The sequence below is a fragment of the Rhipicephalus microplus genome, chromosome 3 (assembly GCF_043290135.1).
Source record: "Rhipicephalus microplus isolate Deutch F79 chromosome 3, USDA_Rmic, whole genome shotgun sequence".
In the NCBI taxonomy this organism is placed as follows: Eukaryota; Metazoa; Arthropoda; class Arachnida; order Ixodida; family Ixodidae; genus Rhipicephalus; species Rhipicephalus microplus.
In genome coordinates, this window is record NC_134702.1 from 168,299,430 (window position 1) to 168,371,518 (window position 72,089).

The 72,089-nt window shown below is 47.4% G+C and overlaps 1 long non-coding RNA gene across 1 annotated transcript; it reads left to right on the forward strand.

Annotated features, from left to right (window-relative positions):
• Positions 1-3,661: 3,661 nt before the first annotated feature.
• On the forward strand, positions 3,662-50,737 carry LOC119186085 (uncharacterized). The gene is made up of 4 exons (XR_012894428.1): positions 3,662-3,878; positions 14,120-14,191; positions 22,113-22,245; positions 50,532-50,737. It is a non-coding gene; the product is annotated as an uncharacterized LOC119186085 (long non-coding RNA).
• Positions 50,738-72,089: the final 21,352 nt, after the last annotated feature.

A 72,089-nucleotide genomic window follows, 5' to 3' on the forward strand; every position in this document is an offset into this window, starting at 1 on the left:
GGAATTTCAGTGTAATGGAGGTTATGGAACAATCTAAAAACTAATAGAGTGTTGGGCACTCTCTTTGGGAGAGTACTTTCTTGTCCCATATTTCACTCTCTTTTCTAGAGTAAATCACCTCTTCTTGAGGCAAACTAGAGTGATTCTCCAGGAATAAGTCAAAGCACCCCCCTCCTCCTCAGCAGAGTAACATAACGCTGCCCAAAGCAGAGCAGCGTAACCACACCGAAGAGAGTAGTAGTACACCACACAACAACAACAAAAAAAATCACAGCATATCCACGAAGTGAATGATGACGAGTAGGGCGAAGCGTAGCAGGGTTTCATTGCTAAACTGTGAACCGCCCACAAATATCCCCCACTACATCATCAAGGACGTGTCATATGCCGTATACATTTATACAATAAATTTCATTATTCGTACGTGGTAACTATACGTCGCTTCCCTTCCCCCTTCATTATAACGTATTTATGGTCGGGGAAGTGGTGTATCAATGATGAGGCGTAGTGGAAAGTTTGCAAGGACGAAGTAGTGGGCAGTTTGCAAAGGTGGAACTATAGGCGCTTACGTACAAACAAGGAATGGACAGAGAGGGACAATCTGTGGTTCTTCAACGCGCACCTGGATACAAGTACACGACCATCTTGCATTTCATATTGACTACTACTCAACAGTATTTCCTTTATGGTCGGTGGAGTGGTGGATCGGTGATGGGGCGCAGTAATATGTTCGGAAGGACGAAGCAGCGGACAGTTGGCAAAAATGGAACTGTAGGAAGGCGGTCACATACATACCTACATACATACATACATACATACATACATACATACATACATACATACATACATACATACATACATACATACATACATACATACATACATACATACATACATACATACATACATACATTCACATGGGAGTCCACCTCGCCCTCACGGTTCTCGTGTAGAGGTTCCCGCTGGCGTGGCAATGCTACGCAGATGGTGGCACACGAGGGTCGCTAGTCTTTGTTGGCGGGTGGGGGTGTGTTCTTTAGACGTGTACCCGGTAATATCCACGCCAGAGGGGGTGGCGAGCCTCTGTAACCCAGCGTATGGGGGCGAGGTACCTCGGACAAGAACAAAAATGAAGATCACACGAATGGACACTGGTTCACTCTGCCATGGTGTGTTCCCAAGGAAGGCTAACACCTTAGTTCGCTATGCGAACGAAACAGTGCCGGAATGGCTGGGAGAATGGTAAGCTCCTGTAATCTGATGACTACGGAGCGCTGGCATTAGGAACGCATTCCTTGAGACAGGACCAGACAGACTAGGCAGCAATGGCAGGGGGTGCTTGCGTCCCTCTGTAATCCAGCGTATCTGGATGCCGCGGCTAGGGAGTCGGTCCTTGAACGCCAGGCAGAGAAGTTTCCGGTCCATTCCATGATCCAGGTGCCTGGACGGTATGGGTGGTGGCGCGCCCACGTAATCCAGCCTAGTTGGAGCCGTGACCTCGCATCATGCTCTCCCTACCTCCAAGAGATCTGCCACGGGCAACGTGTGAGTGGAGTCGGATGCTCACACGGCTGAAAGGGGGGGGGGGGGGACAGCGGGTAGCCCCTCAGGCCCTCCGCATTCTCCAAAGCGTCAAGAGTACCACATCCCATTCTCTCACTTGGTTTCCCGCTCACCTGGGGTCGATTGAGGGTTCTACCTCTAACCCGAACGAGGGCGCACACGAGGCCGCGCGAGGACTCACTGACCGCGCCGCCTCCACAGTCCCTCTGCCTCGCTGGGAACCCTTACTTACGTACAACGAAATAACAAAGCACTTCTATCTGTCAAGAAGGGTATTCCCTCTCCACACCCGGCCTTGTGCAGGGCGCAGGCAGTCACCCTAAGACTATTGCAAGCCAGTGCGTATCCTAACCCTGCGGTTCTTCATGCCATCTACCCTGAACGGTATCCAAGTGCGGATTGCCCCGCTCGTGGACTGTTAGCCACATTCAATCATGTGTTGTGGGAATGTGAAGCCATCGGCAACGCCCTCAGCGAGGACAGGTGGGCTGCGCTCTTACGCAGCCCCGAACTTAAGGATCAAATCCTGGCCGTCCTGAGTGCCCGTGAACGGGCCGCCAAGCTCGGCTTGACGGTCCCAACGTGGGATTAGCCGGGTGGCGTGGGGTTTCCCCTGCGTCTTCTCAGGACAAAAATAAAGTTTTAATCAATCAATCAGCGGGGAGTCCAGCTTGCCCTCACGGTTGTCGTGCAGAGGTTCCCGCTGGCGTGGCACTGCCACGTAGATGGTGGCACGCGAGGGTCGCTAACACGAGCATAACTAACCGACAGGCTCGTATGTTATGCTATATATATCAATCATTGTTTATTGTGGGCCGTTCAGAAAACCATAATTATACTGTATTTGCCTTACGCCGTTAAATATTTCTACGGAAAAGAAGAGACACCGTAACGACGAGGCTGGGGATTAGATATAATCAAAAGCAGCGGTAATGGCGTCTCCGATTCACCAGCGATCGAGCGGAGACAACTCTTCGTCTTCCTCGTCAGGCACACACACGCATCGCCCCCTAGAATATCAATATACATGCATGTAGCATAACCCCCCGCCAGTTTACTGTGGGCCGTTCAGAAAACCATAATTATACTGTATTTCGCTTATGCCGCTAACTATTACGCAGTACTATGTTTCCGCGGCAGCACAACAAATCTCGATAATACACTGTTGGCAGAGCTCTTTCAGAACTGCCACCACGGCGTCTTGCCACGACGACTACGCGTTTTCGTCTGCTAGCGGAAGCTTGTTGCGCCGCCAGTGCCACCAAACCGGAAGCTGTCCCGGCGCCGTGTGACGAGTTTATAGGGTCCGTTCGATTGGCCTGCACCACGTGAACTAGTTCACGAGGTGCTGCACCTTGCCATTCGTTTCAGCAGTGTAGCAATGACGGCCTCTGAACCCTGCCATTCGTTTCGAAAGGTACAGAAGAGGTGTAGCACTGGTTCACGGTTTTTTTTTTGCACCTCCTACGGTGACGGTACCGGCTTGGTGCAGCCGCGCGTGCAGCTGAGCAGACGACGCAGCACTTAGGCGTAGGTGCCGTACCCGCCTCTACTAACGCGGTGTGCTTTGCCAAGATGTGTGTGCCGCATAAACTGTCCACATGTGCGGTTTACCATCGTTCAGTGTTAGCTGAACGATGTAAATTAAGCGAAAAGAGATAATGCCTGCACCTTCTCGGCACATCGTCATTCGTTTCGGGTGTCGTGCTGTGCCTGCACCGCTGAACTCACGCTGCACAATTTCTGAACTTCACGTGCACAGTCGTGAACCGGTTCTGACTGGTGCAGGTGAATCGAACGGACCTATAGTCTGACGCGGGGAGTTTTGCAACTTACCCAGCCTAGAAACGTTGCTCCTGAGATCTTCAGTACCTGAGGTTTACAGCGTCGCCGCTACTGTCACCCACCGGAGAAGTAACCGAGATGCGGCGCGGCCGCCTCGTTCATTTCACTGCCACCTTCTAGCACACTGCAAGCACACTGCACAGTAGGTGTATATGAGCCAGCTTTGCACTGTGCACTGATCTCTACTTTAATGAAGAGCAGTGACACTGTGTCCGCCTTGTGTCGCCTACACTTTCTCCAAAGGTAGGCTGCATCGTTTCCCGTGACCTAGCAACATCGGTACATGCAGAAATGGGAGACGCAAAGCGCGCGCACGTGTTTGATTGCAGGCTGTAAGTGAATTTGTGGTTTCGTACGCGTCTGCCCAGCCAGACTGTATGGCCAGTGAGTAGTTGTGCTGTTCTATATGTAAATTCCGTGAAGAGAATGCAGTTAGACCGTTGCGCAAGTGGCGAGGAGCGCTGCAACGCGTAAGTGCCGCCAATGCGACGCGGCGCCAACACAATGTGCTTTGACGTATCTAATAACGATTGATATGACCATTTCACTAAAAGTAGACGTTGTGCGCTTGTTCTTATGAAGCTTTTTGTTTGCCGGTCGTCTAAATTATGTGCCGAGCTTTTGTCGCATGACTGCCGTTGTTGACATCGTTTCTATGACCGCTATGAACGGAAGGTTTGTTCGGGTACTCGGTTTGTGTGCTGTGCAGTTGTAGTTCATCCGCAATTGCTAAGCTCATCATCAGCAATTTTTTTTTTCTGTTAGGTTGAATCATTGATTTTACTTTTTCTCAAAGCAAAAGTGCAAGATTCGACTATTGGGGTTAATGCCTAAGACGGGGCTCCAACATACCACAATCCTCTGAACAGAATAAGCTTAGTAAAGGCAAGGACTAACGCCCTGCCGCGGTGGTCTAGTAGCTAAGGTACTCAGCTGCTGACCCGCAAGTCGCGGGTTCGAATCCCGGCTGTGGAGGCTGCATTTCCGATGCAGGCGGAAATGTGGTAGCCCCGTGTGCCCAGATTTGGTTGCACGTTAAAGAACCCCAGGTGGTCAAAACTTCCCGAGCCCTCCACTACGGCATCTCTCATAATCATATGGTGGCTTTGGGACGTTAAACCCCACATATCAATCAATCAAGGCAAGGACTAGCCTTTGAACAGTTGTTTATAAGATGGGGGATACCACCTGCTGCAAATGCATGTCTTAATGACAGTCAAACCCCACCCAAGTCTTCACCAGCCAATGCCATCTTCACGATTCTAGTGTCCAACGTAACAAGGCATAACTAACAGCGTTTTCTGTTCTGAAACATGCATATTGATAGAATGAACTTTTTCTTGAAAGCTACCACGATGCATGAAGAGGCTCCATCTGTTTGGCTGATATGTCGTCACTGGTCATGTGACTATAGTCAGCTAGCAATCGGGGTACGTCACAGCGCGACGTCACCAGCGCCTGTGCAAAGGGGCGGTTGGCTTAACATTCCTGTTGGTGCCTGAGCATGGTATAGTCGCGCGTTGTCCGAGACAATTTTTTTCTTTAATGCATGTGGTAGGTGCCAGAGAACATCTAGGTGTATGTGGTAAACTGTGTGACAATATACTTGCCCCGCTGGCTGACTGTTTATCTTAAAGAAGTAAACCTATGTGGCGGCCTGTGCAACGAACAGCAACGTAGTTTTTGAAATGTGCAGTGTTTATTGTGGCCTGTAGTGTGCGTTGAAAGGCATTGACAATATTGGTTTATCATTAGGGATGGTGAATTAGAATATTGTGTGTGGTGTGTACTGTGCGAATGAGGATGCGTCTTGTTTGCGATAACGTTGCCACTTGTTGTGGGCAGGTGGCAGTATCCGGTCGTGAAGGAAATTTCACTACTCAATATTTTAGTCAGTGTGAAAGTGCATTTGACATGATTATCTGCAGCTGGGTACATCTCAGCGTTTGCGCCGCTTGCAGGAAAAAAAAAGAATGTATGATCTGTGGGCTGATTGATACGATTACACATGAGCAATTAGCATGTTTTAACTTTGCCGAAGCTGCATATATGCTGTGCCACGGCGAATACGCTAACCCAATATATGTAAACTCCGATCATCTAAGACCTCATACGTTTAATAGAAACAGCAGCTCATGTGCTTGGTACCTTTAGGCTTGATCTTTATGTAATGAGAATGCCCATTAAAAACTTTGTAAGGTTCAAAAAAGCAAATTAAGTACGCAAACACATTGTAGGCATCAGATCCAACGTGATAACTGCATTGTAGATTATCTGTCATCTATATAATTGAGTTATCTCATTTAAAATTACAGAAGTGGCTTATGAGGCATGTCATATAGAGGAGAATTTTGCTGTAATTTTCACGGGGTTTCGTTACCTCAGTCTAATGCACAAGAAATATTTCGCAGTGAGTGCGTATTTTACCCGTGACCTCGTGCACAGCAGCTCAAAACCATACTGCCGCTAATGTTGTACCTTGTTCAAAACTGCAGTGCACATGTCACGATGGAACTTGAGTACGTTCGCTTCCAATGAGAACAAGATTTTTTTTTTTATGGCTACCATCTACAACGAGCGAATTGCCACATGTTAACTGAACAGTATCATGCATCATAGGCGGTGACCCTCCTTTTTAAAGGCTGGCACTTTAGAAAAAAAAAAAAATAACAGAAATTTCTGTCGAAGGGATGTCGACAAACGCAGCACTGCTATGCAAAACGATCCTGCCGGCAGAACTTCTTGCCAAGCAGTACCTGTTCTGAGGGAGAGAATGGTGGGTGGAGTGTTTGCAGTGACGTCACACTGCTTGCCAGCAGGGAGACGTCTATTTTAGATCTATTCTACCAGGTGCGAGCACGTGAACCTTTACTCCTTAGTTCTCATACTATCCGACTCGTGTCAGCCAGCAGGTCTGTTTTTTGTCAATTAGCCGGTACTAGCAGTTATGAGCTTGGCTATGTGTGCACTAAAACATAAAAAAAAATTTGTCTGATCACATGCGTGTTAACACCAGGTGATCAAAGTTTGGAGTCCGCCCTGGTGGTTTAGCAGTTACAGCGCTCACCTGCTGATCTGTAGGTTCTGGGTTCAATCCTGGCTGATGTGGTCACTTTCTCTACGGAGGCAGAATGCTAAGAGGGCTGTTTTTTTTTGTGATGTTAGTACACATTAAAGGAGCACTGACATCCAATTTCAAGATCGAGATGTGCCCATCATTCGATCGCTTGGTATGCATAGGTCTTATTAACCAAATTTGAACGGCATCCGTCGCATGGAAGTTAGTTTAATTCGATGTCAAACAGCGTAGAAAAGCTCAGGAGAAAAAACGAAAAATAGACTGCCCTGCGACATCAACACTAGGGCTACGTGTTCGGTGTGATACATTCGGCAAATACTATTTTGAGTGACGATGCCCTAGTAGCGATGACGTGTATGATCCGAGTGTTCTTATCGTGGCGCCGAAGTGCAGAAGCGCACTCGCTTGTCGCATCTGATCTTCGTCGCATCGGTTTTAACGATTTCATGAAATTGTCAAGATAAAAAGTACTTCTAAAAGAATGGTGAAAGAAATGAGCATGCTTGTGCTTGCCGATCAGCATGTCGGGGAATCGTTGTGAGTTGCAGGTGAGTTTCAGTCGTCTAGTTCGAAGCACGGGAAAAGCGCAATGAGGGTGTCTTTTCATATCATGTATGTGTTACACATCAACATGACCACAAGCTATCAAAAGTGGAAGAGCGTGTAGGCAGATATCATTGCTAAGAAGTAACACGCAGGTATCGTTGAACTTTAGTTCATCCGTAGACTTTGCGTCCACGTAAAAGCAGTAATACCATGTTAACTGCGAGAGGCGGGATAGGTGGGGCCATCTGGAGGCGTGAAAAAGAAACCTGACAAGCAGGAAAGATATTCTATTTCTCTGCTAATGCTCATTCGCGATAGCTATATTGCACTGACCCCTCTGCGCATAGCTGAATGCTTTGCGCGCCAAAACACACCAAAATAGCTGAGACACATGAGCGAACATGGCTGAAGCATGCATCCTCGGGCATCTGTACAGTGCTGCTTGGAGCGGCGTTCATTTCGAAATAACTGTTCTGCAAAAGGTCGACCCAAGCAACAATAACTCGCGACGTCGTGAATTGCGGGGATTCCATGCTCCAGACTATTTTATTGAACCCGAGTCGACATTTTGTACGGCGACGAGAGCAATGCAGGTGACAAGGCATGACGTAATGTGTCCGCCTAGCAGATGAAATGTTTGTGGAGCAGCTGAGCCTGACGTCACTTTTTTCTGTGAAGAAGTGGTCAGCAGTGGCGTGATCTGGAGATGACCGCGAGGTAGCGGCACTGCTAGTGCTCCCAGTGCTAAAAATGGCGGCATTGCCAGCCGCTTTTGAATAGCGCTAGATCCCAATAATATAAATCAATAAAAAGATAGTTATTGATCTCTCAGTTGCGTATTAGGTCGCAAATCGTTGCTACAGGGTCTATAGCTACTCGCAGACGCAAAAATCTTGGCATGAGTAAATTTCATGTTAGTGCTCCTTTAAGGAACATCAGATAGTTGAATTTCTGGAGCCCTTTACTATAGCTTCATAATCATACTGTAGTTTTGGCACGTAAAACCCCAGGTATAATTGTTGAAGCTAGCCTTTGATACCCATACAAGACGCCTGTGATCATATTGTCGCGTTACAACGTAACTGTAAGCTGCAGATAATGGCACACAAGGACGTCAAACTGATTCGAACAATGGCAGTATCACTATTGTTTTTCTCTGCACGCGCATCTTTGTCCTCTTCTGAACAGCGGCACGTACGGCCAGCATCTGTGTAAATAATACTTGTAGAACTTGTACTAGTGGCATTACCCCCCTTCCCAAAGGACATCGTCCCGATGTCATAACATAATTGCCAGATGAAAAGAAATACGATAAGCAGTACACAAGGGGGTGTTCACAATTACTGTAAGTCTACTCAAGGGGGTGTGACGAATAGTCAGGGTTGGTAAAATGGTTTCTTCCTCGAAACATGGACAACGTGTCGATGTTATGAACGGCGGGATTGACGAGCCATGTCCTCGTCAAGAACCTCGTAGTTCACTTCGCTGAGACGACGGAGAACTCTATAGGGACCTAAATAGCGGCGTAACAACTTTTCCGACCGGCCCCGTTGTCGAATAGGAGTCCACAACCATACTCGTTCTCCGGGTTGGTAAGAGACATCGCGACGACGAGCGTTGTACCGCAGCGAGTCGATGCATTGTTGCTTATGGATTCGTTCGACTGTAAGCTTGCGAGCCGCGTCTGCCAGTCTGATAAATTCGTTCGTCTTGACACTAATCTGGTGTCTGTCTGGTAGAAGCATGGCATCCAGCATTGTAGTGACCTCCCTGCCGTGAAGCAACCGGAATGGTGTGAATCCAGTTGTTTCTTGCACAGCGGTGTTGTAAGCGAACGTAACGTAAGGGAGGATGTCATCCCAGTTTTTATGGTCTTGGTCAACGTACACGGATAGCATGTCGGTGATCGTCTTGTTTAGTCGCTCTGTAAGGCCTTTGCTTTGTGGGTGGTATGCAGTAGTTTTTCGATGTACTGTGCCGCTAAGCTGCATGACGTCTTGTATCATCCGGGCGGTAAAAGCTGTGCCACGATCAGTTATGACAACTGCTGGTGCTCCATGTCGGAGGACGATGTTTTTCATAAAAAAGTGGGCAGTCTCAATGGCGGCGCCACGTTGTAATGCCTTCGTTTCGCAGTAGCGCGTCATGTAATCAGTAGCGACTACAATCCAGCGGTTGCCGTCACGAGACTTGGGAAAAGGTCCGAGTAGATCCATGCCAATTTGTTCGAACGGTTGTGTCGGAGGAGCGACGGGCTTCAAAAAGCCTACTGGGCGCTGATGTGGTGCTTTACGGCGCTGGCACTCGTGACACGTCTTCACGTAATGCTTTACGTCTCGACTGAGCTTAGGCCAGTAGGAGTGTTGGCGAATCCGGGCCAAGGTACGCGTGAATCCCAAGTGGCCTGAGGAAGGCTCATCGTGACAGGCGGACAAGACATCGGCTCGTAACACTGGCGGGACAACGAGCAGGTACTCAGTCGCGTTAGGGTCAAAGTTTCTTTTATAGAGGATATTTCTGCGGACGCAGAACGATGATGCCGAGCGGGCGAATGCTGGTGGTGGGTGCGGCGTACGGCCTTCGAGATATTCGATGAGTTGTCGAAGCTCGGAATCGTTCTTCTGCTGTTCAGCCAAGTCGGATACATTAACGGCGCAGAGAAAACGGCCGTCGAGATCGTGATCACCTGACGCTGTCTTAAGAGGAGCTCGGGAAAGGCAGTCCGCGTCAGTATGCTTCCGGCCAGACTTGTACACGACTGTCAAATTGAACTCCTGAAGGCATAAGCTCCACTTGGCCAGACGTCCGGAAGGGTCTTTAAGGTTCGCCAACCAGCAGAGCGCATGATGATCGGTAACAACTCTGAACGGGCGACCATACAGGTACGGTCTGAATTTAGCTATTGCCCAGACAACAGCTAGGCACTCCTTTTCAGTTGTTGTGTAATTCGCCTCCGCACATGATAAAATCTGACTCGCATAAGCAATAGGGCGTTCGACGCCGCCTTGCCACTGGACGAGGACTGCACCAAGGCCGATGTTACTGGTGTCTGTGTGTAGTTCAGTGTCGGCATATTCGTCGTAGTGTCCGAGTAAGGGCTCAGACTGGAGACGCTGCTGGAGCTCAGAGAAAGCGCGTTTGCTCAAGACCCCACACGAAGGGAATGTCGTCTTTTGTCAGACGAGTGAGGGGTTCGGCAATGTTTGCGAAATTTTGCACAAAGCGTCTGTAGTATGCGCAGAGGCCTAAAAATCGACGCACATCACGTTTGTTGGTAGGTGGTGGAAAATCTGCGACAGCCAATGTTTTGTCTGGGTCAGGCCGAATACCATCAGGGCTAACAAGGTGACCGAAGAACTTTAATTCGTTGTAACCAAAATGACATTTTTCTGGTTTCAGTGATATGCCTGCCGTGCGAATTGCAGCAAACACAGATCTAAGTCGCTGCAAATGCTGCTCAAACGTTTGGGAGAAGACAACGACGTCGTCTAAGTAAACAAGGCATGCTTCCCACTTGAGACCGCAGAGCACTGTATCCATCATCCTCTGGAATGTCGCAGGGGCAGAACACAGACCGAAGGGCAGCACCTTGAATTCGTACAGACCATCAGGCGTTATGAATGCTGTTTTCTCTCGGTCGCGTTCATCAACTTCGATCTGCCAGTAGCCACTGTAAATCCATAGAGGAGAAGTATCGGGCGCGTCGGAGGCGGTCTAGTGAGTCGTCGAAGCGCGGAAGCGGATAAACGTTTTTCTTTGTGATTTTAAGTTTGCGGTAATCGACGCAAAATCGGAGAGTGCCGTCCTTCTTTTTTACTAGTACGATGGGGGACGACCATGGACTGTTCGAGGATTGGATTACGCTATCTTCGAGCATCTGCTTCACTTGAGAACGTATAGCCTCTTGTTCCTTTTGTGATACTCGGTAGGCGTGCTGACGTATGGGTCGCTCAGCATGGTCAGTGACAATGCGGTGCTTTACGGTTGGCGTTTGTTTTATCTTGGATGTAGACGCGAAACAGTCGCTAAACATGCGGAGGATACAGCGGATTTGCTCTTTCTGCGCATATGACAGGTTCGGATTGACATCGACTGCATCGGCTACCGCGGTGTCACTTTCAACGGCTGCAGAAATTGGGGCTATCGTCGCACACGCTTCATCGTCGATGGATTCAAAATGAGCGATAGTTGTTTGCTTGGCCAAATGTTGGTATGCTCCACTAAAATTGGTTACCAACAACTCAGTCATCCCACGTTTAAATTGAATTATTCCGCGGGCAACGCAGATTTGCTGAGACAAGAGCACCGAAAGGTTGGCTTCAGCGATACCACTACTGTCATGGTCTATGTCGCCCTGTACTGTAACGAACATACTGGTGCGTGGCGGAAGTGTGACGGTGTCGTCGACAATGCGAAGCGCAGTTTTCTGCGGATTGGTATCTCTAGGCTTCGGGCCATAGTCGTCAGCAAACGTTACGAGGCAGTCTCGAAGATTTATAACAGCGCCGCGCTCACGAAGGAAATCCATGCCAAGGATAACTTTCCGGGAGCATTCGGGAAGCACAACGAAAGAAGCAATGAACGTCGACTCACAGATTTGCAGCCTTGCGGTGCATCTCCCGATTGGTGTCAAGAGATGACCACCGGCTGTCCGAAGGTTTGGTCCATGCCCCCAAGGAGTCATGACTTTCCTGAGTTCAGCCACAAGTTTAGCGCTGATAACTGAGTAGTCGGCGCCGGTGTCGACTAGAGCAGTCACTGGATGGTTGTCGACATGAACGGCAATGTCAGCAGAAGCGGGTTCGTCAACGATGTGAGGTGTCGGCTGAAAGGAATTGTCGAAGGTCGGTGGATGGGTCGGAGGAGGCTGTTTTGATGATAGCTTAACAGCGGTTCTACCCCCGGAGGCCGCCGATTCTAGTTTCCCCGGCGTGGACTTGGGGACCTAGCGGATCGTCCCGCAACAACATCGGCGAAAGTGGAGTATTGATTCGCGGACGTAGAGTCGAGGAGACGGAGAGCGTGATTGGCGTCGCTGAAGATTCGGAGACGGTAGACTTGCCAAGTACTCTGCGATGGCGCGGGGTCGTTCGCCGTCCCTGGGCCGACGAGCGTCTGGCCGAAATCCACGTAGGCCCATCTGTCTGTACGAGCACTCCCGGTACAAGTGACCTGGCTCACCACAGTGGTAGCATAGTGGCCGATTGTCGGAAGCGCGCCACACGCTAGATTTCCGCAAATTAGGCCGCGGATTCTCATAGTGTGGTGGGCCCGAGAAGTACTGCGGCATCTGCAGGCAAGTCTGTCGTTGGTTTTCATAGCGTGGCCCGCCCGAGAAGTGCTGTGATGTCTGCAGGCTAGCCGGTCGGGGGAAATAGCTGGCTGCCAGTGCAGGAGTACGTACAGCTTCCGCATACGTTAGCAGAGGAGCTTCGGTTGGAGGTGGCGCTAATGGTCGTACCAGCTGCCGCACTTCTTCACGAACGTCTGTCAGAGCAGCCACTTGAGGCTGTGAAGGCACTGCATGAAGCTTTTGCAGCTCGTCGCGTACAATGCTACGGACTAGCTCAGCAAGGTCTCTCACGCTCGTGACATCGGGTGTTACTAAGGGTGCTGACAGACATGCAAGGTTGTCGGACCGTTCATACTGCGAAGACTGCTGTCTTAGCATTCGCTCCATGGTCGTAGCTTCACGGAGGAATTCTGCCACGGTAGCTGGTGGGTTTCGCACAAGTCCTGCAAACAGCTGCTCCTTGACACCCCGCATCAGAATGCGTACCTTTTTGTCTTCCGTCATTGCAGAATCCGCTCGACGGAACAGACGAGACATTTCCTCAACGAACATGGCCACGCTTTCATTGGGTCTTTGATTGCGAGAATTGAGGAGACGTTCGGCTTGTTCTTTCCGGTCGGCGCTACCATACGTGTTCCGCAGCTGAGTGCAAAACACCGGCCAGGTTGTCAGGGCGGCCTCGTGATTCTCGAACCAAATACGCGCCGAATCCTCCCGGTAAAAATAAACATACCGCAGTTTCCGGTGCTCGTCCCACTCGTTGGCGACGGCGACTCGATCGTATTGGTCCAGCCAGTCTTCGTCTTCGTAGGGCTCCCCATGGAAGGGCTTTGGCGTTCGAGAGGCTGGTAGCCATGGTGCAGCGGAGTCGCGGTCGGCTCAGTCTGGCTTGCAGTTGTCGCATATGCCATGGTTCTGGAGCGTTCCGGAAGAGAGCTGAATTGGGGTGGTAGGCCTAGTTGCCGCCGACCGCGTCGAAGGTTGGCTGTTTCTACTAAGGCGTCGATGTTGGGACCAAGATCTTCCTCGTGGGAACAGTGCATAGACTATTACCCCGCACCTCCACCAGTGTCGAGTTACAACGTAATTGTAAGCTGCAGATAATGGCACACAAGGACGTCAAACTGATTCGAACAACGGCAGTATGACTATTGTTTTTCTCTGCACGCGCATCTTTGTCCTCTTCTGAACAGTGGCACATACAAGCATGCCAGCATCTGTATAAATAATACGTGTAGAATTTGTACTAGTGGCAATATTGTGTTTTGAACTTTGAAGTTTTTTCACAGATCTGACAGTTCATATTATTATCATGATTGTAATAATGACACAGCTGTAGCTGCTATACATAGTGTCTCATGTCTTCGGGGGTCCAGGAGAGGCCTATGGTCATCGAGCAGCAGGCTCTTACAAAATACCTCGATTGGGGCTCACTCTCAAGCAGGACAGTGTGCACATTTTTTTTCCTTGCAACCAACCGACAGAAGTCAACATTCTTGTATGAGTGAAACTGCCTCAATTTTCCTTGAGCATCTTAACATTTTTTTAATAATACCTAGAAGGCAGTCATAATCACATCTATACTGTGCTTGTAGCTGCCTTCTAGGTGCTTAGCTCGATATAGCTGGGGATGTGGTTAGTAAGGCTTCTCTCCGAAGTGTTTTCTTTTGCTTGTCTCATTACATTTGCGTACCAGACTTGGTTCATTTTTTGAAGGTCTGTCAACTAACACTTGGAGGGCAACAGTTTTATGTTCTCTTTAGGTTCATTGCATGATATGTCTACCTCTCTAGTCTTGGAGCACACCCGGGTCAAACCTGTCAAAACGGCCATGGCATGACAAGACGCTGACCTCTCTGCTAAGAGTAAGTCGTCTTATTCCTTTATATTTGTTACATCTTATTGATTTTAGATTCGCTGGATGAATTGCCCATAGGTCGAGAGATGGGGCTTTAGTGAAATGTTCTTTGTTCCAGTTAAATACTTTTTTTTTCATTATGTTTAATTTGGTAAAGTTCATTTTCTGCTTCTGTTGTTAGATTAATTAAGGGAACTTTCGCAAACACATTAAGTGGTGTGTTCAGGATTATTCAATACCGTTTGGATATATTATTTAATGGTTTCTGTTCTAGACTTGTTAATTTCCTACGGTGAGGCTTTTATTTGAATGCTATGTTGGTGATGCACAGACAATCGCTTTTTTGGTACCTCTTGTATAAATATGTCTTAGTTGCTTTAGTGACATTCCCCAATCATTATCCTATTGTAATGGTTTGTATTGTTAATTTTATTAAGAAGTATGTTGAAAACGAAAGTTATTTTTGAAAGTGACTCAGCATTTTTACTTCATTTCATTTTTTAATAGTAGTGTTTCATATATAAGGATTGGTGGTTTAATCTGATATAATGCTTAGTTACAGGTATTTGCACTTACCATAGGAAAATGTTAATTTGTTTTTCTCCCTTTATTTTCATATTGGTTAGCATGCCCAATGGCCCCTTGTTTTCATTTGTGCCTGTTTTGGGCTCTTAATACCAATACCATATCATCAGTGAAAGCCTGGATTTCTACTACTTGTGGCATTTGTGTGTTTAAGATTTTTGAGACTATAATATTCCAGAAAATTCGGCTAAACAATAAACTGTCGCTGATCCCGTTAATGGGGAAGCAATCACTCGGAAGATTCTGAGGGCTGACGTAATAGCCCTTTTAAACGCTCCACAAAAGTGAGAACAATTTTGGCTAGGTTCTTTGACTACATCAGCGAACACCAGTTGTGGTCCAAAGGCCGAGTAAGAGTCAATACTTGATAACACAAGCAAAATATCTTTCCGGTTAAGGCTGTAAAGGTATTACATACACAAGTATGCACGAGCATACTCAGCAGGTCAATTCACAATACAAGTAGGATGGTGTTTAGGACAAACGGAACAAAACAATCAGATTGAGCTATCATTGCAATCCTCAGCAGGTCAATTCAACATACAAGCTGGATGGTGTTTAGGACAAAGGAAACAAAACAATCAAATTGAGCTATCATCGCTGTCTCATGCATTAAAATATGTTGAAGAACACCTGTAGTCTTTAGAATTTGACGATCGTGTCCATTGTACAAATTTTTCTAATGTGTCTTGACTGCTTCTCTACCATGAAACAACCACGGAGGCTCTAGCACTGATCGTTTTTGTTCCCTCTGTCGTCGGCCCAATAAATATTGTGGTATAACTTTTGAAGCTAGAAGCATCCGAAGACCAGGGTGGCTAAGAAGTGTGGGAACAACTCTGCACTGGCAAGCGATCCGAAGTGACTCAATGATTTCGAAGAGCACTCATTGGTTGTTCATTTATCTAACACATTTTAAGTTTATACAGTGCACTGCACTGAGTCACAAATACAAAACATAGAAAATGATCGCATACCCCTCGCATAACTGCTCTTTGGGGGTAAGATGTGCTGTTGATCCCGAGTTGGCTCTCCCCAAAAAAGTCTGTGTTGCTAACTAAACGGCATTATGCAGCATCCACGTGTACGTGGACCACGTAGAAGATTACCGTTTTCCATCAATTGAAACACTGCTTATACGGACCGATCGGGCTAACCGAAGATAACCGATCTCAACACGTGATAACGTAGTCGGGTGAATCTTGCCTTACAACAAAACTGCAGTAGTTTTTGGAAATACATAGCACATTCTCAAAAACAACCTCAGTACGCAAACAAGAGCTTAAGTTTCCGTCCTCCGTTGTCCCAAAGGCCCCAGTGGTGGCTCGCTCGTTTGGGGTGCGGGGCACACAATGACCGAATGCCACAATAACCGAATGACACAATTTCCCCTTTGACTTGCATTCTTGTCCGGCTGACCTTCTAACAAGCGCATTTGACAAAAAAAGAGCTCCTGCTGTAGTTGAAAAAGAAAAAAGCCTTTGGGGTGACATTGCCTTCGCGAAAATCTTTCTTTAACCTTTTTTGCTAACTGCCTCAATCTCCATTGCTGAGCACTTATAGGTCCGTTCGGTTTGCCTGCACCAGTCTGAACCAGTTCACGAAAGTGGCCAAAAGGTTCACCTCTGTTGCGTGTTGCGTGCAATTCAGCAGAGCTGCAGCGGTGCTGACCTAAATGGACAGCAGAGCCACGTAGAATCGAATGGCAAAGTTCAGTTGTTGCGCAAATTGTTCCGCCTTATTCCAAACAAGCGAGCGGGTGCATCGAGAGTACAAGGTGTGCGTTCCTCTATGCACTTTTCGTGCGTGAATTAACATTCTTCCACCTGTCCCTTTTGTGTACGAAGTTGAACTCTGCACTGCTTAGAACTGTTGTGCAAGTCGCCATGAAGCTGATGGATTCTGACAACTAAGAGTACGATGACTTAGTTGCTGCGGTAGCAATGAAATCTGCGAGCTGGACAGAAATCGCGTGCCCAGGTATTGTTAGGACGTTGTTGATTGGTGTCCTGGTTTTGAGTTTAAATGGATGTTTCGGCTGTCACGTGAGACGTGTGGGAACAGGCTTGATATACGTGTCGACAGGCTTGATATATTTTAGTTGGCAGTTCGCACATGCATTAAGAATCGGGAATGGTTTTACAAAACCATAATGAAATGGACAAAACCATAATGAAATGGAGTTACAAATTCTTTGTGTACAAAAGCCGTGTATGAGCATGTATTGAGCTTTATAAACGGCATAAACGAAGGAGTCATTTCTTGGCCAGACAGTGATGAGCAAGAGTGGATCAAGATTGGCTTTTTGCTGAGGAGCAAAGGTAAAGGCCCAAGCAACACTGAAGGCTGCAATGCAACAACATTGATTGATTTGTGGGGTTTAACGTCCCAAAATCACCATATGATTATGAGAGACGCCGTAGTGAAGGGCTCCAGAAATTTTGACCACCTGGGGTTCTTTAACGTGCGCCCAAATCTGAGCACACGGGCCTACAACATTTCCGCCTCCATCGGAAATGCAGCCGCCGCAGCCGCGATTCGATTCCGCGACCTGCGGGTCAGCAGCCGAGTAACTTAGCCACTAGACCACCACGGCGGGGCACCGAAGGCTGTGTGGACAGTTGCCACATAGACACTAAAAAGCCAAAAGAGTCATTGCATTCGTACTTCAATACTTCAGCCGCAGGAGATTTCCATCTGTCAATATGGAATGATGGGAACAATTTCATTGACGTCTTACTAGGATTTCCTGGATCTGCACACGATTTCAGGGTGTTTTATGAAGGCCCTTTTTTCGACATAAGACAGACGTGTGCCGACAGTTACCTGCTTGGAGAGACTGCATACTCCTTGCTTTCGGGGTTGTTGATGTCATACAGGGATAATGAGCAGACTTTTCCAGCATAGAAAAAACGCTAAAGCAAGTACCACCCTCAGGAGAGATCTGTCATTGAAATGCCTTTGGTCATCTGAAACAATGCTTTCGAAAGCCTTGCTTTGTTAATGCTGTTACAGTCAAACAGTGCTGCTTTATAATAATTGCTGCTTGTGTACTGCACAAGGTATGCAGTAAAGAGAAAGACTTCTTTGTTGAGCTCCAAGAAATTGCCCGGCTGAAAGAAGTTAAAATGATAATGAGAGTGATGTAACAGACCAAAGTTTTGCAGCATACAGAAAATGTCTCGGAAAGGCCATTGCTCAAAAGCATTGTTAGTGCCTAAACTAGGATATCATGAATGACAGTGTGATATGAGGATGTCACGAACAATTTGTGATATTGAAGAGTGGACTGTATTATTGTCTAAGAAAAAGGGAGAACCAATTCGGTTGAGTCTCAATTCTCAATTTTTGCCACATTGACTTTCAATGGCAGTCACCAGGCGTTCGAGAAGGCTCATTAACCGCACCTCTCTCTCTTTCTGGCTTTTTTTGAATTCGTGCTGGAGATCTTGAATCGGAGTGCCATGTACTCTTTTCGTTTTTTCTATTTTCTGTGACTGGCTTGAAGTTTCTCCTTCAGCTGCAGCCGCTTCGTGTTTGCCAAGTTCTGCATCGGCAGCCTCAAACCCACTCGCTGCCGAGGGATCATTTGGCACGGCTGCATCGAGGCTGTCCCTGAAACGAAATGTTACCTCACAAACATGAAATGTTTACATTTCATGAACAATTTTTCTACCTGTTTTTCGTTAATCACCCTTTCTGGGGCAATCGGCATGGTCGGGAACATCGCTCAGTTCTCTAGAAGTAAAAAAATATGGCTAATGGGTTGATGAATAGTTGAATATTACCTGTACTCACCCTTCTAATTCTCAAGACACCTTTCCTTTGCCTGAGGAGTTACTTTCGGGCCCGATGAGTTTGCCTGCCCGCTCGGGACTTTTCATTTATTTTGGACTTAGGAGTGGTCTACACGGGCCTTTATACTATTTTGATATGATGCCGGCAAGTGTTTGCTAAAGGGTCTTTTTCATGCTGAGAGAAATATGATCACAAATAGAAAGGCTTGGCATGTGTTAAAAAGATGTACAGACACAGTCACCGACCGGTTATTTGAACTCGACGGGAATCGCCGAAAAGGCCAAATAATCGGGAGTCCGGAAAAAAGGATTGACCCCCCAAAAAGCACTTTTTCTGATCTTGAAAATTTTGCGCAAGCACACAAAAAGAAATACAAACGTGTGCAATCTAACAACTGGGTTATTTTTCGAAAGTTTTCGAAAGTGCAAGTTTAACATTGAGGGGGGTCTTAGAAAAAATATGCTAAATACTGTTCTTATTTCAATATAAGGTGGCCATGATTATAAGGCGAGGGGGAGTTGAAAAACCAAAGAAAAGGAAAAAAGTTTGCACACTAATATTAGGCGAGATTTTTTGCTAAAAATCTTATTTGATATCCCACCTTTTAAGTGCCCAATAATCAGCCGTGCCACTGTATAATCATTATGTCATCATCAAAAGCATCACTGCTTTTTTGTTGCTCTCGCATTCCCAAACTTCACTATCTTTGACGCCAACCAGCGAGTTGGAATAGGAGCACTTCTTGAAAGAAGCTGCCACCATTGTGTTGGGTATGGCTGCCCAAGTGTCAGCTATTCAGCGAGCCTCTACGGACGGAGATGCACGCTTCAAATGGCCCGGCAGTGTCAGGTAGACCGCCACCGAGAGCACCTGGTTGAAGGCTCGAGGTACCATGTGTAGGCACCTGAGCAGGCGCCAGGCACGAGCACCACCATTGGAGTCGTTCATCGAGCGGCGAATGCTCCCCAAGATTTGGTTCCTAAACCTGAGAGTATGGCGTCTGCACACTACGCCGACTCTCCGGAATACAGTCTAAAGCTCCAGTAGGGCCTTCGCGGGGCCTTGTCGCTCTGCTCGCCGCCGTGCTCCCCTCAGAGCCAGGTGTTTCATGTTCGAGATGGGCTGCCCCTGCCCCTGCTGGCCCATGGCGACGATCGTTGCTGCACTGGAACTGTCGGCCCCCAACTGCATCAGGTCCCTGTCACTTGTGTCTTCCTCGAACAGCTGCCAGTAGACCCGCCAGCCCACCACATAGTATTCACGGTCCCTGAGGGCTCAGCCGCAATAGGGAGACAGTAGGAGGGGCAGATGGTCGGAGCCCCACGTGTCCTGAGCCCTTGACCATGAGTACTGGCATCCATCCGTGGCGGCCCCAATGTCGATGGCCGTGCGGGCTGCCCGGCTCCCGGCACGAATGAAAGTAGGGAAGCCGGTGTTCACTATCACCAGGCCCAGCTTCTGCAGGACGTCCTTCAGAGCCCTGCCCCGTGGGGTGGTCTTGTGGCTGCCCCACGCTACGTGGTGTGCGTTTACGTTCCCGCAGCGCACGAACTACCTCCCCAGCCTGTGTGCCAGCTGTCGTAGGCACCTAGGGTTTCAAGGCTGGTTTGGCCGAACCAGCCTTGGAACCACTGAGAGTACCGTCTCCACGGTGGTGTCACCCCCCTCGAGGCGTACTCGAATGGCGCAGCATTCGAAGGCGCCACCGACCAGGTCAACCACAGACACCTGGGCCTGGTGGAGTTCACGCTTCACGTAGACGGCACACCGGGCTCCCTTCATTTGGTGGCGATCGTTTGGGCAGGGGGTAGCAGGGCAGGCTTCCAGGGTATGCTCGATCTTGCTGCTGTAGCTCACGTACCCTGGCAGGCGCACCTCCTCAGCCCGGGTATCGACCTCCTGCAAGTTCAGAACCTCTAGGTCGACCTTCTCAAGATGCTTGTAGAAGTAAGCCCGCCGTCCCTGCAGAGAGTTGACATTTTCCAGTATAATGCTCGGACGGCGAGGTAAACGGGCTCTGGCAGGAGCACTAGCCATGTTGGTTAGAAAGGTGCTGCAAAGCCACTGCCTGCAGGCAGATCGCACGTAGAGGGTGTTCGGCTGGCAGCAGGGCGACGGCCAGCTGCATGAACAGCAAAAGGTAGGCTGTTATCTGGTCGTGTTGGCAGGGTGAGTGCCACCTCAGTTGACACACCGCGGCCGCGTCTTTGGGAAGTCTCGCACCTTAGGGTGGGTCCGACCGCAGCGTATTGCAGCTTTCAGGCCAGCTGCAGCGTTCCTTGACATGGCGAAACTGGCCACACTGCCCACACTGGAGTGATTGGGGCCTGGTCGGTCGTACAGGGAAGTGCATACGGAACAGCGTCGCATGTTCTGGGGGAACAGGGTCTCCGAACTGCAGGGTGTTCGTGCGGCCCTCCCTGGTGGCCAACAACACAGGCACTGTGAACAGAAGGCCAGGCAGCAGGGTCTCCGCCTCTGGGTCTCCGTCGATGCCATGCAGTAGCCAGTGCTTGTCCGGTGGTCTTCCGGCTCCTTGGCAATGAGTGGGATGCACTGCAGCACTGAAATGGCCACTAGCATTTTCAGGCATTCCCTGATGGTCACGTTCAGCGCCACAATGTTGTGGCGATAGTTCACCCTGATTTCAGCAACATCAGGGCATGACAAGAGTGCCTGGGCAAAGCTCAAGCAGGGCATCCGCGTTGCATCTCCCGGGAGCTTAGGTCCTGTAGAGCACCGTCCCCATGACCGCAGGGTTGACTGGCAGGGCAGCAGCAGCCAGTTTTTTCCCACGCCCCAGTGTAGCCTTCAATCGTACCTCATGGAAAGGCCCTTCGGCATCTGGCTGGTCCTCCGGAACGCTGGAGACAGCAGGGCGCTGGACTAATGGCGGCTTTGCTGAGGCATAATAGCCTTTAGGAGCAGGTGGAGGTCTCCCAGGAAAGTGGATGACAGGAGTGCTTGGGGGTGCTGCGGGCATTTGCTGCATGCGGGCTGGCTTGCTGCCTTTCTTCCTGCGAAAGCTCAGCATGCCTTGTGCTGGCACGCCCTTCACGAAGGCTGCCGCTGCCTCTTGGGTGGTCTGCCGTGCATTCACCTGCTCAATGGACAGGTGCTCATAGATTGGCTGAGTTTCTATGGGAGAGGCAGCTGTTGCAGAGTCATCCCTCTCAAGTGGGCCACAACACATACTTGAAAAGAAAATGCTTTTACCAACTTTCTGACAAAACTGAAAGCTGCTTCTGTGAGCACTGTTAGTTTCTTAGATTCTTGCACCGCACTGTCACTGCTTTGAACATCAGGTAGGTTTGGTTTGGTAAGACAAATTTTAGCTTTTGTCTTTCAAGAGATCCCTGCACTGTCAGCATGGCACCTTTTTCAAAACTGCTTGTACTGGGTATCCTGACGCATAAACTATGTTCAGTTCTGGTTTATCTGCTGGTTCCTCGGTGTCTTACTGATTTGGGCAGAAGTTGTCGGCCACAGTAGGACTTTCTTCATTTCTTTAGCCCAGTAGAATAACATCTTTATTTGTTTTCCAGTTGCTGCAAAGAGCTTCTTGAAAATGATGGGCCTGAGAGCAGCAATGGACTCAGATGTGTTTGGAGTCTTATTGCAGCCGTGGTGCTGCCGAGTTAAAGAAGTTCTCCAAGAGGGTCCTGCATCAGAGGACAAGTAAGCATAATTTTAAAATTACAGGATTCTTGTAGGTCTGCCCACAATGTACAAATCGCTTGAATCGTCACATGCCAGCCCTGAATGGTTTTTGCCTTGGTCTTGAATCTCCATGCAATGCAAGCATTCAGTGTGCCTTGTTGAAGTATCAATTACATAACTAATTTTTTCTACGCAAGAACTGTTAGATGAGTCAAATGATCGATTTTTCCAATGAACTCTGCCATGTTTCTGGTTACTGGTGGTAGAGCACTAAATGCTATGAATGCTTCTATTTCTAGATAGACCCTGTTGCTCATCTCAAGGGAGACTCGACTTCACTTTCATTATACCAAATGCACTTTCGTAGATGTAGCTGTCAGTCATTTTGGGCAGGTGTCAAAGTTTTAAGGGTTCCACTCCATGCACGGCAACAAGTGTTATTTAAGGTTTGGGGAACATGCTTAGTTGTGTATGTCAGAGATGCTGGCTCAGATTGCAAGGAATAGGACACAAGGGGCACAGCGAACATATATTTAAACAGAAACGAGCACAAGCAAAACAAATACAAAAACAGAGCAAGCAAAATAGTATACAAAGCGTCGTTAAGAAGTCATTTCAAACAAATGGCATGCTTACCCATTTGAAGATCGATGAAGCAGCCCAGGCAGCGTTGATGCTGTTGAGTGAGAAGGGCCAGGCGGGCTGTCGCAGTTACTGTGTCCGCTGCGCCGGAGCAGAAGGCGTGCTGTTTACGAAGTCCTTCGGTTGTTGGCTTCCCATGAGGTATATTCTGGCAGTGCTGGCCTCCTGAACGTTGACGTCTAGCCAGGCCAACGCGTCTTCTTCGCTACAGCTTCTCTCTCAGTCTGATCGGCCAACGTGGTTTGTTCTTTTTTCTTAGCACGCACCATGTGGGCACGTGCTGGGAGATAAGTTGAAGGTGGCTGAACGGCTCTTGCTTCAGTGCATGTGCTTGTGCGTCTTTGCCGTCACTTTATTGACCTCTCAGCACCATCAGGGGACCTCACCACAGCAAGTTCTGCAGTGTCGTGGATACATAAAAAAAGTTACGCATTTATTTCTTCCTCACTGAACACTAATCTTTGTATAGCAACACCCGCTGCGTAGCATGCAATTAAAATAGTTACACAAGGACAAAGCATAGCTGGTGTCTTCCCCGCAGGGGCGCCTGCGCAAGTAGGCGTTTGGTGTGTAGCGACACCACGGACCCGAGCTAACGAGAGAGTTTCTTCTCCCTCCCACGCCTAGCCGTGCGTGGCTTTGCCGTGTCCGGGGAAAAGGGGGATTCTGGGGGTTGAGCCGACGCTGGGTGATTGGACCTTTAAGGCCCCCCGGCAGAGGCAACACACCCCTTTGGCCCCGGCTTCACGTAGACGGCACCCCTGGGCTGACCCACCCAGGGGAAATCGGCAGTCGCCTTTTCCTATCTCTCTCTCCCTACATCTTCGTCTTTCTTACTTTTTTAGCTTTCCTGTCTACTTCTCTCTTCTGCTTACTTCCAATTTTCTCGGCGGCAAGGGTTAACCCTGTGCAAATAGCCTACCTTGGCCTAGGCGCATTGAGTTATAGCAGGGTTGTGCGGCTGACGTCTGCAAGCTTTCAGCATCCGCAAACTTGCAGCGTCCCCTCGTTGGGCTCCGTGGTGGGTGGCCGCCAACGCTGCTGAACAACATTCAATTAGCATGCACAAAGCATTCCCTTTACTTAGTGATCGTGCCTCCTCAAAGCGGGTACGCACCGAAGACATCAATTTTTTTATTCGGCCTAGACAAATCTTTCCTCATTTTCATGTTATACACTGCGAAAAAACTAACAAACAAGCCAGAACTGTATCCCCCTTCATAGTGGCTAGGTGCCTAACCGAAACTCTCGGCGCCGGGTACAAGGTTACCAAAATGGCCAGCGGAGATCTACTCCTTGAAATACGTGACCAAAACCAATTCGATAAACTGAACACCCTCACAACGTTTGGAGACACAACCATCAGTATTACGCCACACAGGTCCATGAACTCATCTCTCGGGGTCGTATCGGACGTAGATTTGCTTGAGCTGACCGAAGCTGAACTTCTGGAAGGATGGAAGAGCCAGAACGTGACAAATGTACAGCGTATTAAGATCAGAAGAGATCAAAAGGAAATCCCAACCAAACACTTAGTACTGAGCTTTGCTTCGAGCGATTTGCCGGAAACTATTCAGACTGGGTACACAAAGACATCCGTGAGACCATATATTCCCAACCCCCGCCGTTGCTTCCAATGTCAGAGATATGGCCACGGCTCGCAAAGCTGTCATGGCCGGAAAACTTGTGCTCTGTGTGGAGTCGTGGGCCATGCGTCCGACAACTGCGAAGCACCTGCACACTGTGTGAACTGTGGGGGTAATCATGCGGCGTACTCACGTTCCTGTTCTTTCTGGAAAAAAGAAAAATAGACCATCACGTTAAAGATAAAAGAAAACATTACATTTAAAGAAGCAAGAAAAAGAGTCTCGCCATTTTATGGCCCCACATATGCTGATGCGGCGCGCCAGGGGGCAGTGTCGCACCAGCCCTCGCCACTCCTTCGGCCTGCGCAGTGCGAGCCATTGGCTGTGGCGCCTGCCCCCAAGGCGGCAGTAGTTGAGTCTACTCCGCCTACTATTGGAACAGAGACCAGAGACTCCAGGGTCCTCGGGTCTCAAGGCCTCGCCTTGCCAGGCGAGGCCCAAGCTTTGAAAAACCAGCTCGCATGAGTTGGCATCCAGTGCCTCCGAGGAGGCAATGGATACGGCGGCACCCTTTGTGCCAAAAGAGCGGCGCGGCTCTCTGGAGGGCGCCAAGAGAACTAAAAAGCTCATAACAGGGCCTGATAATAGCCCTGTTACTTGAGCTTGACCTTTCACCTTAAACAAGTCACTCCCTTAACGTACACACAGCACTACTTTACTTCCAATATGGAAACACAAATTATTCATTGGAACGTCAGAGGCCTGCTTAAAAACCTCGACGACGTCCAAGAGCTTTTATACAAACACTGACCTCAAGTGCTGTGTGTACAGGAAACACACCTAAAATCCTCCAATACAAATTTTTTACGTGCTTACGTCATATACCGAAAGGACCGAGATGATGCTGTGGCGTCATCCGGTGGCGTAGCCATTATTGTTAACCAAGGAGTAGCGTGTACACATTTACCACTCCAGACATCCCTTGAGGTGGTGGCTGTTCGAGCGCTACTTTTAAACAAACTCGTCACCATCTGCTCTTTGTATGTACCTCCCCACCAACGTCTTGAAAGACGTGAATTCCAGTGTTTAATAGACGAACTGCCTGAACCTTATTTGCTTCTTGGAGACCTAAATGCACATAGTGGACTGTGGGGCGATTCTCGCTGTGTTGCACGAGGTCGTCTCATTGAACAATTTCTCTTCTCTTCCGGTGCCTGTTTGTTGAATAGGAAAGAGCCAACATACTATAACGTTGCCAACAAAACTTACTTGTCTATAGACCTCAGCATCGTATCACCTTCACTACTACCCCTACTGAGATGGAAAATCATAAGTAATCTATATGGAAGTGACCATTTTCCTGTAGTGTTCAGTTCACAAACAACATATGAATGTCCTGTACATGTTCCCAAATGGCTGATGAACAAAGCAGACTGGGAACAGTTCCACAACACTACACGTTTGAGTTAGACAGACATATGTAGGTTAGACATAGATGAAGCTGTGCAGTACTTCACAGCTTTTCTAACTGACGCAGCAGCCAGGTGCATACCGCAAACATATGGAATGCCCGACAAACGACACGTCCCATGGTGGAACACAGAGTGTCGTAATGCGCGAAGGGAACAGAACAGGGCATGGAGGCTGCTTCGAAACTCACCAACAGCCGAAAATCTTGACGCCTTCAAGAAAATAAAGTCCTAAGGCAGGAGAACGCGTCGGAAGGCCAGAAGAGAAAGCTGGCAGAAGTTTTTATCGGGGATCAATTCATACACACAGGAGGCTAAAGTCTGGAACATGGTTGGTAGGATAGCAGGAAAACAAGTACACACACTTCCACTCGTAAACACTCAAGGTGATACCTTGGAAGATGATTGGAGACTTTAATGCGCATAGCAGGCTATGGGGTGACTCTCGGTATGACGCGCGAGGTCGACTGATCGAACAGTTCCTTATCTCGTCGAGCGCGTGTCTCCTAAATCGAAAAGAACCAACCTATTATAACCTCGCTAATAACACCTACTCCTCCATAGACCTGAGCATAGTATCTCCATCTCTTGTGCCTCTACTCCAGTGGAAAGTCGTCAGTAATCTGTACGGAAGTGACCACTTCCCCGTAGTTTTGAGCACAACGACAGTAACTGAGTGTCCACCACGTGTTCCCAAGTGCCGACTGGGAGCCGACTGGGAACAGAGCCGACTGGGAAGTTTCATACTATCGCTTGTCTAGGTTGGAATGACATCTGTACTTTGAACATTGATGTTGCTGTGAACTACTTCACAGCGTTTTTGATTGATGCTGCAACAAAATGCATCCCACAAACAAATGGACACCCTGGAAAACAATGTGTGCCATGGTGGAACTCTGAATGCCGAAACGCGCGCAAACAGCAAAACAGAGCTTGGAGGCTGCTGCGGAACTCACCGACAGCCGAAAATCTTGAAACCTTCAAGAAAATAAAGTCTCAAGGCAGGAGAACGCGTCGGCAGGCCAGAAGAGAAAGCTGGCAGAAGTTTTTATCAGGGGTTAATTCATACACACAGGAGGCTAAAGTCTGGAACATGGTCGGTAGGATAGCAGGAAAACAAGTACACACACTTCCACTCGTAAACACTCAGGGTGATACCTTGGAAGATCAGGCAAACTTCCTCGGTGCACACTTTGAACGGGTATCCAGCTCGTCCCACTATACTGACACTTTCCAAAAATACAGAACAAGAATAGAAAAGCAGAAACTCGAACACAAATCCACTAGATACGAAGCATACAATCAAGCTTTCAGTTTAGCTGAGCTCCGAACATCTCTAAACTCCTGCAGTACTTCTGCCCCAGGTTCTGACCGTGTGGTGTATGAAATGTTAAAAAACCTACCAGCCGAAACACGAAAAACCTTACTTTGTTTGTACAATGCTATCTGGTTTTCTGGCACTATCCCTACCTCCTGGAAAGAGGCTATTATTATTCCCATTTTGAAAGAGGACAAGGACCCTTCTTTAGCGTCAAGTTATAGGCCTATTGCACTTACAAGCTGCTTGTGCAAAGTCTTTTAAAAAGTGATAAACTGCCGACTTATACATATCCTTGAAACAAACAATTTGCTCGACCGATTTCAGTGCGGGTTTCGAGAAAATAGATCTACCACAGACCACCTTGTTCGTATTGAGGCACAGATCAGAGATGCCTTCGTCCATAAACAATATTTTCTCTTTGTGTTCCTCGATATCGAAAAGGCTTATGATACAACATGGCGTTTTGGAATTCTAAGAGACCTGTCCCACCTTGGTGTGCGCGGAAGAATGTTTCATATAATCGAAAGTTACCTGACAAACCGGACATTCCGTGTCCGTGTGGGCAGTGTTCTCTCCCAAACATTTGTCCAGGAAACAGGCGTGCCACAAGGTGGTGGGCTTAGTTGCACACTTTTTATTATCAAAATGAATTCTCTGCACTTGTCCATCCCCCGCAATATGTCCTATTGTACATATGTCGACGACGTTCAGCTCGGCTTCAAGTCATGCAACTTGGCAATGTGTGAGCGGCAGGTTCAGCTGGGCTTAAACAAGGTCTCCAAATGGGCAGATGAAAACGGATTTCGACTTAACCCACAAAAAAGCACGTGTGTCTTGTTCTCTCGAAAGAGAGGCATGCACTCTGAACCTGACATTCGACTAAACGGGCAACGTCTGTCCGTCAAAGCCGAACATAAATTCTTAGGCTTAATCTTGGACATCAAGCTGACCTTCGTTCCGCACATCAAGAATTAAAAAATAAAATGTTAAAAGCCATGAAAGTTGTAAAGGTGCTGTCACGTACTACTTGGGGTAGTGATAAGCAATGCCTCATAAATCTGTATCGAAGCCTCATTCGCACCCGCTTAGATTATGGGGCCGTTGTTTATCAGTCTGCAACTCAAAGTGCTTTGAAGATGCTGGACCCCGTGCACCATTTGGGCATCCGCCTTTCTTTGGGTGCTTTTCGCACCAGCCCCGTAGAAAACCTTTATGTTGAGTCAAATGAGTGGTCGCTTCATCTGCAGAGAACTTATATGTCTTTTGTTTATTTCCTTAAGGTGAAAGCAGATAAAAAGCACCCCTCATACTCTACTATTAATGATTTGTCGAGCTCATTTCTGTTTCAAAACAGGCCTTCGATGAGGCAGCCCTTCTCAGTTCGCCTGAAAAGTCTAGCCGAGGAAACTGGAGTCTCACTAGAACACAGTCTAATGGCTCCTGTAGCATATCCGCCACCGTGGCAATGGCAGACTATAGACTGCGATGTGTCCTTTCTAGAAGTTACAAAACATGCGCCTATTGCCCATATCCGAACATACTTCCTGGAACTTCAACACAAATACACACGTCCTGAGTTCTTTACAGATGCTTCCAAGTCCAACTCCTCTGTGTCCTACGCTGCTGTCGGCCCATCCTTTTCGGATTCTGGCCCTCTACATCCAGGCACAAGTATCTTCACAGCAGAAGCTTACGCGATACTTGTGGCAGCTAAACACATCAAACAACTACAAATACAAAAAGCAGTAATTTATACAGACTCCCTCAGTGTGGTAACGGCTCTGCACAGTCTTAAAAAACAAAAAAACCCGGTCCTTGTCTCACTTTACTCCGCTTTGTGCACACTCTACACACTAAAACAACATGTTGTAGTGTGCTGGGTGCCAGGGCACCGTGAGATCCAAGGCAATGTGAGGGCGGATCAGCTTGCAGCATCTGTCCACAAAAGCACTGGCCCTACACCCATATTAATCCCGGCCCTTGATCTTAAGCCGTCTCTTAAACGAAACCTCAGGGACTACTGGCAGAGCAAGTGGGATGCACACACACAAAACAAACTACACATTATTAAGCCACACCTTGGTCATTGGCTGCCAGTATCAAGATCGCGTCATACAGAGGTAATACTAACGAGACTCAGGATAAGACGCACATACACAACACACACATATCTTTTGTCTGGCGGCGATCCACCATTGTGTGACAGATGTGGTGAACCATTAACCGTCCTTCACATGTTAATCCAGTGTAATCACTTAGAAACTATAAGAAAACAGCATTTTCCCTTACCCTACCGACAACATATACATTTACACCCTGCAATGTTCGTTGGTAGGGAACCGCTTTTTAGTCATAAATCATTGTTAGCGTTTTTAAAAGAAATTCGTAATTTTCATATCATATACCCGGGCATCCCGTAGCACGATCTCTCCAGGGAGGTTTTTGCTGCGGTGGCTACACAGGAAAGCACTTGCCTCACGGCCCTTGCACGCAAGGGTATGAATGAGTGAGGTACTTGTGCTAATGCCACACATGTCCGCCATCGTTTTTCATTATCACCAACTTTTGTCACCTATTCACACCACACACACCTTTCACGGCATGGTCATGATTTTATTACTTGTATGTTTTTACCCGCCTTACTGCGAGGAATTTTATGGCCCTTATACAGCCGCTAATCACAATCATTGTCCACATTCTTTATCCCATGAACTGGCGCTCTTTGGCCATCAAATGGCCCTTGCGCCAAAAAACACCATATATCATCATCATCATCATAGCTGGTGTCTTGTACTTGAAAATTTTAATGCAGATGGACGGGAAAATTGAAATCATCATAGTGCTTTTGTTGTACTCGTCACATTCTAAAACAGTGGGCACAAGTAAACATACAAATATTTAGTGCTCTGCACTTAGCTCTTTTCGAGGCGGCTTGTCACTGCCCATACGCAGAAAACACTGGAGTCCGCGGCCTACTTGTGCCGCACATTTCGCTCATGGCTCCCCAAGGAACATTTTACCATTTTTGCTGCAGTTGTGGCAGTTCGGTGAACAACACCTTGTCATAGCGAAATAGCTGTCGATGCGTCTAATCACATGGGCTGTGCATAGTACAATGCAACACAGAATGCACTTGCTACCACATTTCTCGTGACCGATAGGCAGCCTAGTGACAGTGCCGAAGAAGCGCGGCTAGGTATTCTCTGGCGGGACGAGAATAACAACAGCCGATGTCAACCGCGCTTGAGCTGCCTGTACTCTGCGGAGTGTTTGACGTTGTTAACGTAATCTGCGCGGTGTTGGCTTCTCCACAGTGCAAATGAACCACAGTTTTTTAAAACTGAGATCAAAGCGCTTCTTGAAGTTTTTTAGCCAGCGGTCACTGAACTTAAATCCTTCAATGGTCATTTGAAGCGCCATCGTCTCGGCTTTCTGTTTGAGGAGGCCCCCGGAGACGGGAACCTTGCTGGCCACTGTCAACTTCGGCCAAACGAGAAGGGCCTCCTCGAGCTTAGGGTAGGTGCCTTGGCTGACATTCTTCTGACGACATCCAGTAGGCTTTTCCGCCGCCTCCAAAATCTTCTTATTTTTGATGTAGTCCGAAATAGTCTGTTTAGAAATATCGAACTCTTTCGCAACGTCTGCCTGCGATCTGCCACTGTCAACGAGCTTGATAATGGCAGCTTTTTTCGCCATCGACATGGTGACATACTTTCCGCGCTTCATCGGAGCTCTAGAGGTCGACGACATCGGCGATCCCTTATCCATTCTGATTCAGCGCTTGTAGCTAGGCAACACTCATGGCACACGCACAGGTGAACAGTCAGTCGATTCGGTCCAGTCCATCCAACGGTCACAGCAGAGAGGAAAGAAATATTGTTCGGCAGCAATGCTGATACGAAAATAGCCTCGATCCAGCAGTTCGAGGTAGCCACCCTAGCAGAGGCTGGCGGACGCCACGCGCACGGCCAGCACCGGTTCAATGCTACTGGATGAAAAAGTAAACAAGCAAAATCGCGGCGGCGCGAAAAATGATGGCGGCCGGCTTGACTGACGCTTGGAAAGTCCGAAATATTGAACAGCCCGTCCTTAAGTGTCCGAAATTGCAAGCTGCAAAATACATTGAATTTATAGGGTATGTTCTGGTGCCAAGTAAATGTCCGAATTATTGAGCATGTCCGAAAAATTAGGCGTCCGAAATATCGGTCGTCGACTGTAACTGTACAAAATGCACGCTTCCACTGTCACCTGCCAGCAACTAGGTAATTCGTGATCATGTGGTTGCCGGATTGTGCCGTCCTCTTGGCCAAATAACGCGCTATGCTCCGACTTCGAAGTCTGAGCGGTTGGGAGCGGTTGGAACCAGGTTCTCCTTTGGCCACGCCTGTGCTCTTCCACAAGTTTTTGGTGCTGTTTTGATTTATACAAAGTCTTAATTGGTCTCCGGAAACCAATAGATCATGCTTACTCCAAAATTACTCCCACATTGAACAGGTGGGGATATGAAAAAATGTAAGTCATCTCTTTACCAATAGAAAGGCTTGTCAGGGCTCACACCCAGTGTCCTTGAAAAAATAGTCACTGCTGCTGTAGTCGCAGACCAATGCTTAGACAGATAGGCCATACACCTTCAGTGCAATGATTAGCTTTGTCAATAACATTGTAAGGTGTTCCGACCAAATTGTACTCTCTCCTATTGGAAATGCTTCTGGCTGTATCCATTTCTTCGCTATTTCAGAGAATAACGCTGCTGCCCATTTTGCTGCTCCATTTATGTCCTTTCTCTGGTATTATCAACATATCCATGTATGATTGCTTTCTTTGGGTTTTACTGCAGATTCAATTTTTATAATGTTTCGTGAAAAATGAGGCAGCAAGCTCTTTTTTGAATTTCCTAACTTTTTTGCTTTTCTTTGATTAGCTCAAGAATCCAACACAGAACTCTTGTTTTTATGTTTACAGCCTACAGCCACGTTATGGGCATTCGTTGCTTATTTTACTGTGGCACTTTTCGTGTTATCTATTTCTTTCACTAACTCAGTGTAACATTGTAATGTTGCCAGCTGCTGTAGGGTCAGCTTTTCGTGAAGCTATGGAGGTATGTTATTCAGTTACATTAGCTCTTCACTAAATATATTTGGGAGTGCACTCATGCCTCCTGTTTTCTGCACTCATGTGACTGTTTTTCAATGCCGCGCATTTCAAGTGTATTGCTGGCAGCCACGTAGTCTTTGTTGGCCCCACATCATTTCTATCTAATTGAATTGACAGCGTATAAGAATGTTCTGACATGGCCAGCTACCTTTAACAGAACATCTATTTTGTGCCCAGCTAACTTGTGCTTCTAATAACGAGAGCCAATAGGTTGGCCGGGCCATGAAAAAAGTACATGTTTTTTGGTGACCATGGAATGTATACCGTATTTTCCGGTCTATAAGTCGCACCCTTGTATAAGTCGCACCCTCCTCAAAATGGCAGTTTTTCCGAAAAAAAAAAAAAAAAACGTATATAAGTCGCTTCTGCCCACTCGGCCATCGAGTGCCGCGTCATGAGAAAGCACTACGAAAATTCATCCTAGAGGCGGCCGTCTCGCTTGCAAGTTTCCAGCTGTTTGCACACTCGCGTGCGAGCTCACCCGACATACATAAACACAATATTTTCAGTCTGAAGTATCTTTATTGCGATGGCTAGCAGCGTTTAATCAAATCCATCGAAGTGTTCTTCCGAGTCGCTGACAAATAGCACTGTAGTGAAGAAGAGGAGCTTATGCTGATGGCGCCCTTTGTTGGCTATCCACACTTAGAGACCCTTCCGGACGACTTGCTCGCTGGGCGCTCAAACTTCAGGAATACGACATCCGCGTTATTTACAGATCCGGTCGTAAGCACACGGACGCCGACGCCCTTTCTCGCTCACCCATATCGGATGAAGGTGTTTGCCTCTCTTCCCTCGAGCCTGCACTTGCGTCATCCGCCTTGTGCAACATGACGGTGGAACAACGAAAGGATCCCTGGGTTAGTGGCCTCATAAGCATTCTTTTTGATCCTCTCACTCCTTCGCCGTCTCGCGCTCTCCGCCGCCAGGCTAGCAACTTTTGCCTAAGGGATGATCTTCTTTATCGACGCAACTACTTTTCTGACGGTCGCAAGTGTCTCCTTGTGATACCTCGCCATCTTCGAGCTGCTACCTGCGAAGCTTTTCACGCGGACCCACAGTGCGCCCATGCAGGCCTCTTCAAGACATACGCTAGGCTTCGACTCACATTTTACTGGCGTGGCATGTACGTGCGAAAATTCGTTCGCTCGTGTGCTCAGTGCCAACGACAAAAGTTACCTCCCGGGAAAGTCTACCCGTCACAACCTCTTCCTTGTCCTAGTCGACCTTTTGATTGCGTCGGCCTTGACATATATGGACCACTAGCATCAACTCTAGCTGGTAATTGCTGGATTATTGTTGCGATAGACCATCTGAAACGCTATGCCGAAACATCCGCGCTGCCGACTGCCACAGCCTGTGACGTTGGAACATTTCTGTTGCAACGTTTCATTCTGCGTCATGGTGCCCCTTGCCAGCTCTCAAGTGACAGAGGCCGTGCCTTCCTTTCTGACGCTTTGAAGGCATTACTCAACGAATGCCGAATCGTGCACCACACAAGTACAGCGTACCACACTCAAACGAATGGTATGACGGAGCGCTTCAACCGTACTCTTGGCAATATGCTGTCGATGTACGTCGCCTCTGATCATTCAAATTGGGACCAAGTTCTCCCGTTCGTCACCTACGCGTATAATACTGCTGTACAAGCTACTACTGGGTTTTCGCCCTACTTTCTTCTGTACGGACGAGAACCTTCAAATACAGTAGACATTATTCTTCCATATAAACATTATGAGTCCGAAAGCACAACTCTGTCCGAAGCTGCCCGGCATGCTGAAGAATGCCACCAGCTTGCCCGCTCTTTTTCTACCGAGGACCAGTGGCAGCAGCAATCCCGCCACACTGGGAACCGTTCGGGTTCAAACTTTCCACCTGGTTCATTGGTATGGTATCGAGCACCTGCTACCGCATCTGGCCGCTCCGCAAAACTTCTTCCCAAATACATCGGGCCATAGCGCGTTGTAGAGCAAACGTCACTCGTCAACTATATCGTGGAGCCCATCATCCCATCCACAGACCTAAGCTACCGCGGCCGCGGCGCTGTCCACGTCTCTCGCCTCAAGCCGTATTATGACCCGTTAGTCGTTTCTTCTCCCTAATCCGCCAGGATGGCGTCTTTTTGTGCGGAGGTCGATTGTAGTGAAGAAGAGGAGCTACAGCGGCATTTCTCGGCGCCTCAGGGGCATCGCCATCAGTATAAGCTCGTGCTTGCTGCGCTTGGCCGGACGCTGCTGACTGATTCGCTTTCTGCGTTCTGCTCTGCAAATAAACCCCGTTACAAGCACAGCTATTTTGGGGTGTACTCCGGGCACGTCGTCCTCCGGCATGTCACTGTCGTCCTCTGATTCGCTCGATTCGGACTCAACATCGGTCACGCAGGGGATCAAACCGGCCTTGCGAAAGCCCGCCACAATGATCTTGTCAGATATTGAATTGCATGCTTGGCTCACCCGTTTCACCACTTCCCCCTAACTCAGCGCGTCTCATGCGCCCTGTTTTAGTGAAGCTGTGTTCACCCTCCGACATCCATGATTCCCACAAACTTCACAGGACCGCCTTAAAGCTGCGATTAACCGAAATATCGAGTGCCTGCTGCCGGGTATAACAGGCATACAATTCTTCGAACCGATCTTTTTTTTGACAACGTCGGTGATATGTGCCCGCATACTATCCATCACCAGCATTCCTGGCTTCACGTGGAAGAATACGTCGGGTCGACATGAAAAACAGCGGTCAAGCCACACACCAATCATTTTTTCGTCCATTCAACCTTTTGTGTTCGCCTGAACCACCACTGTAGAAGGGAAAACACCTTTCGGCAAGGTTTTTCTCTTAAATATATGCATGAGAGGCAGCTTGGTGCCATCTGCGCAGCAGGCGAGCACAACGGTGAAGTGAGACTTCTCGTGGCCTGTTGTCCTCACCTTGACAGTCTTTTGGCCTTTCTCGGCGACGCTTCTCCCAAGCGAAATGTCGAAGGTCAACGGCACTTCATCCATGTTGACGATGTGGCTCGCGCTGATGTTGTTCTTCGCTACTTCCTCCCGCACGAATGAGCTGAAGCAGAGTCCTTCAATGCTTTCCTGGTCACGAAAGTGCCGCCTCAGCTTCATATGGAGCCAGCACTGGCCGCTAGGGGCGCAGCTGTGCTCGTGAGGGCACGCTGCCGTCCGCTACCGCTGCGGTAGTGTGTTGGTCTGCTTTGATTTCCAAGCTTTCTAAACTTCTGCAAAAGTCGTTTCACTTTCCCTCATTTACTTGGAACATTCAGCGTGCGTCGGTGACTGCGTGAACGCGCCGTCTGCCTTGAAATGAGCACCCGGGAGAAAAGAAACTAACAGCTCTGGACAAGCAGCTCGCGGCAGTCGCAGTCGAAAATGACAAAAATTCGGGGTTTGCCGCACCATAACGATGATATGATTTTGATACACGTCATAGTGGGGGATTCTTGATTAATGTTTAACAGCTGGGGTTGTTTTTATATGCATGTAAATCAAAGTGCACGCCTTTTTTTCTGCTCTTGCGTTTTGCCTCGTCGAAATGCAGCCGTCAGGGTCGGGGGAGCGCCGCTCGTTCGTCGCAACACTGCAACTGGTCCAGCTTTTCAAAATTTGCCTGAAATCAGACACTGTACATTCGCAATAACGCACTTGGTGTGCCACATGTAAACAGAGGCGAACATACGAGTTGTTACACGTCCATTCGCCCGGAAGTGAGCGAAATCTCTCGACTGCGCAAAGTTGCGCATAAGGCCAGATGGTTCGCACGGCACGGCCGCTCAATTTCTATTAAACTGTGAACATTATCAGACTCCTGGTGTCATTTTATTCGCAACAGAAAACCCAAACAATTAAACCATTACTGCAAGAAATGCTTCCGTAGAATGCCTTCTTTTCATGACAAGAAAAAAAAAAAAACACCTGTTCTATGCGCTTCAAATTTCTGGACCGAACGATTAAATCCCTCTACGAGCCTTAGGTACAATATATGTAATATCAGAGTCCTTAAATGCCAGCAATACTAACCTCATAGCAGTCTTCGGTGCGGCGTGTTGCCCCGCCACGGTGTTCTAGCGGTTATGGCACCCGGCTACAGATCCGAAGGTTGCAAGATCTAATCCCGGCCGTGGCGGCTGCATTTTGGTTGAGGCGAAATGTTGAGGCCCGTGTACTTGGAGTTTGGTACACGTTAAAGTGGTCAAATTCGTTCCGGAGCCCTCCACCACGGGGCGTCTGTCATAATCACAGCTGGTTTTGGGACGTAAAACCCCATCAATCAACCGGTGCGACGTTTAGTTTATGATCATGACGAACGTGAAAAGTAAGGTCGAACACAGTTGACAGTGTATTGTAATTAGGCCATTGTTTTATAAGCAGTCTCATATAGAAGAGACAGTAAACCAGTAACTTAAGCCGCTCGTGATTTCGACAAAAACACACAAGAAGTTATTTTGATTCTTCTAATGGCCGACTATATACGAGGGGTTAAGATATTCCAATCATCGATGCTTATATTGTTGTCAGTGTCAGAAGGAAAAAAATAATTCAACAAGAAAAATACATACAAGGTGCCTGTGCGAAAGCAATATGCAAGCACAACCATTTATTAATTTTATTTAAAACAAACCACATACACAGAACACCAGTGCACCAGTTCATGAAAAGCTAATTAAAAAACGTGAAGAATGGACAGCAACATATGTGAGATATGGATTGGGTGCAGAGTTACCTTTGAGTGTTTGGTTTTTTACCACCCCCTGCTGGACATGAAACGCACCCTTTCGCTTGCATCTGTTTGTTTCTTTCTCTCGTAAAAAAATGCAAACGCACCTTGAGAAAAAACTGAACAACTTCTGCAGTCGTGCTCACAAAATGTGACTTGCAACCGACAGCAGCTGAAGCAGTCCGAGGGTCCATCAAAACATCCTCCACAATATTCATGTACACACCAGAACAAGCAGTTTTTTCAACTGTGTGCGCTTCCATGTGATCCTCCACAATTTGAAGGAGTGTGACGATCTGGCTGGAGGGCACAAGGAGAAAACCTTTAGACTTAACAAGAATCAGGCCAGTTGCCGGTTGTTCTGAACTCCTCAGACTTTCTACGCAGCTTGAGCATCTCGGCGAGGAAAACTTCTTTGCAACGTATCCAGCAAGGTAGTCCAAGATCTTCTCCTTAGGAGACTGCTGATGTTGCAAAAGTGAAGCCTGCTCCACAGTTTCTCCTGGCTCCAAAAGTACTTCATCAAAGAGAATAGCCAAACAGTGCGCCTGAATTGCAAACACTGTATTGCTGGTGTGCTGAACATAAAAAGTGCACCAAACGAAAAAGATGTACTGAATGCCTAGTATTGCTTTACACCTTTTGTATGACGAAATCCAGGCTTTATCAGAAATCAGCTCGGCTTCTCCAAATTAATGGCTGCAAAATCTTTGATACTGCCTGCACTGCACAGTCCCCTGGCACATATGTAATGCTCATACAGCTTAGTGTGGCTAGAAATGAGAAAATTCACACCTAAATGCATGCAGCCTAAAAACTATCCTGAAAACTTAGTTAAAGAACTAATACGCTTTGATCAGTTTCATCTTATTCAGGAGATATCGCTCCGCAAAGCGTTTGTACTGTGTTCTTCCTTGCCTGCACTTTTTTTTTTCATTTTGTTTTCCCTGACGAATTCTTACCATCTGGCTCAGATTTCTACCCTTTCAACCCCTGTTAATATATTCTTGCTCACGTGACAGGCAGCAGGTTTTTCCTTCTGGAATAGGTCTTGGAGCTTCAGGAGGAGTTGTGGGCCGTCTCCTACAACTGATGCTCGCTGAGGCGGCTGGACAAGATTTCTGACAGAGAGCATTCTATAAATGAACAGAAATTGCTGGACTGTTGGTTGTCCTCCGTCACCAGCCACGTGCCTGATAATGCCAAAAAATCTCTGAAAGAAAAAATAAGGATTACTATTTAACTATCAAGCGAGAACGTGCACATGCTTACCTCTAATGGGTCCTGTCCAAACTTTCCCACCAGTACGTAGCGAAACCCTGAGGCAAGGAGGTTTTCAACCAGTGATATTGTGCTGAGCAAAGTTATTCTCAGCGCCTCACAGGTGGGCTTGCTTAAAAAGCAGACCTGCCTTTGCTTTGGCAGACTTTCGATGTATTTGCAGCACCTGTCCAACCATGAGATTCCCTCTTTCAGTGTCTATTAAGTCAAACAATCTGTTCATTTGTCTGGTGAATTCAGATGTTCCCGCAGACCCGTGAAGATTTTTGCATGATTCCTGCTCACTGTAAAATATCATGGCTGTAGCTGTGGATTCACTGAAGAGCTGAAAAGAAATTTTTTGTATTGCATTTCACTGTGAGTCACATCAAAAAGGCAATTTTTTTTTTTCTAAGCGCACTTGAGTGTTGGGCGCCTTACTTGAACAGCAAGTTTGACGCTCATTTTCTGAAAAGCGTTTGGGTATATATGTGCCCTCGTCAGCTTTGGTACAGCACGCAGCCCTGACTGTTGCTCTTCATACTCTAGAAGTGCTGCATAATAATCATGATACACTTCCCGACCTTGAGGCAGCTGTAGAAAGAAGGAATGTCAGAATGTCACTCGAGATGAGATCATATGAGGGACTATATCACAGGAACAGTAATTATTTCACTTACCAAAAACTTCCCAACTTTCTGCTGGTTATTTCTAATACATTTAAATATGTGTGGTGGATCAATGATAGCAGAGATCACCTTAGAGGGGTCGCATGGGTGCTGAAACGACACCTGCTGGTCTTTCATGTCACCACGAATTCCTGAAAGAAATGAGCAACTAATAAATTATACCTTTCCAGATAGTCTGCAACAGAGCTTGTGTGTTAAACACTTACCTAAGGACCTCAAGGCACACCGATTGGTAGTTGAATTATCACATGTCACAACATCTATAACTGCGCCAGCATTACACAAGTGTACAATGCACTGAAGCACAAGCTTTGCAAGTATTGATCCCGGGGCAGCACTTGATGCACAAAAGGTACCCACAGTCTGCGACCATCCCCCCAGAAAGGGTCGAAACAGGAAGACCAAAACATGATCAGCATCCTTTTCACTGTCTGCTGGCCTGGTATGTTCTCCAAAGTCAACCTTACCAACGACTTTCATGTCAGACTCTCGGACGTGCAAACTTTTCCTGACACTCATTTCGTCGAACATGAGCACACCTGAAAGAAAAAAAAATTAATTTCTATCACTTCAGAAAGACAAAACCACACAGCATTCAGATTAAGTGATGTGCTTTCAAACCTCGTCGTTCACTTTCAAAGGAAGTGAGCAGCTTTTCCTTGAGCACAGTAAATACATGCGCATCAAAGCCAAAATCGGCTTTCAAGCTCTTCATATAGCAGTAGAGTGTGCGTGGATTTGGCAAGGGTAGAAAGTTGTTCTCTCGGAGATATGTATACACAGATGTGGACTTCGTTTTCAAAAGCAGGCAGTCATATAACCAGTCTTTCTTATACCTGGTAAGGAAAGGGTGCAAATCTCATTCACATGCACAAACATGCTAGCACAGTGCTTCCATAATGCTATCAAGCATAAAGACACATTGCTGTTAACCAAGTGTAACTGCATGCCAATGGGTAATGTGAACATGCACATTGCACTGTGTACACAGTGGAAACCTGATCAACATGCAGGCCAAAACCTTCATAATGAGAGCAGGCCACTATAAATGACACAGATCTATGGTGCATTCTCAATCCAGAACAATTAATAGAGAAAATAAGTGCACATTAGATCTCCAAATTTTCAACGAAACTGCGCATAAGAACAATCATTCACTGTCTGTTTTTAAACGTGCTCAAAACAATAGCAGTAAGGTGCGAAAAAAAGATCAACACATCACGATAACATGATTATGAGGGTGTGAATAAGCCACTCATAGTAGTAAAAAGGGCACATTTTTTATATGGACGAAAATCATTGTTTCATGATTTAAAGTATTAGAGTCAGTGCAGTAAAGGTGGACTCAAGCAGAAAACGTATTTCATGGTAGTTTTGAACGCTTAGCTTATTTTGAATGGAGCCGACACTTGCTCAGAAAACAACGGATATGTAGCTTTTAATTTGGTGAATATCTAAAATTACCACGTGAATATTCCATCGCCTTTACACGTAAACCATATTCGTTAAGTAGTGCTTGAAGCTTACCGTACGGCTCTTGCAGACTTCGCGTTTGCCTTCATCACGCACTGATCAATAATCAGTTTCTCGCGATCGGAAAGTCTTTGAAGGCTCTGCTGTTGTCGTTCGTACTTGGCAGTCTTCTTTCGGAACTCGGCGAGTTTTGTTTGGCATTGCCGAAGCTGCTGCTTCGCAGCTCGAAGTTGGCACCTCAACTTTTGCACTGCTGCACAGCTGGCGCAGTCAACCAAGCGGTCTGTCTGACAAGCTGTGTCCGTGTGGTAGGTTTCGACCGTTTCACTGGTCAGTGCCACATCTGCTAAAAAAAGAAAAAAAGGAAGAAGAAAAGGAGTGAAGAAAAACAAGTCATGCAGTTTCAAATTTACAGGCTCAGACGATACCCTCATACACGATGACACGGATGTAATCTGGCTTAGCGCTTACATACCTTCATTTACTGATGCAGCATCGGTGCGGTCTGAACAGGTCATCGGCGATGCTCGTTGCTCCTCCGTCTCGCACGACGACTCACATGCTCGTTTGCGCGGTGATCGATTTGTCGATGAGCGGGGTCGAGGTTTACGCTTCGTGAGATACGAAGGAAGGCCACCAAAAATACTTGGGACAGCGTCAGCCTTCAGCGTTGGCTTGTCGCGCTCCAGGGACATGGCGTCGCCGTTGATATTGAAATCATAAGTAGTGACAATGTTTGAGGCGTCGAAATGCTTCGCACACACACGTGTATATTTGGACTCAAAGTTGAAGTCGCCACTTTCCTGCCGCGGTATGGCCCGTTTCCATTTCTTGCGCTGGTCCTTGTCAGGTGGAAAAGAAAACGACACCTTCTCGGTCATTCCTCTGTAGCCGGAACGGCACCCCGGCACGCAACACGTGTTAGGCATCGTCGTCTCACAACATTTTGGCTAACTCGGACACGCACGCACGCTTCTTCCACCAGTTTGTCTCGCTGTGCGCACGCGTTTCAGTCTGTTTCAGTACGCGAGCAGCCCGAACGATGCCCTCTGTGGCGCAGTGGCGCCGCATCGCGGCAGTTTTGGGCAGCGTATGAAGCTCTCCCATACAGTGACGGCGGAGTTTCGTGACCAGAAAAGCATTGAAGGACTCTGGCTGAAGCGTACCAGCTGTGCCTGGAAGTCGTCGGGAAGCTTCTGACACACTGTAGCGCGGGCTCTCATCACAAGCTCGTTCCGCCACATAAAGCGGAAGCACCACGACGGACCACCATTGAACCCCACAGCGTTTGTCTCCGCTGCCAGAGCCTTCGCCTTCAGGCGCAGCTGCACTGTTGATAGGCCTCTTCCTTCGGCTCTCAGTTGCAACACTCACGTTCGCAGGCTACGCTCTAGGTCCGGCCAGCGTGCCTTCTTGCTGCGATTGGCCTTCTTTGTAGTTTTCATTGTCCGGAGGACGCTGTGGGCTTTGCGCCAGTCCCAGATCATTTTTTCGGCGACATCAAATTCTCTTCCTGCAGCACGATTTCCATGTTCTTCGGCAAATTCAACTGTGCGCAGCTTGAACTTGGCATCGAAACTTCGCCGACTTTGCCTTTCATGTGGAGCCATGGTGCTGTTGTCAGATTAGCGAGGCCGCTGAGCCTACGCCACACGCTACGACTGGCACAACACACGCGACGCACTCACCAAAGCAGCAGCCGCTTGTGCGGACGAAAGTGACGGCAAAGGAAGTGACTCGAAAATCCAAACTCGCATTTCATCATTTAAAAATTTTAAAATCCTTGCACATTTTCACCCCTCTTTGATTATTTATTTTCTGTGCTAAGCTACATCAGCTGTGTTATTTCTAGAGAGTTAATTTACCACTATTTTTATTTTGTTGTAAAACGCGGTTTCTGTGCATGGCAAAAGGGGGCGCACGGCGATATTCAGGCTGCCGAAGCAACTGAAGCCGCGGCATCAAACCTGATTTTGACTGTATATAAGTCGCACCGACGAAAAATTCAGGAAAAAAAAAACGCGGCTTATACACCGAAAAATATGGTACATCAAGGCATGCTGTAGGATATCTCGCTAATGCAGTAATGTGTATACATGAGTGTAAGACCTTCATGTACCACTGAAGAAAACTCCTGAGGCTGGGATATTTTATCATGCATTATTGAAGTTGTTCAGCATTTCTGGTATGAATCTATTAATCTTCTTGAGACTTTCAGTTTGCGAAACATCATATTTTTTCATGCATCATTAATTGAAGTTGTTTAGCATTTTGTGCATTTATTTTCTTGAGCCTTACAGTCCCTCGAACATCATTTTTTTCCTGCATCATTTATTGAAGTTGTTGAGCCTTTCAATTCCTGGAAAATCATATTTTTTCATGCATTGTTTATTGAAGTTGCTTAGCATTTCTGCAATGAACCTACTCAACTTCATGAGCCTGTAGCGAGAGGAAGACGGGACAGCGGCTAATGTGGTCGTGTCGTTCTCTCGCCACTTTATTATCAAAGGCGATTGCTGAAGCGGAGCGGCGGCGGCTGCCACGTCCAAACCGCCAGGGACGGGAGCTCGATCTCCCCACTCGCGCCTCGAGCTGTCGCATGAGCTGCACGAGAGGCGCAGCGCGGTGTCTAAAAAAATGAGGATGATGATGATTGGGGATGATGATGACGCTACAGATTACTCCCACCGCAGAAATGAAGCCGGAATAAAAACAATGAGAGCGTATATACAAGCGAGTTATGTCCGGCAAACGAAACGGGGTCCGTGAGCAGTCCAGGTTGTCAACGGGAAGGGACAATCGGCAACCAGTGGGTCTCTGGCGGGCGAGACTGGGAGAAACGCAGTGGGCAAAGATGGAAGCGCCTGGTTGCTGTGGCCATAAACACGTGCGTCCCATGATTACTTGGCGGGATCACTCGAGAGCGCACCCGGTGCTTCGAGAATGCGTGGCTGACAAAGGTACCCACAGGTGGAGCCGTGGGAGGGGGCCGAAAAGGCCGAGCCGGTGATGGTGGCGAGACGGTGCTATGCATTGAAGTGGAACCAGGACGACCAAGTACTGAAATATAAAGGATGTGGCGGCGTCTCCAACAACACACATTGCGCCGACATGGCTGTTGACAAGGAGCAGTGGGCTGGCAGTTTTGGCCCGGACGTAGCTGTCGATTGAACACCGACCTGAGCGTTGCAGTGTGGCTGACATGCCGGCGCGGGTGACCGAGTCGACGGCCATGGAAACGTCGGGGTCGAAATAGCGCACGGAAGTCACTGCAGGCAGTTAGGTCCACTGTGACCGGTCTGCCGATGTTCTGCGCAAAGGTGGTAGTCATCTGGGTCATGATGAGGGTCATGTCTGAATTCAAGGTACATTGTTGCGTTGCAGTGTCGCCCTTGCAAGGCTCCGGAGGTTGGTCATGGGATCCGGAACGCGGGGGCTCTACCGGAGACTTGGCTGGCGCACCCGTGCTCATCGGGGAAGCCTGGTGGATGTCCACCTGTGTGGTTGTTATGGATTGTGCTGGCTGTTCTGCCATTGGCAAATCTGTCATCTGGTCCTTGGTCATTCTAGCAGCATCTCTGAAGTTCTGCTGTAGCATGTCGCGGGCAACAACTTCAGCTGTGGGAGATGTCAAGGCAGATGGTAGGGGCTGCTTGCAAGATGCGTAGATCGCCAAGGTTGATGGAAGATCATGTTGATTAGATAATGTCGACTGGAGAAGCTCCGGGATCGGGTGCCGAATATTGGGTGAAAATATCTCGTGCCCAGACCGAGGCGCGCAGCAAGGTAGCCGTCGTGGAGTCTGGAGTCGCTGAGGTGTCGCGTGCCGTTAATGTCATGGAAATTGCGCATGTGGCAGGCATCTGCGGTGAACCTTTGTACGTGGGCGCTAACGGAACGCAGCTCTCGGTGGTGTAGTCAGTGGAAGTGCGAGCGTCTTCTACCTCGTCATCGTGGTCGGGTGGAGCATTCAATGTTCCTGTGACCGGATCTGAGGTAGAGGGAGTCGTAGCCGGAGTGGTGAGGTCGTGGTCATTAGAGGGTTGCGTGCCGATTGGTAGCACACGTTGCTACGTAGTGACAGCCCCAAAGTCGTGGGACCCTGGAAGTGGTCGGTACGTGAGGCCGTAGCAGGTGAGCAGCGCAATGCAGAGGGCGTCATATGGCTGCGGGCTCGTGATCGATGTGGTAGCAAGATGGCAAAACTCGACCGGCAGCGCGTCGAGCAAGATGGCGTGCATAAGCGGCTGGTCCGCGACGCCATTCACAGAGAGAACGGCGTCGAGCCGCATGTGCCATGCCTGGGGTAAGACCGGGTGGAGTGGCGGCACTGGCGGGCAGAGTGGCGGAAGATGGCAGCTGGTACCTCGCCGAAGGGCGTGTCCTTTAGGTCACCAATGTAGCGAGAGAGGAAGACGGGACAGCGGCTAACGTGGTCGTGTCGTTCTCTCGCCACTTTATTATCAAAGGCGATTGCCGAAGCGGAGCGGGGGCGGCTGCCACGTCCGAACCGCCAGGCGTGTGAGCTCGATCTCCCCACTCGCGCCTCGAGCTGTCGCATGAGCTGCACGAGAGGCGCAGTGCGGTGGCTAAAAAAATGAGGATGATGATGAATGGCGATAATGATGACACTACAAGCCTTTTACGCCCTGAAACATCACTTAGCGTCCCTTGAACATATTTATCAGGGGTGTCTCCGCAGAATAATGAGCGAGAATGTTGAAAAATTTTAAGCATATATAACTTCATCCACCTGACAAAGTTCGACATCAATAGATTATGAAAAATTTCTGAAGCCTGATATACTCTGCAAGGTGCTTGTTTGGGCTAGTCGCTCCTCCGTGGAGCTGCTTAGTAGTGCAAACTTCAGGGATGAGAGAAGAGAGACTCACTGTAAACCAACTCCAACTTCAGCGGCGCAAGTTCTTTTCTTGGCAGTGTCTGATTTTTTTTTTTTTTTTTTAGTGTGAAGCGCTGACACAGTGCTCCTGTTATGTTTGTTTCTGAAGTCTTTTGACACCCGATGGCACTTTTGACACCCGACTTCCTTGCAAAAGAACAAGTCTTTTGACCACGACAGCAGCCATGCCCGTTTTGCTTTGTTAGTAAAGGCTTTTTCCCCAGGAAAACCTTTGTGGAATGATGCAGACTGATGTCCAGAGTCAAGGGATAGCTTGATGTTGGCTATGACATGGCTGTGACACTTAATTGGATGGGACCTGTTATTCTGGTTATAAATAATGGTGAATCTTTGGCAATACAACAGTCTCATAACATAAATGTGTCTTCGAACACGTTTATTTTGTGCAGGTGCACAACAACTACTTTTTTCCCGCTTAAGAAACTGCTATGTTGGATGTCGTTTTAGGCAACAGCAAGAACAGTGTCAGATATTATGTGAGGGCCTTGGTGTGACATGTATTTTCTGCAATGCAGTGTTAAATGATATTTCTAGTGGAGTATTCTAGTTCTCTGATCAAAGTAAATATAGGAGCAAGACAAAAGTAGTGAGGAAGAAAACAGAAATAAGGATGAGTAAGAAAAACAGAAACTAAACAGAATATCATCATCATCATTAGCCTGACTACGTCCACTGCAGGACAAAGGCCTCTCCCATGTTTTGCCAATTAACCCGGTCCTGTGCTTGCTGCTGCCAATTTATACCCGCAAACTTCTTAATCTCGTCTGCCCACCTAACCTTCTGTCTCCCCCTAACCCGCTTCCCTTCTCTGGGAATCCAGTTAGTTACCCTTAATGAGCAGCGGTTATCCTGTCTACGCGCTACATGCCCGGCCCATGTCCATTTCCTCTTCTTTATTTCAACTATGATATCCTTAACCCCCGTTTGTCCCCTAATCCACTCTGCTCTCTTCTTGTCTCTTAAGGTTACACCTACCATTTTTCTTTCCATTGCTCGCTGCGTCGTCCTCAATTTAAGCTGAACCATTTTTGTAAGTCTCCAGGTTTCTGCTCCGTAGCTAAGTACCGGCAAGATACAGCTGTTATATACCTTCCTCTTGAGGGATAGTGGCAATCTACCTGTCATAATTTGAGAGTGCTTGCCGAATGTACTCCACCCCATTCTTATTCTTCTAGTTACTTCAATCTCGTGGTTAGGCTCTGCGGTTATTACCTGCCCTAAGTAGACATAGTCTTTTACAACTTCAAGTGCACTATTACCTATCTCGAAGCGCTGCTCCTTTTCGAGGTTGTTGTACATTACTTTCGTTTTCTGCAGATTAATTTTAAGACCCACCTTTCGGCTCTCCTTGTCTAACTCCGTAATCATGAGTTGCGATTCGTCCCCTGAGTTACTCAGCAATGCAATGTCATCGGCGAAGCGCAGGTTACTAAGGTATTCTCCATTAACTCTTATCCCTAACTGTTCCCATTCTAGGTTTCTGAAAACCTCCTGTAAGCACGCGCTAAATAGCATTTGGGAGATTGTGTCCCCCTGCCTTACACCCTTCTTGATTGGTATTCTGTTGCTTTCTTTATGAAGCACTATGGTAGCAGTTGATCCCCCGTAGATTTCTTCCAGAATGTTTATATATACTTCATCTACGCCCTGATTCCGCAGTGTCTGCATGACGGCTGATATTTCTACTGAATCAAACGCCTTCTCGTAACCTATGAAGGCTATGTATAGTGGTTGGTTATACTCTGAGCATTTCGCTATTACCTGATTGATAGTATGAATGTGGTCAATTGTTGAGTAGCCTGTTCGAAATCCTGCTTGTTCCTTTGGTTGATTGAACTCTAATGTTTTCTTTACTCTGTTAGCAATTACCTTTGTAAATAGCTTGTACAAGCGATGCAGTTTCCTTGCTTCATCCCAGCCGTTGGTTTTTGCAACCCGCTCGAAGTGTTCTAACCAATCCTCCACATCCTCGAACGTGTCACCGTGGAAGGGCTCAGGCAAGCACGGTGGGGACAGAATAGGTTCCGATGATGTCACCTGGTAAGCCATCGTTCCTTTGTCTGTGGACGCTGCTTGTGTTGCTGGAGCACTGGGGAGGGGTGCGAATTCAGGCGGCTCTCCCCGGAGGCGGCGGCTTGAACGCTGGTGTACCGGAGTCAGTTCGCCAGGTTCCAATCGTTGAGGATCGGGGCTTCGCTCTCTTGCGCCAAGGGGGCTTCCAATCATACCCCGCACCTTCACCAGAATGTAACGGGTGCAAGAGAGGAAAAGTCAAAAACTAGTTTATTATGGGCGAACTTGTGTCCTGAAAATTATGTGCGAAAAGATAGAAGAGTCCGCTTGAGCGTTCCAAAAACAAAAACTGTTCCTCTGCCTACTCACCTTCTTCTTCGCAGCTCCAACCCACACTGGCTCGTGCCTGTGAACAAGAGGCATGAGTCGTGCGGCTCCAAGCAAGAGTGCGCAAGAGACTGTGGACGCTGATTTTTCATAATGTCGGATATTGTGAACAGTCTCTGTGGCAATATGATCACTTCTCTACCCCTTAATGTCAGTTCGCTAACAAATAGGTGCAATTGTTGACAGCATGTTCATCTTTCAACACTGGCGATGTATGCAGTGGCGAAGACTGATTAGGCAGAATATATTGTGACAAAAAGTGCATTGCTGAAATGGATTGAGCATCAGGGCACTTTGGAAAAGCTGCATAGTGTTTGTCGTGACAAGAAATATTTTTGGACTATAAATGGCCTACAATGTTGTGTAAACTAGAAGAGTTGGTGGACTTTTGTGCAGTTGGTGCAAGCTTTACTCGAATATGCGCAACAAGGCACAGGAAGATGGCACTGTACCTGAATGGCACAATTGGAGCACCACTGTTTTTTCCGATGTCATATAGTGGAAAACATTTTAGTTCAACATCACTAGCAACATGATTGACCAGAACGAATGTTATACAAAATATGTCCTCCCACCGTGAGGCAGTCCCTGGCTGCAATGCTGGCCGGGACTGGCTGACGCCGGATCCTCCGTGGGCTGGGCCTGCTCAGGGGGGCTCCACAGGCGCCTCATCTTGCCACTGCTCTTCCCCCTGGCCTCAAGCTTTCGCTTCTCAGTAACGTGCTCCTGCGAGACCTGCCGAGCATGGCTTCGCAGGAAATAGCGAGGCGGCTCGCATTCTGCATGAGCCTGGTTCACCGCTGGAGCCATGGCTGCTTGAGCGTTCACTGGGGCTGTGGGAGAGTCCTATACAGAATATAAAACTGTACAAACGAAGAATATAAAACTGAATATAAAACTACAAATAAAGAGCAGTTGCATGCACGTTGGAGGCTTTCTATTTCCCATACGGGAAAAGATACTTTCTTGTTTCAAGCAAACTGCATTGCAGCTCGTCCTGTAGAAATCTATTCACTCATGATTGTCATTCTGATGTCAATAGGAGCGTAATCTTTGACATACTCCTTGATTTTAAAAATTTTTTTTTTTTGAGCCAAGCAAACCTGTGAGGAATGGTGGCCGACAGCTTCACTAATTATGGCTTGGCTCTATGTTCTGCTTGTTCATCAATATCATGCAAGCAAAGATGCTAATGTATTGTGCGCCAGGCGCAATGCACGGCGCTTCGGGCCTGGTGCTCGAAGCGCCGGCTGGGGCGAAGAAGTGGCACGATTGAGACCAGCGTGGAAACTCCTTCTTCACTATTTACAGCACGCTATATGCATTGGTACAGCGCCACCTCGAGGGGGGGGGCGAGGGGGTGCAGAGAATCTGTTCCCAAACTGGAACAGTTACCTATATACCACATCCCCCCCCCCCCCCCCCCTTGAATGAAAGAGAGTAAAACTCGACCTTCTACCCACTCCCTCTCTCACTGGAGCAGAGCTCCCTAAGCTGCGTAGCTGCTGTTGCTACAGAAGGGAGTGGAAGGTTGGTTGCATGGTGTTCGTCTTGTCTTGTCGTGGCTGCTGCTGCTTGTCAAGGATGGAGACCAGCGCCTTTGGATACGTTGCAACAACTCGACTTTATGTACAGGACCTTATGTACAAATTTACAAGTATCTTCACCTTTAGGACTGTCGCATGTTGCCTCGGCAGAGCCGATAGTGCAGAGCACTGTGTGCAGCGACCAGAACCCCCGTGAGGAGTCAGCAGCCAGGTATTAACCCCTGGGTTGCCCCTCCCTGTTCTCCTCACGGTTAACCAAAACAATTCAGTCCATTTATTGGACAGACTAAACACACTTCTTGTCGTCCTCTTCTCTCTCTTGTTCAAGCATTTGAGCTCCTGGTCCGAGAGAGAGAGCCGAAAGTACTGGCTGACAAGAGACGTGCTGCGAACTGTGCGAATGCTCACGATGGTTGCGCCATTTCATTGCCCTGCTCATGTTACCCGGGTGCAGCTGGGTCGTAAGTGGGCCCATGCCATTACTGCAAGATGGTATACACTGTCCTGTGCGACAGCTGCCTCGCGGACTCTATTCAAGATGTATGGGTGTCAACACACCGGACGTCTTGCGACGGTGAATGACGTCTCGCAACGGAGAAACAAGATCACCTCGACTCTTACATTTAATTAAAGAGTTCAGCTCATCTGAGTGCACGGCTGCTATGCACTCTTCACAGGTAGTCGTAGTTTGAACTTTTCGAACAATGAAGCCTGCTATATATGGCATCATGGAACTGACAAAAGCAGAAAGGCTCTCGGGCCAGTCAATGCGATTCGTATAGTCCTGGTCATCAGGCTGCAATGCTGATGCCCTGCACATGTCAGTAAGGTTTATTGTATCTATCATGGCTGCAGGAGTCGCTGCATTCAATACCAAGACAAAAGTTCTGTCTGAACCAATAGATGCTTGTATGCAGCCGTAAACTGCGTAGCTGTTGGGTTGTTGTTATGACCGCCTTGTCCACGTATTGACCCAAAGAAGTTTTCGGCATGGTCTTGACTGAGTTAGTGTGTCAGCAAGTATTCCAGCTGACCCTGGCCGACAAGTTAGTCAAACATTCTTTCTGTGCTTGCCGTGCATATAAAAAAAAACTAATGAATCCATTTTTTTTTTCAGTCCTTCTGTCATTGCACGTCCTGCCGGATGTCTCAACCTGTTTTATGTACGCTCGAGCCTCGGGGAAAAAACGACTACCAGCATGCTTCGTTCCCCTTCCGAAGGGGCACTTTGTATGACCTCACCAGCGTGTTTCTGGAGTTTAAAATGTCAAACAAGCGATCAAAAGTTGTAATAAACATACATATTGCGCTGGGACCCTTGAATTGTGGCAGCTTAAGCTCTTGTTCGCAGAAGTCTAAAGCATCGGCAACTGAGACACTCAGTGCTTGTATAGCATATTGTACTTTTATTTTTATTTTTCTATTGGACGTGGACCTTCGTAAGCTTGTTGCAAAGCCGCCACACTTCTTCACGTTGAAGTGCCACCAATACCACTACATAACCCCATTTCACATGCTTTCCTTCAATGTCAACGAGGTGGCTCACGGTTGCCAACGAATTGCGCACAAGCTTAATCATATGGCAGGCATCTAAAATAATGTGAACATTTTTAGCATTATCAGCTGGGTTGGCAAAGCTTGTAATAAAGTCAGAGTTTGGTTGAATCTGATCACGTGAACATCTAGCCATAGTAAAGTTTGACGAGGCCCCTTCAAACTTAAGAGAGACAACTTCGGCCCGCACTGATGCAAGTTTCTCGATACATTATTTGGTCAGCTCTGCCCTCTCCGTGCCAGTGAGTCAGTCAATTAAGAAATACGCAACTGGCATTTTTAGTCTGATGTTTACACCAACAATCATGAACACTCATTTCTAGCTTCAGGAAGGCTGTCATCATCTAGGCCTGTTCTAAAGTCCACATACCCGGTTGCTTTTTTGCCGACAATTTCTATGTGTTTCCTTCAACGACCATTGAGCAGTACAGATGTTCACTTCGTGATTGGGCAAATTTTTCGAGGAAAAAATTGCTTCAGCCAAGAAGCCAGGAGCTCCATCGATTGATCGATACAAATCCCAAAGTGTGCACCTTGATCATCATCATCATCATCATCATCATCATCAGCCTGACTACGTCCACTGCAGGACAAAGGCCTCTCCCATGTTCCGTCAGTTAACCCGGTCCTGTGCTTGCTGCTGCCAATTTATACCCGCAAACTTCTTAATCTCGTCTGCCCACCTAACCTTCTGCCTCCCCCTAACCCGCTTCCCTTCTCTGGGAATCCAGTTAGTTACCCTTTATGACCAGCGGTTATCCTGTCTACGCGCTACATGCCCGGCCCATGTTCATTTCCTCTTCTTTATTTCAACTATGATATACTTAACCCCCGATTGTCCCCTAATCCACTCTGCTCTCTTCTTGTCTCTTAAGGTTACACCTACCATTTTTCTTTCCATTGCTCGCTGCGTCGTCCTCAATTTAAGCTGAACCCTCTTTGTAAGTCTCCAGGTTTCTCCTCCATAGCTAAGTACTGGCAAGATACAGCGGTTATATACTTTCCTCTTGAGGAATAGTGGCAATCTACCTGTCATAATTTGAGAGTGCTTGCCGAATGTACTCCACCCCATTCTTATTCTTCTAATTACTTCAATCTCGTGGTTAGGCTCTGCAGTTATTACGTGCCTTAAGTAGACATAATCTTTTACAACTTCAAGTGCACTATTACCTATCTCGAAGCGCTGCTCCTTTCCGAGGTTGTTGTACATTACTTTCGTTTTCTGCAGATTAATTTTAAGACCCACCTTTCAGCTCTCCTTGTCTAACTCCGTAATCATGAGTTGCAATTCGTCCCCTGAGTTACTCAGCAATGCAATGTCATTAGCGAAGCGCAGGTTACTAAGGTATTCTCCATTAACTCTTATCCCTAACTGTTCCCATTCTAGGCTTCTGAAAACCTCCTGTAAGCAGGCGGTAAATAGCATTGGGGAGATTGTGTCCCCCTGCCTTACACCCTTCTTGATTGGTATTCTGTTGCTTTCTTTATGAAGCACTATGGTAGCAGTTGATCCCCTGTAGATTTCTTCCAGAATGTTTATATATACTTCATCTACGCCCTGATTCCGCAGTGTCTGCATGACGGCTGAAATTTCTACTGAATCAAACGCCTTCTCGTAAAAGGCATTTTATTAAGGGTCTTACCCCCTAAATAAGGGTCTAGAGTACGGAGTTGGGCCTCTGATTAGCCTATGGGGTGCTGTTTATTGATATAATAAGCGGACAAAATTTAAATTTTCTTGTGAGGTGATGTTAGCAAATTAATCTTTTTAGTGATTAGGATTAATTTTGGTCACGAAATAGTTCCGGTACTATTACTCCTGTCCTGATGAAACCTGAGCGGCGACAGGTCTACAATTAGGGCTTTGCACTGTATGAGTTAGAAGTTTCCCGGTAGGTTATTAGCAAAGTTAAAAGCGATCGTAAGGAAAAAAAAAAAAAAAAACACGTTCAAGACTTTGATCTGACGGGCGTACCTTTCTCTCGAGCAGTGAGCCACCCTCCTCCTCTGAGCGAGGGAAGACGCGGGCGCCACACGTTTATTAGCGGTTTTCGTTATATTCTTTCTAATCTGTATCTTCCGGTTACCTTAAGCTATCAAAATGATTTTTACACGGAAAAAAAACGGACTGTTGTGTTCTAAAAGAAGATATTAGCTATTTTTCGGTGGCGTTTGTAGCTCCTTTTGAAAATTTGTTTTAAATAAATAAGCTTTTTGCTGATTACCACCTTAAATAAGGGCCTAGAGTGTACGGAATTGGGCCTCCTGGTAGCCTATGGGGTGCGGTTTATTGTTATATTAAGCGGACAAAATTTAAATGCGTTTGCGAGGTGATATTACCAATTGAATCTTTTTAGTGATTAGGCTTAATTTTGATTGCGGAATAACTCTGGAACTATTAAACCTAGCCTGATCAAACTTCAGTAGCGTCAGGTCTACACTAAGGACTTTCAACTTTATAAGTAAGAAGTTTCCCGGTAGAATATTAATAAAGCTACAAGCGATCGTAAAAAACACGTGGTGTGACTGTTGTTGTTTTCACAGATTCACACTGTTTTCCGCTCCTTAAATTTGAAATTTTCGTTTGAAATAGCAGTATTTGTAGCGGTTGAACTCCTTGTATCGTCACGAACAAATAGACACCACTCTGACCCTCCTAGAACCAGAATTGCTAAAGTTATAGGCAGATATGTGCAGAGCTCACTTACACGTGCTGCTGACGCGGCCGCTCCCGTGACTCCGATATGCCGGTTGCAGCTTATCGTGCCAAATAGTCAGTTGGGACTATTATCCACCTTTTTCCTGATGCCAACATTGGAAACGGTCCGAGGAGATCCATTCCAACCTGTTGAAATGGAGTCGCAGGTCTATAGGCTTGAGAAGGCCGGCCGTCTTGAGGGGTGGTGTTTTTCGCCTTTGACACTCGCGACATGTCTTGACGTAATGCTTCACGGACGCTAGCAACTTGGGCCAGTAGTATTTCTGATGAATTTTGGCGAAAGTTCAACTCGCGCCCAAGTGGCCCGCCGACGGTTCATCATGGCAGGCTTCTAAGACTTCATGCCTCATGGCTGCTGGTACAACGAGTAAGAACTTCTTGTTGTGTTCAAGATTCCTCTTGTAAAGTGCATTATCTCGCAGGCAGAATGAGGATAACCCTCTCTTAAATACGCAAGGAACTTGTTCGTCGTGCCCTTCGAGATACTTTATTAATGGGAGCAATTCTATGTCAGCCAGTTGATGTTCGGCGATTTCTGAGGTTTTTATCACACATAGGAGTGGGAAGTCCTCTTCTTCTGAAAGAGTCGAGTGGACTGGTGAAAGTGATAAGCAGTCAGCATCATCATGCTTTCTGCCAGACCTATATACGACCGTAATGTCATACTCTTGGAGCCTGAGACTCCATCTCGCAAGCCGTCCCGATGGGTCTTTTAAGCTCGCCAGCCAACAAAGTGAGTGGTGGTCACTGACGGCACAGAACGGCCTGCCGTAGAGGTATGGCCTGAACTTGTTCATCGCCTGTATGACTGCCAAGCACTCTTTTTCTGTTGCAGAGTAGTTTCTTTCCGCTTCAGAAAGGGTTCGGATAGCATATGCTATTATTTTCTCTTCTCTATTCCGCCATTGCTCCAGGACCGCACCTAGGCCAAGATTGCTGGCATCTGTATGAACTTCAGTATCTGCGGTTTCGTCAAAGTGAACCAGGATAGGTGGAGCTTGCAAACGTTTCTTTAGTTCGTCGAATGCACTGTCTTGTTCGGTGCACCAAATAAATGGCACGTCCTCTCTTGTGAGTCTTGTTAAAGGTTCGGCAATTTTCGCGAAATTTTTCACAAACTACCTATAATAAGCACATAAACCCAAAGATTGGCGTACCTCCTTCTTGTCTTTTGGCTTGGGAAACAGCCCCACGGCCACAGTCTTCTCCGGGTCCGGGCCAACACCTTGAGCGCTGATTACATGACCGAGGAAACGAAGCTTCTCGAATCCAAACTGGCATTTTTCCGGTTTAATCGTCAAGCCGGCTGACTGGATAGCCTGAAGTACCGAACGTAGTCGCTCCACATGCTGTTCAAACATTGCTGAAAACACCACAACGTCGTTCAGGTAGACTAAGCACGACTGCCATTTGAGGCCTGAAAGGACGCTGTCCATCATGCGCTGGAATGTTGCAGGCGCACAACACAGGCTGAATGGGAGTGCTTTAAACTCATATAGACCATCCGGGTTACGAAAGCAGTCTTTTCACGGTCCCTTTCGTCCACTTCAATTTGCCAATAACCGCTTTTTAAATCCAATGAAGAGAAATACCTTGCGTGCCGTACCCGATCCAACGTATCATCAATACGCCGCAAAGGGTAGACATCCCGCTTGGTCACGCTGTTCAGCTTTCTGTAATCAACGCAGAATCTCAGCGTGTTGTCCTTTTTCCTCACAAGGACTACAGACGACGCCCACGGACTATTGGATGGCTGTATGACATCATTCTCCAGCATCTCTTTCACTTGGCTCTTTATGATCTCACGTTCCTTCGGTGATACTCTGTACGGATTTTGGTGTACCGGCCTTGTAGCTTCATCTGTTATTATTCGGTGTTTAACAACCTGGGTTCGCCGTACTTTTGACGAGGTAGAGAAATATCTGGTGAAGTCTCTTAGGAGGTTTTGAATGATTTTCTTCTCGGCTGGGGATAGATTTTGGCTGATTGCAACTCTTGCCACGACATCGGGCGCAGGTTCCGAAGTAGGTGGCCCTGACACCAGACCACATAAGTCGGTCACTGTTTGAAAACCGTGATGGAAGGCGATAGCAGTGTCCTTTGCAACGTGCTGAATTTTGTTTCCGAAATTCGTGAGCAATACATCGGCACATCCACCACGTAATTGAATAATGCCTCGAGCTACACAAATGCCTTTTTTGAGCAGTAGTTCGATGTTTGCATTCGCTATACCTTCAGAATCAACGAATGCTTCATTTCTTACACCGACTATTACGCTGCATCGTGGCGGCACGGTAACATCACAATCTATAACACGTAATGCAGTGTATTCTGGCTCATTTGTGTCTATGGCCAGTTTTGTCGAAAAAGAGACACTAGAATTCTGCAGGTCGATTACAGCTCCGTTTGCTAGCAGAAAATCCATTCCGAGTATTAAATTTCTAGAGCATTCCGGAAGTATGACAAAGTCAGCAACATAAGTAACGCCTTGAATTCCGATTCGTGCGGTACATCTTTCCACAGGTGTGATGAGATGACCCTTAGCCGTGCGTATCTGGGGTCCAATCCAAGGCGCCAGGACTTTCTTTGAATCCTTTGCGGCAGCGTAACTGACAACTGAATAATCAGCACCTGTGTCAACTAAAACGGTAAATTCACACCCGTCTACGGTAACGTGTAAGTCTGAAGAAATTTTGTCTTTGCCTAACCTAGTTGTAGTGTTCCGCTCGTCGTTGCTGCACTGGGACCTTGACGGAAGATCTTCAGTTGGTCGGACATCAGCGGCCTTGCCTCCATAGGTCGCTGGCTTCAGTTTTCCTGATGGGGACTGCTTGAACGACGGTGTGTTGAGATTGAAGGTGGAGAAGGGGAACTAAATCGTCGAGGACTTGGCGATCAATAGCGAGCAGGCGCTGGTGATCTAGGCTGATGCTGGAAACCGGCAGTTGGAAACAGATGGCCGGACAAGTAATCTTCAATTTCAACGGGTATTTCGCCATTTCTGGGGCATGGCGCGTTTGGAGAAAACCCGCGGAGACCAACTCGTCGATATGGGCACATTCTATACAGGTGTCCAGCTTCGCTGCAGTGGAAACAGAGAGGCGTACTGTCGGGTGTGTGCCACACGTCGCTTTTTCGGGGCCTCGAGTTAGCTGGATAGTTTGAGCCACGCGAAGCCGGTCGGTAGCCACTGGGAGCTGTGAACGAAGCAGTATGCACGGTGGGCTGGAGTACGGCATCGGCGTAAGTCGGTACGGGGCGTTCCTGCAATTGCTGTTCAAGTTGAACAGGTTGCGCCTCGGGTTCGGCTTGAAGAATGGCGTGGCGAACTTCATCTCTGATCATGGTAGTCAGAGACGAAACTGGCGTTGCGGTATGTCGGGGCAGCAGCTTCTGGAGCTCTTCCTTAACAATGAATTGCACCATTTTCCTCAATGCTTCGCTGCTGCTTCCCAGGTTTGCTGAGAGAACATCCACAGGAACACTACTCGTGTCATGATTGTAGTGACGGAAGCGCTGCTGCAATGCCCCCTCAATGGAGGTGGCTTCGTTGCGGAATTCAGCAACTGTACGAGGTGGGTTGCGTACCAAACCGGCAAACAACTCCTGTATGACAGGAGTTATCAAGTGACGCAGCTTTTTCTCTTCGTTCATGTTCGGGTCAGCGGGCTTGAAAAGGCGGGACATGTCCTCAATATACATGTCAACGCTTTTGTTCGTGCGCTGGTTTCTGGACTGTAGAGCGTTCTCTGCCTTCTCCCAACGATTGGCGCTGGCCTATGTAGGTACTATTTGTCGTCGGAATTCTTCCCATGTCGGTATGAACGCTTCGTGGTTTTCATACCACGTCCTCGCTGCATCCTCCAATGCAAAGTACACGCGATGCAGTTTCCTTGCTTCATCCCAGCTGTTGGTTTTTGCAACCCGCTCAAAGTGTTCTAACTAATCCTCCACATCCTCGAACGTGTCGCCGTGGAAGGGCTCAGGCAAGCACGGTAGGGACAGAATAAGTTCCGATGATGTCACCTGGTAAGCCATCGTTCCGTTGTCTGTGGACGCTGCTTGTGTTGCTGGAGCACTCGGGAGGGGTGAGAATTCAGGCGGCTCTCCTCGGAGGCGGCGGCTTGAACGCTGGTGTACCGGAGTCAGTTCGCCAGGTTCCACTCGTTGAGGATCGGGGCTTCGCTCTCTTGCGCCAAGGGGGCTTCCAATCATACCCCGCACCTTCACCAGAATGTAACGAGTGCAAGAGAGGAAAATTCAAAAACTAGTTTATTATGGGCGAACTTGTGCCCTGAAAATTATCTGCAAAAAGATAGAAGAGTCCGCTTGAGCGTCCCAAAAACAAAAACTGTTCCTCTGCCCACGCACCTTCTTCTTCGCAGCTGCAACCCACACTGGCTCGTGCCTGTGAACAACAGGCATGAGTCGTGCGGCCCCAAGCAAGAGTGTGCAAGAGACTGTGGACGCCGATTTTTCATAATGTCGGATATTGTGAACAGTCTCTGTGGCAATATGATCACTTCTCTACCCCTTAATGTCAGTTCGCTAACAAATATATGCAGTTGTTGACAGCATGTTCATCTTTCAACAATGGCGATGTATGCAGGGGCGAAGACTGATTAGGCAGAATATATTGTGACAAAAAGTGCATTGCTGAAATGGATTGAGCATCAGGGCACTTTGGAAAAGCGGCATAGTGTTTGTCGTGACAAGAAATATTTTTGGACTACAAATGGTCTACAATGTTGTGCAAACTAGAAGAGTTGGTGGACTTTTGTGCAGTTGGTGGAAGCTTTACTCGAATAGGCGCAACAAGGCACAGGAAGATGACACTGTACCTAAATGGCACAATTGGAGCACCACTGTTCTTTCCGATGTCATACAGTGGAAAACATTTTAGTTCAACAACACTAGCAACATGATTGACCAGAACGAATGTTATACGAAATATGTCCTCCCACCGTGAGGCAGTCCCTGGCTGCAATGCTGGCCGGGACTGGCTGACGCCGGATCCTTCGTGGGATGGGCCTGCTCAGGGGGGCTCCACAGGCGCCTCATCTTGCCACTGCTCTTCTCCCTGGCCTCAAGCTTTCGCTTCTCAGTAACGTGCTCCTGCGAGACCTGCCGAGCATGGCTTCGCAGGAAATAGCGAGGCGGCTCGCTTTCTGCATGAGCCTGGTTCACCGCTGTAGCCATGGCTGCTTGAGCGTTCACTGGGGCTGGGGAGAGTCCTGTACAGAATATAAAACTGTACAAATGAAGAATATAAAACTGCATATAAAACTGTACAAATGAAGAGCAGTTGCATGCACGTTGGAGGCTTTCTATTTCCCATACGGGAAAAGATACTTTCTTGTTTCAAGCAAACTGCATTGCAGCTCGTCCTGTAGAAAGCTATTCACTCATGAGTGTCATTCTGATGTCAATAGGAGCATAATCTTTGATATACTCCTTGATTTTTTAAATTTTTTTTGAGCCAAGCAAACCTGTGAGGAATGGTGGCCGACAGCTTCACTAATTATGGCTTGATTCTATGTTCTGCTTGTTCATCAATATGATGCAAGCAAAGATGCTAATGTATCGTGTGCCAGGCGCAATGCACGGCACTTCGGGCCTGGTGCTCAAAGCGCCGTGCATTGGGGCGAAGAAGTGGCACGGTTGAGACCAGCGTGGAAACTCCTTCTTCACTATTTACAGCTCGATATATGCATTGGTACAGCGCCACCTCGAGGGGGGGGGGGGCGAGGGGGTGCAGAGAATCTGTTCCCAAACTGGAACAGTTACCTATATACCACATCATCCCCCACCCCTTGAATGAAAGAGAGTAAAACTCAACCTTCTACCCACTCCCTCTCTCACTAGAGCAGAGCTCCCTCAGCTGCGTAGCTGCTGTTGCTACAGAACGGAGTGGAAGGTCGGTTGCATGGTGTTCGTCTTGTTTTGTCGTGGCTGCTGCTGCTTGTCAAGGATGGAGACCAGCGCCTTTTGATATGTTGCAACAACTCGACTTTATGTACAGGACCTTATGTACAAATTTACAAGTATCTTCACCTTTGGGACTGTCGCATGTTGCCTCGGCAGAGCCGATAGTGCAGAGCACTGTGTGCTGCGACCAGAACCCCCGTGAGGAGTCAGCAGCCAGGTTTTAACCCCTGAGTTGCCCCTCCCCGTTCTCTTCACGGCCAACCAAAACAATTCATTCCGTTTATTGGACAGACTAAACACACTTCTTCTCGTCCTCTCCTTTCTCTTGTTCAAGTATTTGAGCTCCCGGCCCGAGAGAGAGAGAGCCGAAAGTACCGGCTGACAAGAGACGTGCTGCGAACTGTGCGAATGCTCACGATGGTGGCGCCATTCCGTTGCCCTGCTCCTGTTACCCGGGTGTAGCTGGGTCGTAAGTGGGCCCATGCCATTACTGCGAGATGGTATACACTGTCCCTTGCGGCAGCCGCCTCGCGGACTCTATTCAAGATGTATGGGTGTCAACACACCGGACGTCTTGCGAAGGTTAATGACGTCTCGCAACGGAGAAACAAGACCACCTCGACTCTTACATTTAATTAAAGGTGTCAGCTCATCTGAGTGCACGGCTGCTATGCACTCTTCACAGGTAGTCGTAGTTTGCACTTTTCGAACAATGAAGCCTGCTATATATGTAGGGTTGTTCGTTTTCGGTTTTTATATTTTTTCATATTCGGGGGGGTAAAAATCGGGCGGTATTTTTCAAACTGATATTCGGGGAAAAATCGTTTTTTTTGCGAAACCATTCCTTACTTCAGGTTTTTTCGGGTTAAATATACGGTTGTACTTATCAGAACATACACTGAGCTTATCAAAACATGTCACGGGCTTTTTATGTATAACACGTTAAATTTGGTGTTTCAAGCTGGTAATTGGGACAGACACTAGAGTATTATAGCAAATACAGTATACTACCCGAAATTTCGTGTTTGTTTGAAAATGAATCAGTGGTGTTTGAAAATGAATGAATCAGTAAACATTGACTCTTAGAAATAATACATTTTATTCTCGAAGATCTCGTCATCGATTTTTACACGTCCTTGTTGACATACATTATCATCTGCATGCGCAACATGTCAGTCTCCATTCGAGATCTGTCCAGTCGTTGAACATATCTCAGCTGGGAGAAAGTTCTCTCCACATCACAGCTACTATTAGCTAGGCACAATGTCAGTGCAGCTTTTGCAAGCCTTGGGTAGCGAGAAGTAGAGTCATGCCAATACTCGATTAGTTCGACAGCTGGGTTTGTGGGGCTCGCTTCCAGCAAATACTGGTTGAACTCGTCATTAAGGGAATCTACATTGTCGGTTACGGACATGAACAGAGGTCAGTAGTCTTTAAATGACTGCCCCAGCAGACGCTTCTGAAACGGATCAAGGACGGCTCCCAACTTCCACAAAGTAGTAGTAGTAGTAGTAGTAGTATTTTTATTTACAGTAAGCCGGATACAGAGCTCACTGCAGGGGCAAAGGGCTAAAGGCGAGCAGCCTGACAAAGGCCCTTGTCCCTCCGCAGTCTGTGACAGTGCAAAGCTTAGACATCAGCACTGACAAACAATATATATATTCAATACATTGGTTTCAAGCAACCTGAAATAGTAAACACAAAATTCAAACATAAATAGCATAAGAAGTTTACATAACACATTTTAAGAATTAGAGGTCACTCTCGTTAAAATTCACAACTAAACGATATGAATGAAACAACTCAAAAACAGACACAAAATGCATGCGGATACAATGAATTCCGCTGTATACACTCGTATAATTGACATAGAAGTTTATGAACAATTTAAGCATTTGCAGAGGCATGAGACTCCATTACGTTGTTTCGATAGTGTTGACCGGTGGTTATGAATAAGTTCTTTATTTGTTTCTTGAAAGTTGCACTACTAGCCCTAAAGTTCAATTGATCTGCAAGGGTATTTAAAACCTGAGGTGCCTGGTAAGCAATACTTTGTTTTCCATACTTGGTTCTTGTTCTGGGAGCTCGTTTCTTTTGTTCTCGCAGACCGTAGTGTGGTCTTTCGATTGAACTTTCTTCATATAGCTTAGTCTTTTGTATTAACTGCAGCAATTTAAAATGATATAATTGATCAATTCTGAGTATGGAATGTTTAATGAATAGTGGACCAGTCCGCAAGTCTTGTAGATTCCCCCTGTATTTTTCAAAGCAGCGCAATATTTTCTTTTGTATAGTTATTAACTTATGGTAATTCCCTTGTGATGTCGTTCCCCAGACTAACATCCCATAAGTTACTTTAGAATGGAAGAGTGCATAGTACATACTTATTTTTAACCTCAATGGGATTAAGTGCATTGTTCTAAAAAAACAACCAACTATTCGCGCTAATGCGGTGATCAGATGATTTACATGTGTGTTCCAGTTTAATTCCTCCTGAAACCATACACCAAGAAACTTTTGTTCCCTAACATGTGCGATGCAATTTCCTTTGAATTTTACAGCTATGTTACTAATAGGTTTGTTTATAGGTCGGAATATCATATAGGTTGTTTTTTTTTGCATTCAAGCGTAGTCCATTTTGCCTTAACCAATTTGAAAGATTGCTTAGATAATTATTTACACTGACCTCAAGTGATATTAGATTGTCTGATGAAAAGAAAACATTCGTATCGTCAGCGTACATTATAAGTTCAGGAGAATGAGGTATATTGACAATATCATTTATATAGGCAAGCAACAATAATGGCCCCAGTATAGACCCTTGGGGGACTCCTTGGTTCAACTTTATCTTTGCAGAAATAGTGTTATTCAGTTGTACATATTGATAACGGTCTTCTAGGTAACTTTTAAGCAGTTGTAGTGCAACTCCACGCACCCCATAACTTGATAATTTATGAATCAATGATTTGAATTGTATGGAGTCAAATGCCTTTTGAAGATCGAGGAAGAGTCCAAGAGTATATTTTTTGTTTTCCATATTTTCGATTATCTTATCTTTGATATACAGTAGAGCTTGTTCTGTTGATTTATTTTTTTGAAAACCATACTGACTTTTTGTTATTATTTGGTGCTTATCAAAAAAGGATGCAAGTCTATCATAAATAACCCCTTCAAATATTTTTGATATTGTTGGAAGCACGGATATAGGTCGATAGTTCGCTAAAGTATTGATATCACCACCTTTATGTACTGCAGTGACTGTTGCTACTTTTAGCTGCTCTGGAAATATAGGCCAAGACATTAGATATCAATGGTGACACCATTTTTAACTCAACAGAACCTATCTCATCAATCCCTGATGCAACATTGTTTTTAAGTTTTCTGATTAATCTTTCTACTTCAACCGGATCTGTGGGTGCGAGAAAAATAGAATACGGCAAAGGAGACTTATCAGGAGTTGGAGCATTATCTCGCTTTTCATCCGTTAATATAAAGGAACCCGCATTTATGAAATGTTCATTCATAACATTGGCCAACCTTTCACCACTGAAAATCTGACCATTAATTGTTAGGTCCTGTGTCCTATTACAAACCTTATTTCTGTTCGTAAGCCCATTTATGACCTCCCATAGCTTCCTCTGGTCATTGTAAATGCTTTCAAATAATTTTTCATAGTAGTTCTGTTTAGCCTTCCGTATTTCTGAATTTAAAACGTTTCTGTATTTCTTGTACTCAGCTAAGGCGTCTGTGTTCCGCGAACGGATGAAATCTTGATACAATTTATTCTTTATTTTTATGCGCCGGTAAAGATCACGATTTATCCAAGGCTTTCTGCATTTCTTATTTCTGCCACGTGAGCGCTTCTGAAGTGGAAATGCCGCATCATAGCTAGCACTCAATAACGTCATGAATGTGTTATAAGCATCATCAGGATTTTCTTGTCTATAAACAGTGGTCCAATCTATGTTCTGAACTAGCTGAAAAAAAATGTTCCCGAGTTTTGCTGTTTTTAATTCGGTGGAAAGATGTCTCTGTTTTCTGACCAATTTTATAAGTAACTCGTGCAAGAAAGAAGATGGGCATATGATCACTTATGTCATACGCAAGTTAGCTGGTTAGCTGGTTAGTGCACGAAGTCGGCACAAAGTCCTTCCTAGGAATGGCGTGTAGCCATTGTTTGAGGGCGTCGGCGTCTTTAGGGAAGGAAAACACTTATATCTTCTTTCCTGTTTTGTAGTTGCCGGTGCATCCGGGTACACAACACTTATTCGGCATTGTCGCATCACTCCAGCATCGCGCACGGAAACGAAATTGCCGCAAAACAACAACGGAAAGCAACAAACGTGAAACACCGTCAACACCACGCCGCCGAACCGTCATCCCCGCGCTGCGCTCGCTGCCGCTGCAGCTTCCCCGAGAGTCGGCCGGGCGGAACTGACGTCATATTGCTGGGGGCAGGCCTGTAAAGTCTTCCGGGGGTGACGGTTGAGCCGACGCTGGGTGATTGGACCTTTAAGGCCCCCCGGAAGAGGCAACACACCCCTTTGGCCCCGGCTTCACGTAGACGGCACCTCTGGGCTGACTCACCTAGAGGAAATCGGCAGTCACCTTTTCCGATCTCTCTCCCCTACAACTTCGTCTTTATCTCTCTCTATTTTAGTCTGTCCTGTCTACTTCTCTCTTCTGTTTACTTCCAATTTTCCTGGTGGCAAGGGTTAACCTTGTGGAATTACTCAACCTTGAGTTGTTATATTTGGTTATAGTGGCAATGTACGGCTGGCGTCTGCAGCCTTATGCAATTAAGTGCTTCAGCGTCCCCTGGTTGGACTCCATGGTGGGTGGTCGCCATTGCTGCCGAAAAAAAAGTACACTACTATGGGAACACGTGCATTTCCCAGTCTCCTAGATCATCTTCCGCTTAAGAGGGGACGCACCGATGAAATATCAATTTTCATCCAACCCAGACAATGCTTTCCAAAATTCCATGTTGTGCACAGTGAAAATCCAACAAAACAAGCCAGAGCCATATCTCCATTTCTTGCTGCGAAATCTCTGACTGAGGTCTTTGGCCCAGGATACAAGGTTACAAAGATGGCTAGCGGAGACCTTCTCCTTGAGCTGCCTGAAAAACATCACGATGAAAAACTTGGCAGTCTTGTAGCATTGGGTAATATTCCAGTATCTGTTTGACCTCATAGACCAATGAACACCTCACGCTGAGTTGTTTCAGAAGCAGACCTTCTTGAAATGTCTGAACAAGAACTGCTTGAAGGGTGGAAATAGCAAAATGTCACAGATGTGAAACGAATCGTGAGCAGACGCGACAACAAAGAAATAGCTACCAAACATTTAATACTTACTTTCGCATCTAGCACATTGCCTTCATCTATAGACACAGGCCACATCAAACTCTCTGTCCGTCCCTACATTCCCAATTCAAGACGATGTTATAAATGTCAACGATTTGGTCATGGCTCGCAGAACTGCCGGGGTCAGGAAACTTGTGCAAGGTGTGGTAGCCACGGCCACTCATCTGATAACTGTGTTACTACGCCTCACTGCGTGAATAGTGAGGCGCCTCACTACGCCTCACTGCGAGACTTGTGCGCCACACGGCGCAAACAACTTTACAGGGGGTGTCAGCACCTCCACATTTTCCCAACCTTAAATCAAACCAAATCTCGAAAAAAAAAAGATAAGCTACACAAGCTTTAACAAAAAAGAACATCACATGTCCATAATATCCCTGCACGACGACACCGCCGCCTGTTGACACTGCTGCACTGTCCGGCTCGACTTCACCTCAGTACCGGCCCCGCAACATCAACGTTGCCGTCAGCGCGACGAATCGTCGCTAGCGCTGACACGTCTTCCAGTTGCGACCAGCACTCACGAGGGCGCCAGACTGCAGGCAGTTGTGCAGGTCTCAGGCCTCTCCATCGCCCGACCTCACGACCGCATTCCTGGCCAGCCGCGCTGACGATGTGCACGAGAGAGCCGGCCATGGATCGCATCACTCCCGCTTCACAGATGCCAAAACTCGACAGAAACAATAGAGCAAGGCCTAGGGAAAGGAGCTTCGGGCTTTTTGCCCACGTGGTACGATGGTCAGTACTGCTAGCTAATACATCGGCGGCGACCAAGACGCCCATCAAAATAAGATAAAGTTCACTTTTCCTAATTCGTGCATCGGAAGATAAAGAAAAATGTGAGGGAAGCAGAGCGCAACATCTCAACGCCACAATCTACCTAGTTTTGCCACGTGCGACAGGCGCTGCGCAGGGCCTTAGGCCTAATAATTCGCTCGACAACAACTGGCATCCACCCAGCACCCAGCGTAGGCGCAGAAGCAGCAGCCGCGAGAAGACATCCACTCTGCAGACCTGCCAAGTCTTCCGGATTACCTTACAATGTACGAGTTTTGACCCCTTTGTACGGTTGACGCAAAAATCTTCCGGGAAGCGTGTAAAAACATAGTTTTGCGGAAATTTTTAGCCGTTTGTAGTAAAAAATTACTGTTGGTCTGGCAGCTTTGGTGAGACTAATCAAAACCAACTTGCATCGCCATCACTCATTTGATCGAGCTTGCGATATTCGCCATGTTGTGCTTTGTTAGCGGTTGAGTTGGCGTGCTTCGGAGCAGTGGTGTTGGTGTCTTGGTTTGCTGTCAGCCATGGCTCTTAGTAAAGAGCGGGAGCGAAAACAGTACTTGCAGGTGTTTTTGAAGCAGTACACATCTGAATTCCCCTGCATCGTGGAATCGAGGAAGGGCAAGCATTTTGCGTTCTGAGCGGTGTGTGGCTGCGACATCAGCGTTTCTCACGGAGGCAAAACCGACGTTGTCGCTCACGTTTCATCCAAGAAACACGTAAGTCATGTGCAATGCCAAGAAAAGCAGCAGCAGCTGGGACAGTTTTTTTCAAAGCGGAACTCTGATAGCGACGTGATGCGAGCGGAATGTCTCTTCACTTGGTTTCTGCTGGAACATAACCTTCCATTGACCGTCTCTGAGCAGGTGGGTCCCCTGCTATGAAAGATGTTCCCTACTTCAGATGTTGCAAAGCGGTACGGCTGTGCGAGAACCAAGACAAGTGCAATTGTTGGCGAGATGGCAAACCATACTCAGGAGCGCATAGTGAGTTCCTTGAAGCAAAAAGTTTTTTCGGTTGCCATCGACAGCAGTAATGATAGCCACCCGCAGTTGTACCCGATCGTGGTGACATACGTGGGGGAGTCTGGCTTAGTTGAGAGTCGACTACTTTCTTTGTGTACGTTGACGGGACAAGCAAGTGGTCGCAACATAGGCAACCTAATTCTGGAGTCTCTGTGAGATGGCCCTCTCGCTCGCCGCACACAGCAGCCTACCGAGCGATGGGCGTTCATCGCCCCGAGCTGTGTCACGACGCCCCGGTGTCGAGCCACAATACAAGTCAGCAACGACGCCCGGCTCCCTGAGCCCAAAGAGATAGAAGAAGCTATTTACAGGAAATCGGACCTCTCACGAGGCTTCCGTATTCACTTGCATCGGACCACGTGCTCTAGGCCTTGCTCACCCCAGATCACCCCAGGATGAGACTGCATGTCTCTCGTCCCAATTCATCAACAGTTTTGAAAACTAACACCAACAAAAAAGAACACTTGCGAGCAAAAAAAAAGTCAACCTGCCGACAAATTCAAACACGTTACAAAACCAATCTCCTCGCTTCTTAACAAAGCACACCACCAAAGCTGGCAAAGAAGTCCCCTCTAGGCCTACTCTACCCCGGCTCTTAACAAAAGCCTGTACCGAACCGCAAAAGCTGTCGTCCGGTACTCCAAGAGCTTCACGTTGGGCAGCCAGTGTGGGATCTCGACGAGGCAAGTGACTCGCCGTGCTCTTGGAGTGAACGGACACAGCAGGCGCGGTCGGTACAAACCAAACAACATACATTTAACTAATTTACAATGACGATATCGTCCGTCAAATGATACATCAATCGTAATCAGCCCACTAAGACATCCTTACACACAATCTCCATACACTCCAAAACATGACAAACACATAATAACACGCCCAAGGCGGCGTCGCCAATGCTTTACTTATCATGAAGGCCCCGGACGCGCAGGCCCGCAGTGCCCCGCGCCGGGACCCACGCTAGAGACTACCGTTCACGGCAACCGCCTTGCGCAGAAAGACTCGCTCAACTCTCGCCCGCTACCAAGGCTCACTTTTGCCAGGGGTCACTGCCGGCGCTACCCCATGATGATGATGACGATAGTGGTGCTCAACGCGAATACAGTGCCACCTATAACCCGGTGGTCGTCACCTGAAATGCGGCTTTGGTGTGAGACACGTGCGCCACACGGCACAAATAACTTTACAGGGCGTGTCAGCACCCCCACAATTTGCAGTCTAGTGTACGCACAGTCACACTACGAATTGAATGGAAGTTCTGTGGGAAGAACGGCGGCATGGCACTTCCTGGTAGGTGTGAGATGGCGCAGCACAGAATGCTGTTGCACTTGGATAGCACGCAATGCCAGTGTAGCCTAGCAGCAAATACTTCGCTCAAACATTCCCTGCAAGACATTCTAGGGGGCGACTGCTATGAGCTCTGCCTGTCCCCGATGCAGTGAGCGGCAGTTTCCCTGCAGTATGCGTGATCTAGTTTTGTGACATTCACATCCCATTTTTGGTTAGCACGAGGGTATAGAAGCTTCAATTTCACTTTCGCGCTTGACTGGCTATGCTTTTTAAACTCTTCAATAATCATGATATCAATCTGTGTCATGCAATAGGCTTAGATTGAATTTTCACTCAGCTCAGGCTCTATATGGCCAGACTAGGAGAATCACTTCGCTATCACAGGTGTATTTCGGGAGGTGTCTGTTCTGGTTGTACAGTCGTACAAAAGCATAGAAATTCGGGGGGCTTAGCAGGCAAGAATATGTACCTTGAAGCCCCGTGGCCTTCAGTTCCTTTTGATGTATTGTTTTTTGCTCAAATTACCTTTGAATGTGATCATCTGTTGATCAATGCATAACTGTTTTGCTAAAATAGTATTGTGCCAGAGTGCCAATGTTAGTCCGGGAGGTGATTACATTCATATTATGCCTTCACCACAAAGTGAAAGTACCAATTTAGTACTTCTATTCTTTCGTGCCGAAGGCATAATCTGAAACGGAGTCACCTCCCTGTCTGGACTGCCAAGAAACCCTCATCATGTATTATTCATGACTACCCTTTTCACTTTGTTGCACCACGCCTTCCTGTAACACCGCAAATGGGATTGAGAGCCTTTTACGCTTTCGTAACCGCGACAAGTTTGGACATTTTAGGTAGTCTATAAAACGTTATTCTTTATGACACCCAAAGTTTGTGATATTAATGTGTATGGTATCAAATTGAACAGTAAGGAGTTGTCCTTCAAAGGCAGTTCTAAACCACACATTCATTAACAATAGTTCGAAAAACATTATCGAATAAATAATAATTGTTACATGAACAGAGAAATTTCATAGAACCATCAACTCTGCTTTGAACAGAATAAGCATAAAGGAAAACCTAAATATACATTTTAAGCACAAAGAACACACAAATGCCCTGTAAATATAAGCACTGTAAATACAAAAGGTTGTGTGTAAAAAGAATAACATTACATGTGGCATCTTTCATGCCAACATGCTAAGCACTCTCGTGATGTGTTAAAACACAGGTTTGGTGTGCATCTTTCGCAGAAAACATTTGTTTTGTGTTCTCTTCATTAACTTCACTAGTAAAAGTCGACATCTCTCGCGGAGCGACGTGCGGCACACCGAAGCACAGCTCCAAAGTTCACTCCCGGCTGCCTCCGCGCACGAAACTGCACTCTCTGGGCTGTCGCTGGAAAGGGTCTGAAGTATCTGAAAACCCTGGAGACAAGAGCCCCTAACCTTCAGAACACATCAGATCAAATTACAACGACAAGTGCCGACCGTAACATGGCCCGAGCGCAAAGCTGCTCTTACCGGCGGACGACTGCGGCTTTTCCGGGGTGGTTTGGCCACGTATCTTCGTCCGTACTGAAATCATAAGCGTCGATGTTGTCTTCCGAGCCTCTGCTGTTGTCATCATTTGAAGGTTCCAGCTCAGGTGCACGAGAATCATCCGAAATCCACCGTTTTCGTGAAAAAGTCACACGCGATGGCGGTGCCATCATTGAAACTACGCACGCTCACCCGCGCATAAGCACTCTTTAAAATCCCCAGGAGGTGACAATCGAAAACACAAAGTGAAAATACTATAATACTTCTCTTTTTACACGTTGGATAGCGTAAGATGTCCACAGACGCTCTGAACAAGACAAATATTGAAGTTGTAATATCGACAACATACTATCGATGAAGATAGGCCTGGTCACGAAAGTGTTAAGTAAAAAATAGATTAGTGTTATTATCCACGACCTTGAAAACTGTGCAAGGTGCACTGGTCACATACGAACAGATAAAACTTTTCACATGCTGACTGACATGGAAGCAGCACAAAACACCAAAGGCAGACATACAAACATGAACACATTGCCTTGCATGCTAGTTCTGTGCCAGCCATGCTTGGCTCCGATGTTTCCTTGTTCATGGGCATGGAAAGGAGGCAGCATAATTCCAATCTAGGATGGGTTGTCCCATTGGCTCCTTTTTTTCCCATGACAGTTCTTTCATCAAAGTTCACCTTTAAATCGCTCACTTTGCATAGGGCTGAAGAATATGATTTTTATACTTGAAGATATTGTCACGAGGTCGTGACGTGGCTAAAGACAGGAGACTTTATGTTGGGATTTAACTGTTTATTTGGGCGAACCTGTGCCCAGTAAACAGAAAGTCCAATTACAGTAGCAGTATTGCACAGATAGCAGTGAACGGAGCGTTGGCCGTCGATCAACTACTGACAAGCGGCGAAGGGGGTCGGCATTTATACTCTTGCCGTCGAATGTTCTAGCGTTATCGTTGGCGGTGGCGTAGATTCCAGAATAATCTATACAGTTCGCAGAGTAGGCGTGATCTTACCGAAATGATCTCCTACAGTCCGGAAGCTTCTCGAAAACTGCAGGCGCGGTTTGCGCTGAGAATTGTGTAGTGTTTTGGGACGATAACAAAACTTGGGAAATAGAACGTGGCATTGCCCCCCCCCTCTGAAAAAGGCATCGTCCCGATGCTCTAACTAAAGAGGAAGGTACAACAATATTGCAAGAAAGTACAATGAATAAGTTATGATACAATAATAATAAAAAAAAAACTGTTTCAGTTTGTCAACGCGCACGAAACGGCTTGAGGCGCGCGACTTCGACGACTTCAGGTCGCGATCGGCGTCGTTGAGAGTTCGTGATGCCGTCGAGGACAACCTCGTACTCAAGTGGGCCGAGACGTCGAACCACCCTGTACGGTCCGAAGTACCGTCGCAGAAGCTTTTCACTTAGTCCACGTCGACGTATCGGCGTCCACACCCAAACACGTTCACCGGGCTGGTATTCCATGAAGCGACGTCGAAGATTGTAACGGCGGCTGTCGGTCATCTATTGATTCTTGATACGGAGACGCGCGAGTTTTCGGGCTTGTTTGGCGCGTTGAAGGTACTCACATCGAGGTTTTCTTCGTCGGCGACGTTGGGTAACATGGCATCGAGCGTCGTTGCCTGGCTCCTTCTGTAGACCGATTTGTATGGAGATATCTGCGTCATCTCCTGCACCGCTGTGTTGTATGCGAAAATAACGTATGGAAGAAGGGCGTCCCACGTCTTGTGTTCGACATCGACGTACATTGCCAGCATGTCGGCGATCGTCTTGTTGAGCCGCTCGGTGAGGCCGTTGGTCTGTGGGTGGTACGCTGTCGTTCGGCGGTGGTTTGTCTGGCTGTATGCCAAGATCGCATGAGTTAAGTCGGCAGTAAATGCCGCTCCTCTGGCGGTGATAAGGACATCCGGGGCGCCAAGACGTAGGAAGATATTTTCGACGAAGAACTTCGCTACCTCGGATGCGCTGTCTTTGAAAAGGGCTTTTGTCTCGGCGTAGCGGGTGAGGTAGTCGGTAGCTACCACGATCTACTTGTTTACGAAAGCCGACGTCGGGAACGGCCCCAGTAGGTCCGCTGCTGGAAAGGTCGGCAATGTGGTTCAATTGGCTGCAGAAGTCCCGCTGGCCTTGTCGGCGGTGCCTTGCGTCGCTGACAGCCCCGGCATGTCCTCACATAACGAGTGACGTCGGTGGTAAGAGGTGGCCAGTAGTACCTTTCTTGTATCCTCACGAGCGTGCGAGAAACACTGAGGTGCCCTGCCGTTTAATCGTCGTGCAGGGCCTGCAGGAGTTCTGGTCGCAAAGCTGAAGGCACCACAAGGAGGTACTTAGCTCGAAGCGGTGAAAAGTTTTTCTTTTGTAGAAGACCGTTTCGTAGGAGGAACGACGCAAGTGCGCGCTTGAATACCTTCGGGACTTCGGCGGGCCTGCCTTCGAAGTATTTGTAGCG